We start from the raw sequence: 51,996 nt of genomic DNA on the forward strand, positions 1-51,996 counted from the left end.
AAGACTGTTATAAGTTGTTTCTTTTTATTTTAAATGACTAATCATTTATGCAGATAGATTTTACCTATTTGTGAATTTCTAAATTTCTTTTTTACAATCGCAGTGTTTCTTACGATATTTTTACGAATATGATTAGCGATCTCTTATTTTCAAAAAAAAAAATATTCACTGGACATGTCCGACAACACTTTGTGCTGGTGGTGTCTTGCTAGAAACAGTAACTTCCATCCTTCTGGAGTACCTTAGATCACCCTTGTGTTAGTGATCTTAACGTCTGCTTATCATAATATTCCTTTCGCTGCAATTTAGGTATAAATTTCCTTCTTTACACAATTTGTTGACTATCAGTCAAAAAGAGGATAACATTTAAAGAGGTTTACATTAAAAAAAAGAAAAAAACAATCTCTTCCTTGGAAACAAATAAAATAAATAGCAATGAGGCGAAATATCAAAAACACTTTAAACATCTTTGTAGATTTAATCACTTCATACGGAAAATATCTTTTACGAAACAACAATTTTTTTGTCTGCAAAACGTTTCACATCCAATATTTATTATCAGAGGTAGACGTAGAAAAAATAGCAGTGATAAGACCTACACTGCTACCACTCTCTCCAAAGAAAAGATTGTGGAAAACCATAAATCTGTGTTATCCTCTTTTGGTCTATCTGCCAGGGACGATGATTGTGATTTACGGCTATGGACTGGATTCCTAAACTCCACAAGAATCCATACAAACAACGTTTCATAGCTGGATCTGCAAAATGTACCAACCAACCTCATTCAAAACTTTTAACTTTTATACTCACAACTGTCAAAGAGGGTCTGCAGTCCTACCACAATACTTGTTACTCCTGTAGTGGTATTAATGCAATATGGATCCTGACAAATTCGAAAGATCTTTTAGAGACAATCAGTTCAAGACTTTTATTAGAAAATAATAGCATTAAAACCTATGATTTTTCAACACTGTATACTTCTGTTCCACATACTCAGTTAAAATCCCGACTTAAAACATTATACATCGTTTTTTCCAAAAAGATGGTACACCTAGATACAAATATATAGTTTTTGGTAAAGATTCCTCATACTTTGTAAGAAATTATTCCAAATCATATTCCAAATATACAGAAGAAGATGTTTACAAATGCTGGAATTTTTAACAACATATTTGTCCAGTGTGGTGGTCGGCATTCCAATGGGAACAAATTGTGCTCCTTTACGTGCTGACCTATTCCATCACTCTTATGAGACTGACTTTGTAGTTGATCTGATCCGAAAGTACGAAAATCGTTTCGTTAGATCTTTTAATCTCAGTTCCCGCTACATAGACGACGTATTATCTTTAAACAGTACTAATTTTGGGGATTGATATATCGCATCTACCCAAAAGAAATTGAGATAAAGGATACTGCAGACACTGTGAAGTCAGCCTCATATCTTAACCTACACTTCGAAATCGATAGTAAAGGAAAACTATTGACCAAACTTTACGACAACGTGATGACCTTTCATTCAGAATTTTCAACTTTCCTTTCATCTGTGGCAACATCCCTTCATCACCTGCGTATGGAGTGTTCATAACACAACTCATACGTTATGCCAGAGCTTGCCGAAACCATGCATACTTTTTGTATCGCGCTAGAACTCTGACAAATAGGCTTCTGGAACAGGGTTCTGTTGCTACAAGATTGAAGTCACCAATACAAAAGGTTTATGGTAATCATCATGAACTCGTGGATTCTTATGGTGTATCCATCTGCACCATGAAAACTGATTATTCCTAAGGTCATAGTTTTCCTTTTCTCGTTTGTCTAAACTGGACTCTGGAAAAACAAAGGACGCTTACCCTATCGATGCACCTGGTCCATGCTCCCAGGTTTTAGTGGAGTCCGAGTTGCTCATTTGCTTTTGTTACTGTATGTATGATTTTAGTTACTTTATGTTCTTTGTTGTGTATGTCTGTTTTCCATGTCTGGTCTTTGTCCCTGGATTACATTCTTTTGATTACTGCTATACCCTTGGTTTTCTTGATTACTCTTTCATACAATCAAATTTGTGTAATATTTACTTAGACTTGCTCTCTCTTCTGTGTCTGGATATTAAAATAAATAATTGATTGTTGGGGTTTAACATCCGACCAACAATATTTCAGCTATATTCAGACGATGAACATGAAAAGGATGATAAAATGAACATGAATGATGATAAAATGAAACAATTGATGGGACACAAGGATAATAGGGTCGACATATTTTGATTGCTACTAGAAAAAGAGGGGATGGGTTGGTTCGGGCAATTTAGCCTCCTTTGGCGGAGCGAAATACCACAGCAGAGTTCTTTAAGGAGGAGGAACGTGGCATCTTTCCCAACACGGTGCACCACAATGGTGTGCGGTCAGGTTTTCCGTATTATAGCCTGATAACCCCAGAATGTAACACGCCAGGGGTACCCTATTCCACCACCTGGGGCACACATCCCAGTTGCTCTGTGGTCAGAGCGCCTAGCCCTGGCTAGGTTCACGAGCACTATTTAGTTGCCTTTTACGACAAGCTTAGTGCTGCTGCAGGCCTATTCGTTTTACACCCGGACCTGCACGGGTCAAATCTGTTTAAAAGTTCGTTACAGAAGATACTGAGCGTATTTATGATTTGATAGTGAATTTTGCAAAAGATAAGTTGGATGTGATATACTTAAAGTATGACTTGGTCGCAATATATTTTGACACTGGTTTGTCATATGGTAAAATGTGATAGCATCTTTAGGTGACGACAACGTCCTATATGACAACTCGAGTTACATTAAGAACTAAAGTTTAGATGTGCGGCATTGGCTTAAAGATTACTTGTTTTCTTATACACTTTGCTAGTAAAATCGTATTAAATAATTGAACTTCGGGTGTATTATTTGAATTCCAATATCGATGTGTACTTCTTATTTACGCTTTTTTGAGTTAAAGTCTTTCTTTGTATTTGGTTCTAATGCGACAGATAAGAGGTTAGTCATTGACAAAAGGATAAGGCATACCTAAATTTTCAATATCAATATGATATATGAATTATTTTTGAAATTTAATAGATATATCAGATGATGAAATATGAATAATGAAAACAATAAAACAATAAAAGGTGTGTTGACAGAAAATATGTTAAAGAACATTTCATGCATTTCGTTCTATTTTTTTTTTCGAAACTTACAAAATGTAGAACTATATTTTCTTTAGCATATTTTACTCTTGAGATTTATTACCTATTGATGTATTTTATCATAAAATATGTCCATCCTCCTCAACAAAAGTCAGTAACCGATCACTGTTAATCCGGGAACGTTTAAAATCCCATTTCAATTCCGCACCGTATATCAAGAATATCTAATCTATAAGGCAAATATATGTATAAACACTTGGGCACATTTACAGAACAGGTTATTTTATGTGCATACAATTTAACATTAAACATTATGAGAATGGCTTCATCTGTATTTGTAATCCGGATTTTAAAGTATTGACTGGGCATCATCACCGACGTTACAATAACCAAGACATAGGTAGAACTTTGTTTGAACCAACATGAATTGATTGCTGATGGTTTAACGTCCTATAACAGATATTTTATCGTGCGTTTCAGGACAACAACGATTGACCAATCGAACAGACTCTGCTTTGTACCAGTGCTTCCGCGAACCACAGAAGCATGAATCGAAAGGTAGGCATGTCAACCCACTCAGACATATTCTTACTTCGAGCCAAACATCCTGCTTGGAGAAGTAGTGACTACGAATTTTAAAGACTTTAGTAAAGCTCGGCTTGAGATCATGCCTGAGATCGGCAATGTTTCATGTGTTTGAACTATCACAAGTACATAGTTTATAATCTACATCATGTTTTAGATTTGTTGTTTTTAAAAACATTCATGGTATATATTAACAATAGGCCTTCTGAAATTTTAATATCATTAATTCATGATGCAACTTAGTTATTTATGAATATTTAATATGTCTTTTAAATAATTAATTCAAAAAATGTTTCGCCGAGATATCAGTTAACTTGTTTATTAACTTGTTTGGAAAATGGGACGGAAACAGTTACCATATAATCTCAAATTGAAGGTATTTACGTAGTTTTGGGGGCCTCTCGACGTTGAAAACACCATATCAAAATAAATTGTTCACACATTATTTCCAATTTAAAATATTTCCTACAAGTATAAAACTATACAGTTATAAAAACAAGGTTATTATTTTTTTTTATTTTAAGTAATTATTCAGTAGTATATAGATAGATTTTATCATTTTGTGAATTTCTAAAAAATGAAAATTACAATTGCAGCATTTCATGCACAACCGATAAATTAAATGTTTTTTTTTCAAATATGTACATGATCGACATTGCACTGCGCAGGTGCGACCTTGCAAGAAACAGCAATTTCAATCCTTCAGAGGTACCTACAATCACCCCGGTTTAGTGACTCCAATGTCGTCTTCTTAAAATATTCCTTTCGCAGCATTTTGGGTATAACTTTCCTTCTTTACAATTCATTGACTGTAAGCCACGAAGAAGATAATGTTTAAAGAACAACAAAACAAATTATGCATTATGTAATATCTATACTGGAAAAAATAAAATTGATAGCATTAAGGCGAAATATCAGAAACATTTTAAATATCTTTATGGGTTTGATTATTTGAAACCCCTATAAAAATTATCTTTCAGACAATCGACTTTGTATATTACATACGTAGACCCTCTTTCACTCTTCTGTGTCAAGTAATTAGAAGCTTGTTATGAATCTGTTAAAAGGTTCGGTACACAAGATAAATAGCATATTTATGAATTGATAGTGAATTTCTCAAAAGGGACCGTCATGACTTTCACAGTAAGTTGGGTATATATATTTTCATCATTAATGTACGTAACAGAATATCATCAGAAAACTAACATTAACGTTAAATGTTCAATATAAGATTTTAAAATTTTCTATAGATATCAAATCTATTATTGCTTTATTGAAAGATTAATCAATTGCAAGGAAACCAAAATTCTAGCGGAAATCAAAAGTATGTAATCCAGGAACAAATATAAGTTATGGAAAACAGACATACACAACAAAAACATAAACTTGCTAAAACAATACATACAAAGTAACAAAAGTAAATGAGCAACTCGGACTATCGGACTCCATTAAAAACTGGGGCTTGGATCAGGTGCATCGGTATGGTACGCGTCCTCTGCTTTTCTAGAAACACCCACCGAGTTGCTCATAAAAAGTCAAGTCCGGGGTAGATGACAGATGAAGGGAAAATAATGACCCGTTGCACAGATCAGTTTTCATGCAGATGGATACACCGTACTGTCCACGAGTTCATGATGCCGACCAGAACACTTCTGTAGTGATGACTTCAATCTTGCAGCAAGATAACCCTGTTCCAGAGACCTAATTTAAAGATGTCTAGTGCGATACGAAAAGGTCTGCGTAGTTACGGCAAGGCCTGGCGTAACGTATGAGTTGTGATATGAACATTCCATTTGAAGGTGCTGAAGGGAGGTTGCCACAAATGAAAGAAACGTTGACACAACGGAATAAAAAAAAACATCGTGTTTGTCCTATAGTTTTGTCAATAGTTTTCCTTTACCATCGATCTCTAAGTGTAGGTCAAGATATGAGGCTGATTTCACAGTGTCTGTAGTATCCTTTATCTCAAGTGCTTTGGGGTAGATGCAATATATCAAATCCCCGAAAACAGGACTGTTTAACGATAATACGTCATCTACATAGCGGAAGTTGAGATTAAAGGATCTAGTTAAACGATGCTCCTTCTTTTTGATCAGATAAGCTATAAAGTCAGCCTCATAAGAAAGAAGGAATAGAATACTGACCATTTGTTGAAATACGCGTCCACCACACTGGACAAATATGTTGTCAATAAAACATTCAGCATTTTGAAAACATCTTCTTCGGTATAATTAGGAGATGACTTGGAATTACCTTTTCAACATGGTATGAACAATCTCTACCAAGAACTAAATACTTACATTTACCTGTACCGTTTTTTGTGGAGTAACAACGATGTATAATGTTTTTGAGTTGTGATTTAAACTGAGTATGGGGAATAGAGGAATAAAAAGAGAGTTAAAAAATCATAGTTTTTAATGCTTATGTATTCTTTTAATGTTCTAGAATTAAGGGTTTTCATATCTTTCGATTTTTGTAGGATCCTCATTTATTTAATACATTTGAGGACACTCTATCAAACCACCCTTTTCACAAAGATGCTTTGTTATTAGCAAATAAAGGTAACAACAAAATTACCGAACACTTATACGATCCATGTCAAGTACAAAATAAATATCTCATCACCGGAATAGCTGGTACCGGAGTAGTCTTGACTTGGTACAATCATTTTAAACGTAATGGTGGATTAAAAAAAAAGTTTTTTTTTGCATGCCAATCATTACTCATTTTTTTAGAAGAAGCTGAATATTTTTCAACGTAGGCCTCATATCTCAAAAAGAATTTTGTAAGCGACCTTTAGAGACGCATTTCCTCATACCCCTGATGCGCAGATATTTATTGTGTTAAAAGAAATCAGAGTAGTTAGTACTTGCTCTATAGTAGCGAATCAATTGTGAAGTATAAACAGCATTTGCTGGAAACTAAGGTGTATTGTCGCACAGGAAAGGAACATTTATAATAAATCTTAGTACTGATATGACGACTGTCTTAAAAAAAAAGATGTAGAACATTTTTATTGTAGTCTCCTTTATCTCGAGCTCTGGTGAATATATTAAAGATAATCATTTACCAAAAAAGGGTAGTTAAAGGACAATAGATCATTAATATAACTGTATATCAGATGATTCAGCATCTTACATATTTTTATTCTTTAAGATTCTGAAAAAAAATATTAGCAACTCGGTAGTGTTTTGAGAAAGGCAGAGGATACTCATCCAACCAGTGCACCTGGTTCATGCTCCAAGTTTATAGTGGATTCCGAGTTCAGCATTTTGCATTTGTTTCGTTATACGATTTCTGTTTTGGTTATTTTTGTTCTTTGTTGAAATGAGATGGATGATATATGGTTTTAATGGGAAGTTCTCTATGTGGAGCAAGGAATGGGTTGGATTATATATGGTTTTCATGGAGAGTTCTCTAAGTGGAATTGGTAATGGAATGGATAATATATGGTTTTCATGGAAAGTTCCCTCGTATTTCAAATATAAATCGATACCGATTATTTCATATTCCTATACTTCACCTAACGAATACAAAATTTTCAATTATAAAAGGCTATTGCATAACTTAGAGATTGTGGGCTTCCTGTTCCTGCAAAACTTTTCATTCAAATATGGTTCTTCTGGTCATGTCATGACGGGAGATTTAAACTAATCTCTCCGTAAGGTCATTACTAAACATCCCAGGTACTGTGAACCATGCTCCATAAATTGGAATTATAACTTTAAAGTTCTTATGAATGCCGTAGAGGACTACGCAAGAAAATGGATAAAACGAAGACAAGAAGACATTGATTCTCTGTCAGAGTGGGTAAAGGCTCTGTGTTAGCAAAAACATTGTCTATTTTATATGACAAATATGTTGTCGTACCAGCAAACAGAGCCCATAACAACATTATTTTTGTCTGCAAAACGTATTGCATAAAATGTTTATTATCAGAGGTAGACACAGAAAATAACAGCAGTTATAAGACCTGTACTGCCACTACACTCTCCATAGAAGAGATAGTGGAAAACCATAAATCTTTGATATCCTCGTTTTGTCTCTCTACCAAGGACGATGATTGTAATCTTCCGTCTATGCACTGGATTTATAAACTGATTTGTTCAATGTGTCATAGTTTATCTTTCCTCTTTCGTCCACCCTGGACTTGACTTTTTATGAACAACTCGGCAAGTGTTTCTAGAAAAGCAAAGGACGCTTACCCTACCGGTGCACCTGGTCCATGCTCCCAGTTTTTAGTGGAGTCCGAGTCGCTCATTGGCTTTTGTTATTTTGTATGTATGATTTTAGTTATTTTATGTTCGTTCTTTGTTGTGTGTCTGTTTTCCAAGTCTGGTCTTTATCCATGGATTGCATTCTTTTGATTACCGCTATAACCTTGTTTTTTTTTATTACTCCTCCACAAGAATTCATACAAACAACGCTGCATAGCTGGATATGCAAAATGTAACACCAAACCTCTTTCAAACTTCTATACTCACATCTGTCAAAGATGGTCTTCAGTTCTACCACGACACTTGTTACAGTATGGCTCCTGAAAATTCAAAAGATCTTCTGGAAACCATTAATTCAATATTATTATTAGAATACAATAGCATTAAAACCTATGATTTTTCAAATCTTTATACTTCTATTCGCTGTTACTTCAAAAAAATCATCTTCAAAGCTGGAATTTTTGACCGACAACATATTTGTCCAGTGTAGTGGACGCGTTTGTCAACAAGCCGTCCATTCCAATGGGAACAAATTGTGCTACTCTACTTGTTGACCTATTCCTCCTTTTATGAGACTGACTCTATAGCTGATCCAAAAGAAAGAACATTATTTAGCTAGATCCTTTAATCTCAGTTACCACTATATAGATGACATATTATCGTTAAACAATCCTAGTTTTGGGGATTTGATACGTCGCATCTACCCCAAAGAGCTTGAGATAAAGGATACTACAGACATTGTGAAGTTATCCTCATGTCTTGACCTTCGTTTAGAGATCGATGGTAAAGAAAAACTATTGACTAAACTATACGACAAACACACTGACTTTTCCTCCGTAATGTCAACTTTTCATTTCATCTGTGGCAATATTCCTTCAGCGTCTGGTTATGGAGTTTTCCTATCACAACTCATACGTTATGCTTGACGTAACTACCTAGACGTTTTGTATCGCACTTGACTTCTCACAATTAGTTTTCTGGAAAGATTACGTTGCTACTTGATTAAAATCATTACTCTAGCAGTTTTGTGGTCTTCATCGTGAACTCGTGGATCGTTCCGGTGTTTTCATCTGCACCATAAAACTGATTTGTTCACGGTGTCATAGTTTTCCATTCCTTTTTGTCTACTTCGGAATTGCATTTCATGAGGTACTCAACGGGTGTTTTTAAGAAAGAAGAGGACGCTTACCCGTCCGGTGCTACTGGTCCATGCTCCCAGTTTGTGTATGTTATTATGGTTATTTTATGTTTTTAGTTGTGTTTGTCTGTTTTCCATGTCTGGTATATATCCATGAATTACATTCTTTTGAATTCCGCTAGAATCTTGGTTCCCTTGATTACATTATGTGGAACGAGTAATGGGTTGGATGATATATGGTGTATTGGAAGTTTTTTCCATGAAAAACTGTAAGACCATATGCATTACAGCATACAAATTTGAAATGGAGGACATTAGAAGCACCTTCATGTAATTTGAGCAAATAAAAATTAACAGCATCAATTTTGTTTCATGTATTCATATTTAGGTATTTATTTTCCTTCATTGACAGTGAAATGAACTTTGCAATTTTTTGCGTATTGAATCATTCGAAGGACAAAAGACGTTTGTATTTCGCACACTTGAATAGGCGGTCGGGAAAATATTTAATGGTAACTACTAATTCATTTCTCGCAAAAATTGTATTTGGGCATGTTCCGAAATATAGCGTATAGTTTTAGTGCTAAAGTAATAGGTTTTATGTGTATTTTTATTGTTTGACATGACAATTATTTAGAACATGGGTTGAAAGAGTAAGCAAGGGAACCAAGGTAATCAAAAGAATGCAATCCAGAGACAAAAACCAGACATGGAAAACAGACACACACAACAAAGAAAACAAAGCAACAAAAGCAAATGAGCAACTCAGACTCCACTAAAAACTGGGAGCATGGACCAGGTGCACCGGTAGGGTAAGCGTCCTCTGCTTTTTTAGAAACACCCGCCGAGTTGCTCATAAAAAGTCAAGTCCAGGGTAGACGTAGGAGGAAAGGAAAACTCTGACACATTGAACAAATCAGTTTTCATGGTGCAAATGGATACACCGTAACGATCCATAAAACCTCTGTAGTGATGACTTTAATCTTGTAGCAACATAACCCTGTTCCAGAAGCCTATTTGTTAGAATTCTAACGCAATACAAAAAGTATGCGTAGTTTCGGCAAGCTCTGGCATAACGTATGAGTTATGAACACTCCATACGCAGGTGATAAAGGGATGTTGCCACAGATGAAAGGAAAGTTGACAATTCTTAATGAAAATTCATCACGTTTGTCGTAAAGTTTGGTCAAAAGTTTTCCTTTACCATCGATTTCTAACTGTAGGTCAAGATATGAGGCTGACTCCCCAGTGTCTGTAGTATCCTTTATCGCAAATTCTTTTGGATAGATGCGATGTATCAAATCCCCAAAATTAGGATTGTTTAAAGATAATAGGCCATCTATAAAGCGGAAACGAAGATTAAAGGATCTAGCTAAACGATATTCTTAATTTCGAATCAGATCAGCTATAAAGTCAGCCTCATAAGAGTGAAGTAATAAGTCAGCAAGTAGAAGAGCACACTGGACAAATATGTTGTCGATTAGAAATTCCAGCATTTTGTAAACATCTTCTTCTGTATATTTGGAAGATGATTTGGAATTATTTCTTACAAAGTATGAGGAATCTTTACCAAGAACTGTATATGTGTATCTAGGTGTACCATCTGTTTTGGATAAACAATGATGTATAATGTTTTTAAGTCGGGATTTTAACTGAGTATGGGGAATAGAAGTATACAGTGTTGAAAAATCATAGGTTTTAATGCTATTATATTCTGATAATAGTCTTGAACTGATTGTCTTCAAAAGATCTTTCGAATTTTCAGGATCATCATTGAGAAAGCCTCCCCTTCCCTATTCAACAACCCTAATATAGTTTTTAAGTTCACACTTATTTCTCACATTTCCAAAAAAAAAAAAAACAAAACAAAACAAAACAAAACAAAAAAAAAAAAACAACGAACACACATTTTTTTTATTTTTTGCTCCTTTTTACATCTCATTGAGACAAAACATTTTTGTTTTTAGATTTTTCAAACTTCTATTTTTAACGGCATTAGTAAATTGACAGACATATAGAGAAATCATCAAGCAGCCAAATCGGTAATGTTTCTAATGAAACCAAGAAATTTGCGGTAGCATTAGACTTTCAAGTTAAATGAAAATCATGAACCCCACTGAAAAATCGCTTTAATCGACATTTTTTCTCAAACTCCACAGAGGATATATGCTTGTGTAAAAAGTGTTATAAGGGCTACCTTTTCGCTGTATCTGTGTTTGTTTTGGAGACAGCCTCAGTCGTCTGTAATGTAATGTGAGGGTTTCCTCGTCCTTCATTGAAGACTCAGTTGTTGCCTTGAAGTGACATTTATCATCCTAATGGGGTTGTCTCTTTGGCATTTTCACCATATTACTTCTCGTTATATCAATTATGAAGCTAAATAATAGATGTAAAAACATTGATATTGTTAGCAAAATGCAACAGAAGTGTTCTAGATAAAAAACGGCATGCAAACCTTAATCACTATCTAAATTTACAATCTTTTCATGAGTCTACCAAAGCCTTCTAGTAACCGTTTAAATTCATTAGATAGAACCTTGTGTGTATCTATCTTTAACAGAAGTCCTGATAGAGCACGTAAACAACTTATTTATTTCGGGACTATGTTAATATAGGTTTTAAAAACATTTATAAAATCTATTACATTAACATGGATTAGAATGATCTGTGTGGAAAATCTTATTACGATATGCTCAAAATGTTGACGATTCTGTTTTTATGAATTATAACTATTTGACTTAGCAAACTTGTTAAAACTGCTTTGAATAATATTTGAAAAAGAAGCCCTGAAAAGTTGTTCTGAATATCAATTCATTTGTGATTTTTCAAATTAAGAAGTCAAGGTAAACATTTTCGATTGTGCAAGAAAATAAAAACCCCATGAGGTATATTATACTTTAGATTTTTTTATCAGTTATCAGTTTTGCTGTAATGAAAACAACGCAATACTTCCTGAACTTACAAAACACGATCATCTTTCCTTTTATATAACCCGCTTCGAAGGTAAAATAACTGTTTTACCATTTTCCGTACGTCACAATGTGTCGTAGAAAATCTCCGCAACTATCTGGTCACATTATATTTTGGCCGAAGCTTTATAAAGGTATAAAGGTAAAATTTGATTGCATCTTTCCCACAGAACTTGAGATAAAGGATACTACAGACACTATGAAGTCAGCCTCATATCTTGACCTACACTTAGAAATCGATGGTAAAGGAAAACTATTGACCAAACTTTACGACAAACGTGATGACCTTTCATTCAGAATTATCAACTTTCCTTTCATCTGTGGCAACATTTCTTCAGCACCTGTGTATGGAGTGTTCATATCACAATTCATACGTTATGCCAGAGCTTGTCGAAACTACGCAGACTTTTTGTATCGCGCTAGAACTCTAACAAATAGGCTTCTGGAACAGGGTTATGTTGCTACAAGATTGAAGTAATCACTACAAAAGTTTCATGGTCGTCATCATGAACTCGTGGATCGTTACGGTGTATCCATCTGCGCCAACTGATTTGTTCAATTTGTCATAGTTTTCCTTTCTCTTTCATCTAACCCGGACTTGACTCGGTGGGTGTTTCTTGAAAACGCTTACCCTACCGGTGACCTGGTCTACGCTGCCAGTTTTTGTAGTTGAGTCTGTTCTTTGTCCCTGGATTACATTCTTTTGAATACCGCTGTAGCCTTGGTTCCCTTGCTTACTCTTTAAGCGACGACAACGTTCTATGTGACAATTTGTGTAACATAGATAAATAAAGATTATTTTTTTCCTATATTCTTTGTTATTAAAATTGTATAAATTAATTATTTTTTTGGTGTGATATCGATACTCTAGGGTACTTCTTATTTTCAAATCATTTTGGGATTTAATGTCTTTTTTTGTATTTGGTTCTAATGTTTCACATGAAAGGTTAATAATTAAAACACAAAAAGGTGTGTTGAATGAAAATGATTAGGTATGATATATTCTTAATTTCGTGCATTTCTTTTTTTTGCGTAGTATAGTAGTGTATTTTCGTCATCATATTTTACTCTTGAGATTTATTACCTGTTGTTCGAAAGCGAACAACGCAACAAAATTTCACATGGAAAATGCTTCTCAGAGTATCATTCTGCTGTGTATGAAAAGTAATGCATATGATATGGTTTCCTTTTTTTCTTTGTTGGGTTTTAACGTCTGAGCAGGCAGCAATATTTCAGCTATATTCAGACGATGAACATGAAATGGATCATAAAATGAACATGAAATGATGATGAAAGGAAAAAAAAGGATGGACACAAGGATAATAGGGTCGACAAATTTTGATTGCCACTAGAAAAAGGGGGGATGGGTAAGGTCGGGCAATTTAGCCTCCTGTGGCGGAGCGCAAAGGTTCCTACTCCTATCGAATACCACAGCAGGGTTCTTTAACGTGCGAGGAACGTGACATCTTTCCCGACATGGTGCACCATTATGGTTTTCGCTCAGTTTTTCCGTATTATATTTTGACACCATGGTACCCCATTCCACCACCTGGGGCACACATCCCAGTTGCTCTGTGACCAGAGCACTATTTAGTCGCCTTTTACGACAAGCTTAGCGCTGCTGCAGGCCTATTTTTTCACACCCGGGACTGCACGGGGTGATATGGGTTCCAAACAAAAGTGTTTTACCAAACAATAAGAGGATGTGACATTAAGTCGGTAAAATGTACGACGCCGAAAAGATTGTCTTTGTTCTTAAAAACATTAAAAATATGCAGTAAGATTGGTAAAAAAAATAACATTGATATGATTATGAATTACTTGGTCATACTTTGACTCATATCAAATATTTGTTAAATTTTCTTTATAGTTGGTATCATTCATTTTTATATTGGTGAATCATCTAACTGGTGTTACAGTGAGCGGACACGCAATCAATACAGGTAACAAATTAATCAACATTAAACCTTTCAACAGTTGTTCTGTATATTGATATGACAAAATAGCATTAAGGGTAATTTTTTCATACGATGTTCATCTAAATTGGGCGAACAAGATTGTGACAGATATCAGATCAGTTCATGTGAATCGAGCCTTATTCTTAATTTCAAGTGAACATTTCACGTGAAGTTCGTGTTTCGTGAATTTCAAATGAAAATAATATTAATTCCCTGTAAAAAACAGGTGAATTTCATGTGAATGTTGATTCACATGAATTTCACGTGAACAATATCTATTTATGAACATATGGTACACACAAGGTAAAATCAATGAACATAGTAACTAATAAAGATGTTGCATTTGGCTTCCAAATCTCCATTCCCTATCCCTAACCCCATCCCAGATCCCCATTCAAGATCTCTTTTTTCCATTATGCATCCTTATCCCCCTTCTCTCACCCTGAAGAAACATTATATAGAAAAAAAAACCACGATGCTCTTACGAATTAGTATACGTGGCTGGTGTCGATCTTGTCTTGTTAACTAGATACTATACAGAACTATTTTAAAGTAGAACAAAGCACATGGATGGAAACCAGATAATTGACTATGTTAATCGTCCATTGGATTTCCAGCAATTCTTACTACACATGAGCGACTATTTCAAGAGAACTGGCACCATTGTAGAATTCATATCATCTTTAAAATAATCCTGATAAATAATGCACAACAGATGTAAACGGCTGAAAACTTTTTACATTGCTTCATCGACTGAGGCACGTGCTAAATTTTGCCTGGATCGTTATCAAAAATCAGGACGATGAGCAGTCATCCGATAAAAGTGTCCCCATTTGATTAATGCTTTTTGGTAATATCTTTATTTCAGATAACGAGCTTCATTTTATTTTATAAATAGCAAATTACCGATAAAAGGAATAAATGAATTTGTTAAAGAAAACGACTTCATCACGGTTAATATCAAGTCTCGCCTTCACGGGCTCACCTGTTATGAACCATAATAAAGTCACTATCAAAATTAAAATGTCATTTATTCCTATAGTATCAAATCGTATCTGATCTTATTAATCATATTTATCAAAATTTGCAGAATTATAAATTTCAAAATACCTAAAACACGGAGGCTTCATTTTTTGTAGTGAAAATGGTCGAATCTTTCGGTTATTGATTTGGTTTCCCATACGATAATTTTTGTTTTGAGTACCTCTAATATACATTTATTTTTTGGATTGAGATCTTCCTATATATTTGATTCTTACGCTGCTGATGAGAGGTTTCTCATTGAAACACTTCTACAGCATATCCATATTTGCAAGAGTAATCAAGGGAATCAAGATTCAAGAGGAAATAGAAAACAGACACAAAACAAAGATCATAAAATAACCAAAATAATACATACAAAGTAACAAAATAAATGAGCAACTCAGACTCCTCTAAGAAATTGATATGTTTTGTTTATGTACCTCATGTTGATTGAGTTCTAATCTGATTTAGCCAATGACTCATTTTATTATCAAATGGGAAGGTAACCCAATGCTGACACTGTAGTACCCAAAGAATTAAAAAAAAGTATCGAACTTACCCTTGATTGCACACAAATGCTCCAAAACAGACGTCATCAAACTAAAAAAACCTTGAAGCAGAGGACGCTTACCCTACCGGTGCACCTGGTCCATGCTCCCAGTGTTTAGTGAAGTCCGAGTTGATCATTTGCTTTTGTTACTTTGTATGTATGATTTAAGTTACTTTGTTGTGTATTTCTGTTTTCCATGTCTGGTCTTTGTCCCTGGACTACATTCTTTTGATTATTGCTAAAACCTTGATTCCCTTGATTACTCTTGAACAGACGAATCAACTACTATTAGCAAAATAGTTGCCGTTATGCATCAAAGATATTTTCTACTGCAACATTCGTAGTAAGGTAAAATTTTATTTGATAACATCGTAAATTTCAGAATGTCAATGTAGCAATTTTTTTATGCATGCGCATAGTTATTTTAAAAGATTATTTTGACAAATATATTTGACAGTTGCATTAGAATGAACGATATTTATCGTCGTCTTTCTAGATTTGAAACGTACACGTGTTATAAAATAATGAACTTTATTCAGTAGAAATATTGATTCATGATATACTTTGTATTTAATGTTATGTGCATTAAGTAGATCTATTGTTAAATCACTGAAAATAATCTTTTATTTTTAAAACATCCTACATTTGTCATTTTCATAGTTATCCAAGTAATCTGTTTTATGTACTAGTGTTCATGAATTTTCTGAAATTGCACTTTTCTAAGATGGTATAATACATAAACAAACACCAATCTATTTTTTAAGTAAAATTATTTCCTTGTTTGTTTTTTTTTAGATTTTACACAGCTGATTGGACGTTCTTCTAATGCAAGTGTCTGTATTGAAACTTTTTATATAGTAATGAATTCGACCTTAGAACTTAAAGGTGATGGTTATTCAGTTGATCCACCTTGTGTTGTGGCTTTCATTGTTGATGAGAGATTGGCGGACATTTGTGTAGTTATAACTAATGTCGAAATTCCTTGTGATTATGAAAGTAGTGTGAGAATTGAGACCTTTTCAGTTGGCATTACTGAGACAGAAATATTTAAACGCAATAAAAAGGTTACATATCTATTTACATACAAATTAGAAATCCATGAAAAATTATTATATATCATCTTTTGTTTTTGTTTTTGTTTGTTATGGTTTTGGCTTTCCTGTTATTAGTTTTGTAGAAATAGAAATAATATATAGAAAGAGTAATCAAGGGAACCAAGATTCTAGCGGAAATCAAAAGTATGTAATCCAGGGACAAAGACCAGACAGGAAAAACAGACATACACCATCAATTAACCAAATTAATACACGCAACTCGGACTCCACTAAAATCTGGGAGCATGGATCAGGTGCACCGGTAGCGTCCTCTGCTTTTCTAGAAACAACCGGCCAGTGTTTAAAAAAAGCACTTGAGAAAAACATATCCGTGATTTTTTACCTAACCTTTTACTTGTGTCTTGCAAAACAATAATAAAAAACAACCTATCGTCAACATGTACAACGTACTTAAAGCTAATGTGATGGAATTTCTTCATAAAGAAATTTATCAGGCTTATAAATTCGTGGGATTTTTTTTTTAAATTTAATTTATTTTTTTCATTTATTTATTTTTTTTTTTATAAATTTCACTCAGAAATCGTGTGCATGCAAAAATCTATGTCCTACTTTAAAAACCCATATCTACCATCTTTATCCTTTAGGCTTTCATGCAGTACAATTACACATGTTCCAGTAACAAAGGACCTCACGCTCTATGTACAAGCGATCCACCCTTTGTTGTTGTTGTACGAATGTCAGTTCCGTCTCCCAGAGAGCAGTACACAAAGGGTTTACCATCCTTGTTCCTCAGCTTAATAAAGACCAAAATACAACCGAATAGGAAAGGTAATGTTAAATAAGGAATACTTGTATCACCATCATGGACTCATTTTTTCAGTTATAGGGCCTCTTAAAGTAAACATCAATAGACGACCATTCAAATACAGTACCTTATTTTGGTAACTTTGAATTTCTCATTTTTACCGCCCAAAAAAACAAAAACAGATATGACTCATTGCCACTTCTTCCCTTTAAACAAAAAATCAAAATTTCTTTTATTTGATACATTATATTTCTTGTAAGTTCTTGGACGATTTTATCTTTACATTCTTATTATTTTATACGTCCATGTAGATAAAGTATTTGTTATTTTTTTTTATTTTTATGACAGTTTTATTATAGGTATCAGGTGAGATATTTGCCACGTTGTAGGAAAAGATGTATCATACGATACCCCGACACAACAACTCATTGTATTATGTAGATATCCAATACATATAAATATGAGATTATTTTTTTTTTCACTCTTTTTCTTTTGACTTGTACTTTTATTTCAACAATTTAAAAACCATGTGATATAAATTAAAGACTCTGATTTTTAAAATAACCTTGTATTTGCAAATCTATATTTAATCCAACGTCTTTGATAAAATAACGCACCACGTGATTTCTATTGAATATATTACGCGCCTGAGGAGGTGTATTTTAAATGTGTATTTACTGTCAATTTGTCGGCGTTAATTAGATCAATCTTGTAATAGCTCAGTTTGACTGTTAAAATAACCGTTTTGTTTTTGTTATTGTCTATAGACATGTCTTGTCCGAACCATAACCATAACTCGTCACCTTATCCAACGACAGTTACAAAAGAACGCTATTCCGTCGTCAGTGACTGTGACTGTAACGATCCTGATTGCAACTGTAAAACGAATGTTTTGAAGAACCTGAAATCAAATGGAAGCGACCAACAACATATACACATCACACACAATGGTATGGCAATACAGTTTGTCGTTTTTTTTTTTTTCATTGCCCATTGACACTTTCAATCTCAGGGTACTGTAATGATAATAAATATACATTTATCGGCTCTTTCCAATAACATTGCGTAACATCGACTGTGACAGAATAACTTTTGAACGTCTCAACATCATATATAGCAATTTATCGGGCTTATAGTGATATTTTCTTTATCGATTTCGAAACTGCTGTTTTTTTCCTGTATATAATAGGGCAAAATAATGATATATGTCTATGCCCCTTTTAGGTACAGCTAAATGAACAATCTGGACTACACCACAACTTTGGAGGATTGACCAGTTGCACAGCTAGATTAAGTATCCCCTGCTTTTCTATAACCAACTGCCAATTTAATCCTTAAATGTCACGTCCAGAGCAACCGAAAGAGGGAAAGAAGAACCGTGATATGATGAACAAATCGGTTTTATGATCAGATAGATAAACCATAATAAATCTACAAGTTCATCATTACGACCATAAAAAATTACTAATTACTTTTTTCTTGAAGAAACATGATCCAGTTCCAGAACCCTAACTGTAAGAAGTCTAGTAAAGTACACAAAGTCTGCGCAGTTTCGGCACGCTCTTGCATACGTATGAGTTGTGATATGAACTCCATTCGCAGGTGCTGAAGCGATGTTGTTATAGATGAAAGGAAAGTTGGCAATAAGGAATGAGAACTTATCACACTTGTCGTACATTTTGGTCATGAGATTTCTTTTCTATCGATTTCTCGGAGTAAGTCGATATATAAGGCAGACTTCATAGTTTCTAAGTTTTCTTTTATCTCAAGTTTTTTTGGATAGATGTGTTGTTTAAAATTCCCGAAAGTAGGATTGTGTAAAGACAAAACGTCATATATCAGAATCTATATCAATGAATGAGGCTAAACGCAGTTCCTTCTTTTTGATAAGGTCAGCAATAAAATCAGCCTCGTGAGAATTGAGGAATAGCAAGTAGCGGGCACTATATGTTCCCATTGAAATGATGACCGTCTGTTGAAATACACGCCCACACACTGGACAAGTATATTATCGATTGCAAATTCAAGCATCTTGACAACATCTCCTTTGCTATGTTTAGAAGATGATTTGGAGTCGTTTTATACGAAGTATAGAAAACTCTAACAGTTACTAAGTATTTGAATCTAGCTGTTCCATCGATGTATAATGCTTTTGAGTCCGGATTCCAACTTAGTATTAAGAATGGTTGTATAAGGTGTTGAAAAATCATACGTCTAGGTGCAAGCATTAAGAGCTTTCCAGAAATCAAACGCTCTTCAGGATGGATCTACATTGAATTGATAGTACTGCGGAAATAACAAATGTTGTGGTTAGACTGAAGCCTCTCATTGACACCTCTATTTGTTTTTTTCGGAAGTTAATAGTTTCGAAAGAGGCTTGGACGTTTGCTTTGCAGATCTTGATATGAAGCGTTGTTTGTATGGTTCTTTGAAGTTTTGGAATCCAGTACTTTGACTGAAGATCGCAACATCGTTTTTTCTAGAAACACCAAAAGAGGATAGGACGGATTTATGGTTTCCAACCACCACTTTGAAGAGTGTGGTAACAGTATAGATCTTATTACTGCTATTGTGTTCCCCACCCGTGTCAAAAGTTCCACATATGAAATATAAACAGAATTTCAGACATCAAGACATTTAGTTAGAATCCTACTTATATTCAATATAGATACCGATGATTTATTTTGTACAGTCTTGGTGTGCTATAAACGGTATTTTTGCTTACATTGAGGCAAATTTTATCGGGGTAGGGGTAGCATTCTTTACTAAGATTTCTATGAAGTAAAATATTTATTTATTACTTTAGCTCACTTAAAAGCTTGAATTGCTTGAATTTCTAAATTATTAATGAATAATGAATCATGCTCAGAATAAAACATGAATTTGACAACTTGCCACATAGTTTACGGTGAATTGAAGACAAATGGACAGTTCGTTGGGTGTCCCTCAATTCAAGATTATCATCAGAATATAACAGCATTACAACTTATGATTTTTCAACACTGTATACTTCTATTCCCCATACTCAGGTAAAATTTGGACACAAAAACATTATACATCGTTGTTTCTAAAAAAAAAAAAAATTAAAAAAAATGGCACACCTAGACAAATTTAATAGTTCTTGGTAGAGATTCCTCATGCCCTAAAAAATCAAAATCATCATCTTCCAAATATACAGAAGAAGATGTTTTTCTTCTCCTCTTTTGACTATCCTGGACTTGACTTTTTATAAGCAACTTGGCGGGTGTTTCTAGAAGACTTTTACCCTACCGGTGCGCCTGGTCCATGCTCCAAGGTTTTAGTGGAGTCCGAGGTGCTCATTTGTTTTTGTTACTTTGTATGTATTATTTTAATTTACCATTTTACTATTTTATTTATTTTACTTTATGTTCTTTGCTGTGTTTTCCGCTAGAATCTTAGTTCCCTTTATTACTCTTTTAGAAGTGTCCGAGAAAGTAGAAAAAACGAGTTTAAAGTTACAATAGAATGCTTAGAGCAAATTCAATTATTTCCCTTTGATGATAAAATTGCAATGTATTTCATTTCATATTCATACTTGTACATAAAAAAAAACAAATGAATGCCATTTCTGCACTTCGGATAACATTTTGAATAACGTTTTCATGAATTAATTATATCTATTCTAATCAGAAAATACCATATTTTCCATTTTTACTGAAAAATAAATGCTCTAGAGAATTTGAAAAACAGTATATTTTGAAATTAAAGGTTGGCATATGGGTGCATAATTAAATTTGTATTTAAATTAAAAAATGTAAATGTGGCCGCAGCGACGACCAAGATTTCAGGGCTCAATGTGACTTGATAAAATCCTTCTTTGTCAAGAGAGGTAATCCTACCGGAGTTAAATAATGGTAACTGAATGACTGAACTTGCTTTAATTATTGTTCCAAAAAACCTTCATGACGTATTATCTTTAAACAATCCTAATTTCGGGGATTTGATACATCACATCTACCCAAACGAACTTGAGATAAAGGACACTACAGACACTGTGAAGTCAGCCTTATATCTTGACGTACACTTAGAAATCGATGGTAAAGGAAAACTATTGACCAAACTTTACGACAAACGTGATGACTTTTCATTAAGAATTGTCAACTTTCCTTTCATCTGTGGCAACATCCCTTCGGTTCCTGCGTATGGAGTGTTCATATCACAACTCATACGTTATGCCAGAGCTTGCCGAAACTACGCAGACTTTTTGTATCGCGCTAGAACTCTAACAAATAGGCTTCTGGAACAGGGTTATGTTGCTACAAGATTGAAGTCATCATTACAGAAGTTTTATGGTCGTTATCATGAACTCGTGGATCGTTATGGTGTATCCATTAGCACCATGAAAACTGATTTATTCAACAGGTCATAGTTTTCCTTCCCTCGTTTGTCTACCCCGGACTTGACTTTTTATGAGCAACTCGGCAGGTGTTTCTAGAAAAGCAGAGGACGCTTACCCTACCGGTGCACCTGGTACATGCTCCCAGTTTTTAGTGGAGTTCGAGTTGCTCATTTACTTTTGTTACTTTGTATGTATGATTCTAGTTACTTTATGTTCTTTGTTGTGTTTTCCATGTCTGGTATTTGTCCCTGGATTACATTCTTTTGATTACCGCTATAACCTTGGTTCCCTTGATGACTCTTTCATCATTATTTTTTTCCGCATACGTAGGGTTTCTATTTCTATGATTTTGACACAGGGTCTAATATGGTTATACTTTGTAATGAAACGGGTTTTACATAGAGCAAAAATAAGAAAAAAGTTTGTCGGTGATTTGTTTTGAGATTATTTCAATTGTAAAAAAAAAATAATGGCCGTCATAATCAATTCGTGAATCATTGTGTTATATCCATCTACAACTAATTTTTCATAGAATGGTAGTTTTCCTTTGAAATTTCGTCTAACCTGATTTTATTAGAAACTTGGCGGGTCTTTTCATAAAGTCGTGGACGTCTACCATACCTATGCCCCTTGTCTATTCTACCAGATTATAGTGGAGTACTATTTGCGCTTTGAAATTTGCCTCTATGTGTTTGGTATTTTGGTTTTTTCGTACTCTTCTTCGTGTGTGTCTATTTTACTTGTCTATTCGTTATCCTAGAATTGTGTTCAGTTAAATTAAAGTTCTAATTCTAAATCCCATTACTTCCCTAAACTAGTAAAAACCTACCGAATTGCTTCCAATATATTTGATACTTAATTTTGACTATGGGGATTTTAAACTTACAATATCATCAGATGATTAGCTAATCATCCTGTTTACACTGTTTAATTTGAATACCTTACAACGAAAGGAATCCAGTCAATCGAAGAAATAAAATTTACGCATTAATCATTGTTCCCGGTACATTAACAACTTATCTCTTTTTTTCAGGTAAGGGTGTTGACGTCAATATGATTATAACTATAGTTGGAGGAATTATTACAAGTTTATTCATTCCAATAGTTCTTCTGTTAGTAAGAAGTTACATTCAAAGAAGAGATATTAATTCGAGTGATAAAACAAGTTCTGACAAAGAGGACGAAGACGAGAGGATTACAATAGCGAATGGTTTGTTTATGTTTTATAATTATTATAACATATCATACTATTTTTAGCTATTGTACTTTTGTAGATATTTCCCCGGAATTTGTGTACGCTTGACAGATATTCCTCATATCCTCATATATTATCTAACGATTACAAATTATTTGCTAAAGTAAATGTTGTACAAATGCTGGAATATTTAATTGATAATATATTCATTCAGTATAGTGAGCTCAAGCATGCTTTTCAACAGACGGTCAGTATTCCGATGGAAACCAACTGTGCTCCGCTGAACTATTTCGTCACTGTTGTGAAGATAACTTTATTGGTTATTTTTTTTAAAAATTATCAATCAGCAAGATTTTTTAATCTCAATATCCGTTATATAAGCGACGTTTTGTCTAAAACAATTAAGCTCGAAGATTTTATACATGTTATTTCCCAAAGAACATGAATACAACAGACACTTTGAAGTAGGCCCATATCATTCCCTTCTCTTAGAGATCAAATCAAAATACATGACTAAACTAAACGATAAACGCGATGAATTCTCGTCTCGTATCCTTAACTTCCTTTCCATCTGTGGTTACATCTCTTGAGCACCTGCTTATATAGTTTTCATATCCATTTGTGTGTATCTAATTTTCTATAAGTTTATTTACTTGTATTATAGTCTTTTAATTACTGTAGGAATATTGGTTCCCTTTTAAGTTCGATCTTATATATAATGCCAGAGTCTGCTGGCATTCCGCAGACTTTTTGTACCGTGCTCGGCTTCTTTCAATTCATTTTTGAACAGGATTATGTTGTTACAAGATTAAGGTCATCACTGCAAAAGTTTATACTCGTTATTATGAACTCATGGAGCGCTGTGGAGTCTTCGTCTACACCCTAGGCTTTGATAGTTTTCCTATTATTTTTATTTATCCAAAAATTGGCATTTAATAAGCGACCCGGTGGATATTTGTAGGAAGACAGGGGACGCTCTACCTTCCGGCGAACGTGGTCCATTTCCTCAATTTTAAATACAGTCTGGATTGCTAATTTATCATTGTGTTTATGTACATGTTATATTTATTTCTTTTTAATTTTCTTCGATGCTTGTGTCTATTGTCTTTGTCTACCCGTTATATACCCCTTGTATATGTTCTTTGTTAGTTGCTGTTCGAAGAAGGGTCCAAAAAATTCACAATATCCCAATAAGTAGTCTGTTACAGTACAAGGCTAAGAAAAAATGTAAAAGAACCCTTTGTGTTCTAACAAACCACCCTTGCTTTAAAAACAGACACAATACCATTTGTGAGCACTGGGCCTCTGTCGAGAGAAACTTTACATTATCCAAAGTCTTTCCCAAACCACCTCTACAAGATGGTGAGGCAACTATACCATCTTACTTGCTAGTACATTACTAGGTAGATACATAGCATGCACGGCAAGGATCAACATAATGTGTTAATACAAGGATGCATACATAAATAATCAAGTCTAAACTATACCACAACTCTAGAATCGATATAACATACGGAAACTCCATTTTATCATGGTCAGCCCGTGATAAACGAATGATAAAATTAAGTTTTCGTGATATATTTCGGTTGTAAAAAGACAATAACGGTGCTATTTTTTACATTTTCGTGACCCACTACGGTCATCTTAGACGCACCATATTTGTTCATATTTGGCTGACTTTACGCTAGCTATGTCAGTTGAAATGGTCGCTAGTGAAACTTTTCTTTGTATTGTATATAATGACGTTACAGGCGAACGACGTTAGATATGGCAATAGTCGTTTGCATTGTAAGGTCACAGTGTTCACACATGGATAGGTACGATGTTTTATTCATTGATAATTGTTATTGTTTGGTTTCATACATGATGGCGCACGTGGCACGTGTCGAGTGCTACCGAGTATGTGTGTGATTTTTACGGAATATAATAGAACTTTTCTAAAACATAACGTTTAATATCTTTATTAAAAATGAATCTGATGATCATTCACTCAACTGAAATGAATGAAAACAGCTGATACACTACGGAATATTACGCCTGTTTGTTTACATGATTAAAGTGGGCAGTAATTTACGCACACACACACACAAGCCACGCCCAATAAGTCACGTGCTGTTCGTATGGCAAACGAAAATTGACCACACTTATGGTCTCAAAGCCTCTTAAAGAAGTCATATTAGAATGTTCAATCCCCGTGCAGGTCCGGGTGTTAAAAGAATAGGCCTGCAGCAGCGCTAAGCTTGTCGTATAAGGCGACTAAATAGTGCTCAGAAACCTTGCATGGGGCTAGGCGCTCTGCCCACAGAGCAACTGGGATGTGTGCCCCAGGAGGTGGAATGGGGTACCCCTGGCGTGTTACATGCTGGGGTTGTCAGGCTATAATACGGAAAACCTGACCGCAAACCATAGTGGTGCACCGTGTTGGGAAAGATGCCACGTTCCTCGCACGTTAAAGAACCCTGCTGTGGTGTTCGATAGGAGTAGGAACCTTTGCGCTCCGCCACAGGAGGCTAAATTGCCCGACCTTACCCATCCCCCCTTTTTCCAGTGGCAATCAAAATTTGTCGACCCTATTATCCTTGTGACCCATCCTTTTTTTTTCATTTCATGTTCATTTTATCATCCATTTCATGTTCATTGTCTGAATATAGCTGAAATATTGCTGCTCGGACGTTAAACCCCAACAAACAAACAAACAAATAGAATGTTCAGTTAATGTATTATTATCTTAATTATACTCAAGTTACGTTTAAGTTATTCAAATAGTAAGCAGTTTCACTGATGACATGCCGATTCCATTTTTGATCGATTATTCAATCATGCACATATATATTTAGGCTCAAAACAAACGAAAGAACGTCCTGTCATATGTAGAAATATTTGCCAAAAAACATACTTCCTATCGTTGCATTGCTATATTTAATATCACAGGAGTTCAGAATTGGCGGGTTGTAGGACAGCTGTACGCCATAGCAAGTTCACAATAACCCAGTGCATAGAAGATAAAAACGTTATGACATTTTCCATTACGCTTACAACTTTAAAGGGAATTTACAATAGGTTAAATAGTGGGTTATAATTTAAGGGGTGAATGTTAACATTTCGTTCGGGTCTTTTTAGAGAATTTATTTATGCAATCTTTAAACGTTCTTTCAAATTTGTTCTTTAATGACGTGCATCAGACATTAATAGGTTTCGTGGTTTAAGTTTTTTTCACATTCCGAAAACTAGCCAGGTTACCATGGATACGAACATTTCTGATGAATAGAGTTTTTTGTTCCATTCATCTTCATTACATTTATAACTTCATGATACCCTTTTCTAGAATGAAGAAACAGAGGAGAGAAAAACAAGAAGATTACTAGGGTACCATTAGAACAGCATGTGAATTGTTACTAACGGAATGATTAAAAAAGAAGATTGAAAACTTCCTAATAAAACATTTTTAAAAACATGGCTTTCGAGATATGTGATAATTTTTTTTTAAATCTTCGTGATTCAATACATATCGTTAAGACTTCTATAGGCAAAGCACGACTTCACAATGAACGTCCCTTTGGGGAGGTTCTAGAGTCAAAATTAAATTTGAAATTGTATATAAGCAAGTCACGAAAATGGCGAAAAATGCGGCATGTCCCTTGTTTTGAGAATTGAAAAAGATAATTCGGCTCATGGACCTGAAAGAGCAATGCATATAACTTCTTGATTTCTGAATGGTTAACCCGAGTGGTATAACTTTAACAACGTGTTAATATTAAAAATATTTTAAATTTATTCCTTTAACCGTAAGGTCAGACAGTTTTACGTTCCATCCACTTGTCAGATTTTCCATTTTACAGGTTTTACAGGTTGACAATTACATCCCGATTATTTCGGAATAATATCTAACTGGAGAACGAATAACTACAAATTTAAACACATGTTATTTGTTTTAAACAACTTAGAACTTATTTTGTTAAATTCTTTAATATTTTTTAACTTTTCACAAAAGCAACTATTTCATTAATGCATGAAATATCTTTCTTTCACTATAATATTTAAAGGCAACAGTGAAAAGGATTATGTTGGATATAGATGTACTTGTCATGACCATTACTCTTAAGACAAAAGTACAAACAATATTTTAAAAAGGGGTTTTGTTTTGTACGACATGTAAAAATAATAATATAATACCTTATTAAATAAGATAAATCGTTTGTCTGATGGTGTGTAATGTAATCCACCAAAAAATGAAAATATTGTTTTATTTGAAAACATATGTTAATTTCATTATATTGTATAAAAAGATGATGGACAATCAAAATTCAAAAGACAGTGTTAACAATCATTCTAGTCTAAAAAATTCAAATTTGTTCTACGCGAGGACATGCTTTGACAATACATTTCTAGAAGATACCAAGCATTCTCAAGTTCTCTGGACCTATACTGCTACCACACTCTCCAAAGAAGAGATTGTGGAAAACCATAAATCTGTGCTATCCTCTTTTGGTCTCTCTACCAAGGACGATGATTGTGATTTACCGTCTATGTACTGGATTCCTAAACTAAACTAAACAAGAATCCATATAAACAACGTTTTTTAGCTGGATCTGCAAAATGTACAACCAAACCTTTTTCAAAACTTTTAACTTCTGTACTCACAACTGTCAAAGAAGCTCTGCAGTCCTACCACAACACTTGTTACTCCCGTAGTGGTATTAATTCAATGTGGATCCTGAAAAATTCGAAAGATATTTGCGGCATTTCAATGGGAACAAATTGTGCTCCTTTACTTGCTGACCTATTCCGTCACTCTTATGAGGCTGACTTTATCCAAAAGAAAGAATATCGTTATGCTAAATTCTTTAATCTCAGTTTCTGCTATATAGATGACGTATTATCTTTAAACAATCCTACTTTCGGGGATTTGATACATCACATCTACCCAAAAGCACTTGAGATAATGGATACTACAGACACTGTAAGGTCAGTCTCATATCTTGACCTACACTTAGAAATCGATGGTAAAAGAAATCTATTGACCAAACTTAACGACAAACGTGATGACTTTTCATTCCGAATTGTCAACTTTCCTTTTATCTGTGGCAACATCCCTTCAGCACCTGCGTATGGAGTGTTCATATCACAATTCACACGTTATGCCAGAGCTTGCCGAAACTACGCAGACTATTTGTATCGTGCTAGAACTCTAACAAATAGGCTTCTGGAACAGGGTTATGTTGCTACAAGATTGAAGTAACACTGTAGACGTTGTATGGTCGTCATCATGAACCTCGTGGATCGTTATGGTGTATCCATCTGCATCATGAAAACTGATTTATTCAACGGGTCATAGTTTTCCTTTCCTCGTTTGTCTACCCCGGACTTGACCTTTTATGTGGAACTCGGCGGGTGTTTCTAGAAAAGCAGAGGACGATTACCCTACCGGTGCACCTGGTCCATGCTCCCAGTTTTTAGTGGAGTCCGAGTTGCTCATTTGCTTTTGTTACTTTGTATGTATGATTTTAGTTACTTTATGTTCTTTGTTGTGTATGTCTGTTTTCCATGTCTGGTCTTTGTCCCTGGATTGCATTCTTTTGATTACCACTATAACCTTCGTTCCCTTGATTACTCTTGTAGGTATATTGCTTCAGCCAAAATTAAGATTGAACAAGTGAACAAATGAATTGAACAAGTGAACAAATGAATTTGATAAAATTCGCACTTATTCAAAATATTTCTCTTAATGAAAAGAAAAGTTTGTTTTTCAAAATTAAAAAAAAATGTTTGTTCGTAGCAAAAATTCACTTCATAAAGCTTCACACTACTGAAGTTTTAACCTGCAAATAAAACTTGCTTAATGAAATATGTTATGTACTAAATAATAATTAACATTAAACAAACCATTCTAAGAGAAAAAAAAAACAAAGCATGTAATAGATGAATACATGTACACAAAAGGGTACTGGACTTTGTGCAGGAGGTGTTGCCATGGATGTCACAGCGGTACAAGTTCGAGTCCCGCAGAGGGAACGACCAAAAATTTGCATCGGAAATTTGACAGTTCTAACATCGTTGGGAATTTTTCAGACCTTTCTATACGTTTACATATCTTCCCTGTATCAATTTGATCCGATGGAGCAGTGTAGCGAATAGAGTCGTCACATTTTGAGACGTAGTATAATATTGATTTGTTGTGACATGCATCATTAATTTGATCCTCTATCCTACATAATAACATCTAAATGAACTGTCCCGTACTACCATACATCGTGTACTAAGTTACAGCCCTAAATTAATCCTACTAGGAGGAATGACCTGGCCAGGGAAAGCTATATTTTTATATAGCCTAGCTTACCGAGTGGTCTAGAGCGCTCGACTTTGTGCAGGCGGTGTTGCCATAGATGTCAAAGCGGTACAAGTTCGAGTCCCGCAGAGGGAACGACCAAAAATTTGCATCTTTCGTTAGGAATTTTTCAGACCATTCTATACGTTTACATATCTTCCCTGTATCAATTTGATCCGATGGAGCAGTGTAGCGAATAGAGTCGTCACATTTTGAGACGTTGTATATATATATATATATATATATATTATATATATATATATATATATATACATATACTGCTTGCACCCCATTGAATTTAAACTGTATATTAAACTCTTTATAGCGCTAGCATTATCAATTGTCTGATTTGTTAGCTTTATATGATCAATATGTTTGAAATGCGGATTTAAAAGGACTAAAATGCATTGATATATAAAATAAGTATTTGTTTCCTTTATCAGGTCTTGCTTTATTTGGAATGATGCCTGATATTAGACACAAAGGAAGATTACATTGATAGACGGTTTTCCAATAATATTTAATCAGTTTCGATTGATAAAACGATTGATGACAGAGAAAACCATGAATTCGTCATTGTAAATAGTAGAAATAATTCTGAACGGATTACATACAAATCCTCAAAACATATTTATCCTAATTACAAAAAGAAGAAATGAACAATTTCAATTGATGGACTATTATTTTATCTTGGTTCCATTGATTACTCTTGTACATGAAATGGAGAAAAAGTTATGGATTAGACAATGCTTTTTTTTGGTCTACATGTCCTTATGTGTATGAGACATTTTGAGATAACTAGACTTTAACTTCCCACAGAAATCAACCAATTAAAAACCGATAACCCTTGCAAAGTGCTAATTTCATGTACAAGAGTAATCAATGGAACCAAGGTTATAGCTCTAATCAAAAGAATGTAATCCAGGGACAAAGACCAGACATGGAAAACAGACATACACAACAAAGAACATAAAGAAAAAATCAAACATACAAAGTAACAACAGCAAATGAGCAACTAAACTAAAAAACTGAGAGCATGGACCAGGTGAACTGGTAGGATAAGCGTCCTCTGCTTTTCTAGAAACACCCACCGAGTTACTCATAAAAAGTCAAGTCTGGGATAGACAAACGAGGAAAGGAAAACTATGACCCGTTGAATTAATCCGTTTTCATGGTGCAGTTGGATACACCATAACTATCCACGAGTTTATGATGACGACCATTAAACTTCTGTAGTGATGACTTCAATCTTGTAGCAACATAACCCTGTTCCAGAAGCCTACTTGTTAGAAATCTAGCGCGATACAAAAAGTCTGCGCAGTTTCGGCATGCTCTGGCATAACGTATGAGTTGTGATATTAACACTACATGCGCAGGTGCCGAAGGGATGTTCCCAAAGATGAAAGGAAAGTTGACAATTCTGAATGAAAAGTCATCACGTTTGTTATATATATATTTATATATTTTTTGTTCTCAAAACCGCAACTCCCAAGCGAAAAACTAGTTTGTGATCAATAACGATTCTGAACAAGAAATAACACTGAGTTTGGTTCGTTTTTGACATTTTTGAATTATATCCTGTCTGATTTTAATAACGACTGTTATTTAATTCCTGAACCATGAACAAAATTTGAAATTAAGATAATAGAAACCTTTGGTATGCAGAAAATGAAACAAATTTGAAAATAAAGAAAGTTTGCTCTTCATAGTTATTTTATCCAAAGATTTCCCTTTCATTGTTCCTTTTAAAAAATAATACTTTTCTGGACAAAACACAAAAAATAGATGAAGAATTGTTGTATACAAACACATTATAACACTCAACATAAACAATCGATGATCTTTGATTGCGCTGAACAGTGATATCATATGAGGTAGGTAGATCATGTAAAAGGACGATGCTGAATATATTTACACTTTTGTGCCTTTAACTGTTATCCATAAATAAAGATTTATTTTCTTCATAATTGGACAATGTTTAAAATGTAAGAATTGACTTTAAATATTTTGTTTTCTTATTAAAGAAACGAAACTAGTAATGATCAGTTAACTTTATTACAGATTAACTTCCTGTCAAATTTAATAAAATCCACCGTGCTTCTATTATTAAATTCGTTTTGGTTCCTGTTGAGATTATTGATCGACAAAGTATCAGATTGAATTTGACAACAACCATGTATCATTTACGAAACATGAGTAGCGGATAAATATTTTGTATGGTTGACTCTTTTGTATTTGCATTTCAGTAAAACATGAGGTAAAAAATGGAAATGGGATATCAAGTCAAGAAAAGATCAACAAAAAAACAAAAATTATTATTCTGGGGTCTAATTGAATTCTTTCTATATACAGAAATTAATAAAAAAAAAATTATTGTCAGTCATACGACATCTTTCCTCATTAACACTAAGTCAAAATGTGGTATGTTATTTGTCGATGAGGTAAAAGGTCAAGTTCAAATGTCAATTAATCTAGTATGACGTCTTGCCTTAATGAATACAGCCCCATACCAAAAACAGATGTCTAAGTAAAAAGAGAAAAAAAATTATTGCCCTGACAAAATTTTGTATGGTATTTGGACAAACTTTTGTATTTCATTTGACCTTAAATTCAGATATCAAGGTCAAATGTAATCCTATCTAAAACATTATTGAACATTTCACGCGACCTTAATGTGATTTACTTAGATACTTAATATCAGATATCTTGGCAAAAAGACTTTATGGCCAAAACAAAGTTTTGTATGGTATTTTGTCAAAAGTTCTATGTTATTTGATCATGAGGTCAGATATCAAGGTCAAAGGTCATCTACCTAAATAATTATTCTCTGCCTTGATGTGATATACTTATATGCCAAAGATCAGATATCAAAGTAAAAAGACCAAAATGTGATGGCCCTGACAAGTATATGTATCGTATTATGCCACAATTTGTATGTGATTTGAACTTGAGGTTAAAGGTCAAGGTCAACGGTTACCTTCCCTGGTACACAACACTTTGAATTGAGAGGATATACCAGAATACTAAATATTATAAGTCTAGATCAAAAGACAAAAAAGTTATGGTCTAGACAATGTTAGTATGAAAAGCGTTCAGAAGAAGAAAATTCTTTATGGGTAGTGAGTTCGGGTCCAGATGAGCAAATAACAAAGATAGGTTACATATTTTTCTTTTTATATGTTTCAGTGGAGAGATCTTGCTACACATCAATGCATACATTTGGATAATATCTCATTTCTAGTGCTGGTAAAACGGGTCTGAACATAGCCTATTATCGTATATTTCAAAATGTCAAAAATTAAGAATTTTGGTTGCTATGGTTACCAGATCTAAACCAATTAGATTGCTTTGTATTTTATTGTAAATTGCTTTCCTTGAGACACACTTCATTAATATAATTATGTAGTTTGACAAATTTCCACCATTAGATATATAGAATTACATTCAAATTGTGATGTTTTTGTGAATTAGGCCCTTTATTGGTGGTTGCTAAGGAGTGGTTGTTGCAATGGAAACGGTGTAAATATTTTTCATTTTTTCATTTTATTGATTGTTTTTCTAATATATCCAACTGATTAAAAGTCAATTTGGATAAAATATCTGACATCGATAAATCACACATTGCATCATTCTTAGTCGGACTGTTACTTTTATATATGTAGCATTTCAATGTGGCACTAGGACTTAAAACAGTGAACGAACATTGGTTTCAAACCAGACTAATTTAAACCGGTGCAACCGGTCCATGCTCCCAGTTATTTAGTGGAGTCCGAGTTACTCATTTGCTTTTGTTACTTACATGAAAACTGATTTATTCAACGGGTCATAGTATTCCTTTCCTCGTTTGTCTACTCCGGACTTGGGTTTTTTATAAGCAATTCTGCGGTTGTTTCTAGAAAAGCAGAGGACGCTTACCTTGGTCCATGCACCCAGTTTTGAGTTTTTGTTACTTTGTATGTATGATTTTGGTTACTTTATGTTCTTTGTTGTGTGTGTCTTTTTTCCATTTCTGTTCCTTGACCCTGGATTGCATTCTTTTGATTACAGCTATAGCTTTGGTTCCCTTGATTACTCCTTCCCTTTATTACTCTTTCCCTTTATTTGTTTTGTATTTATTTTGTTCAAAATAATTTTGTTTATTTTGTTTTGTACTTTTTGTCGTAATTTTGTTTATAAATGTATGTTAAATCAAAAACAGCTAACTTACATATTTCAATGATAACAAAATAGCCAAGTTAACGACTTTATTCCATATAATAACTCTATATCAGAAAAAAGACAAAACTGAATCTTTCGTAGTATCCCATTTACTCTTTTGAGAAAAAAAAAACATTCATATACTTTCTTCTTATAATTTGACGTCATCCACATCGGTGAATAAAAATAATGCAACTTTCAATTTCTATATCCAGAGAAACTTCACAATATATGTATTTTTTTAAACATAGTAACACTTTGTATTATAAACGCCACGCTATCTATGAATGGCACCCTGCTTTTGGTCGATGTTTCGACTTTAAATATGTGCTTAGTTACGATTAGAGAACATATGGTTATATTGTAATTCGCGTATTAGGAATATCTAAGATCTTGTATGAAATCTACCTAAATTGAAACTGAATCTCGATATCGAAAAAAGTGTTACAAATTCGCGATCATGATGTAACCGAACACTATTAGCAAACATGACGACTTTGATCTTGAATTTTCTATTTCTACTTTTTACTGTTGTGAAGTTGTTCAAACTTTTACAGTTTTATATCCATGTAAGATTGTGTTATTCATAGGTTAATATTTCTCTGAACGTAATTCAGTCCCCTCTTTTACTTAACTAGCCGATAAATACTAGCCCTTTTAAAAATAACTAATGTCCAACATCTGTCATACATTTCAATGTTCCTTAGATATACTTGACAATCGACAAAATCCACAGTGGATTTCCTGCAAGAAGCAGAAACTGATTATACTTATCGTGCAGAGCATTTTACTTTTATATGCGATTTAATTTGTACTTTTTGTATATATTTTTTTATCGATGGTGCTGTATGATTATCGTAATTCAGTTTCCTTCTGTTACTAGTACGCAAATACTCTAATTAATGCAGTTTAAAATGGTTATTAACTTATACCACATGCAAAAGCACGATGGACATAGACATTTCGTAAATAGGCAAACTGTTAGATTGGATTACCAAGGAGTGCATACGAGAACTTCTATTTTTGTCTAATCTTTATTGTTTCTAGCTTTGTTTGAGTACGTTTGTGTTTGAAGCAACCTATTATTCATGTGCTTTCTTTATGAATTTTTTGTACAGCGTTTGTCTCTGTTCCCTGTATCTTCAATGTTCCTGTTTTGACATTTTTAACCCTTTTGTATTTTTCGTTATTAATTTTATAATTTGTTAAATACACGCTACAGATAAACCTTTATTTCCTGTAGAAGCCTGGATGTGCTCCAATTTCCGGTCAACACATTGCATGTGCAACTTTGACGACCAATGTAAAGGAAATGATTTATATTGTACAACAGGTTTGTTATTAAAACGAGTTTAGAAAAATATTGATTTATTGTCAATTTAATCCGGACATTTTGCAAATTTGTTTTTTCGATTGCCTCATTGAGTTATTGATAATTCATTAACAAATTAAACCCTTTTCACCAGAGTGCTTAGAGTGATCAAGAAGAATATAACCAAAGATAATCACAACTTGAAAAAAGACATAAAATAAGCATAACAACACGCCCATAGAAACAAAAATTATATGAGCAACCCCTATTAACTAAAAACTGGGAACATAGATTAGGTGCACCGATTGGGTTAGGGTTCAGAGACATTACCATTTCATGGAACATAAAAGAACAATTCGATATAAATATTGTTAGTTTTGCTAGGACATACACATGCGTATGTCAGTATTCTCTCACCAATAACATTGTCACATTATTTTCTTTCTTTTCATTCTTGTGATATGTTCATACAAAATGTTGAGATAGATGTTATAGTAGCTTTAAAACTTTTAGGTCAAATCTGCTGTAATCATATTTGTGGAACAGCTTGTAGAACACCTGGTAGGTAAATCAATATCTAAATACTTTACGACAAGATAAATTTGGTTTTGTATACTAGACACAATTATCTTTTCAATCATAAATTTAATAACAACCTTTTGCATAATTCCTAAAAAAAAGTTTAATTTTGAAATTAAAAAATTGTTTGACATAAGTTTAAAAGCAAGTTGATAATAATCTAAGCGTAATTCTACAAAATAGTCATCAATAAAGTACACCTTAGATATCACTGATAATTGTATAGTTTAGTCTTTTCTTATTTATTAACTGATGCTCAATGATAAAATGTCTTCTTCGTTTTTCAGTCTGTAATCTTCCCAAAACTGTGAGCTCGTGTGGCCCATTTAAATCAGTTCCTCTGTGGTATTACGATAGAAAAAAGAAAAGATGTCGTAAATTCAAAGTTGGAGAATGCAGTGGCAACTACAATAATTTTTCTTCCAAAAAGAACTGCAAAAACGTCAAAGATGGTTGTGGTAAAAATGTGATACTTGAACTAAAACTCAGTAATAAAAACTTGTCGATCACCTAAAATCAAGTTATAGAAATTTTCGAGATTAATGGCTGGAAAATTAATTTAGGGATGATAAAAAAACTTCTATTGGATTGAACTATGAATATCCGAAATTAAAAATAAAAAAAACATTAATATATGCTAAACGATATATATTAATTTAATCGATATCATTATAGTCTAGATGATGATGGTGATGATGATGATGATGATGATGATGATTCTGGATAGTTAGGCCCTCGGGCATGCGAATATCTTTGCTTTATGAACTCTGTAGGAATTTTGGAAGAAGAGATCGTGAAACGCCTAAATTTATATATCTAGCCTGAATAATAATAATCATAGCTGTATAATAATTGCTTGCTAGATTAGTTATTAATGACATTTTTTTCTTTTTCTACATTAAAAACGAAATTACACAAAACAGGTCTCCATTGAACCAAATTGCTCTCACAGTATTCTTGAGCTTGACAAGTTATAATTGTCGTATTCTGTTATAGTTTGTCTTCTTCCAAAAGAACCTGGATCATGCAAACGAAATCTCACAAGATTCTTCTACGATCCCATGAACGGTAAATGTGAGAAATTTGTTTATGGTGGATGCAAAGGGAATAAGAATAACTTTAAAACTTTACGAAAATGTAAACGGAAATGTGGTATGTATTTCGATTCAAAACCGAATATATAGTGTTGTATCGTATACTCTGTCCTCTTTAATCTATCTTTATTATTTTAGAAAAGGACTTTAAAACCTTTCAAGTTTACTCAACCAGACACCATATATATTAGACATTATTTTCGCAGTTCGTTTAGGCATGGTTACTCCTTGTTGAACACAAAATTCACTTGTCATACTTTCAATTATAACGAAAATGTTAAATATGGTGAATAAATAAAAGAGACAACAATCCCACTGGGCTGAAAATTGTTAGCTCGAGTCAGTTGGAATAGAATGTAATTAGATGTCCAAAATTTAATAAATCAATTTATATCAACGATTAAATTGATATTCTTTAGATATAGCTTATCGTAGCATCAGATGCTCGTAAAATAGACTGTATTTTATCAGATGACGTTTTGGAATCATTTTCTTCAAAAATGAATACAACACTAAGAAAACAGTAACGAAAAAGCTACTCAATGACTTATTTCTCTTCGAAATAGACACGCCATTTTTTCCTTCTTCAGGTGAACATCCTCCACGAAATCCAACACCACCATCGACTCCTCCTCCCCCGCCTCCCAAAGGTATGCGGAATATCTCGCAAGGCATCTTTGTAATACTAACTATCAAAATGAAAATGAAATTTATAGTATTATTTCAGATGACATATTATGCGTCTTGTGTTTTACATGTCTGCGATTATTATGTTTTCTGTCATGTTTTCGTTGTAACAGAATTGTTGAACAGTTGGGAATGGCAGTCTTAAAATGAAAAACTTGATATAAAACTATCTTTGATCTTCCGGACACGTTAAAAGAAAGTAGTGAATCATCAAATGGGTTCTGTGTATTTTCAATGAAAACATGTAACATAATTTTCATTTCAACTCTCTACCGCCAAAATGCAATAACATTATGATAACTTTATCTGAGAACACTGTTAATTTAAAAAAAATCGATCCACCAAACAAAGCAAATTACATTTGTTTGAAAAACTGTGAAAATAGCTATAGTAACGATAATTAGTATAATCGATAGGTTATCGTGATTTATCAAAACATAACATCTTGTGCCACGAACGCTCGGAGATTCCTTTCGTGAACAAAAAAAGATTTATCCGTGAAATTTTGGCGATGAAGACACAAGTAATTCACTCTTTTTCACTTCATTAAGAAAAAAGAAACATTTTTTTTTATTAACGTAAAACGTCGCGTCATATTTAAACAAAATCAAATAAAAACAAATACTATTTTTCTTAAAGGTTTAATAACACATATATCTCAAATAACACATATATCTCAAATAACACATATATCTCAAATAACACATATATCTCAAATAAGAAATAAACAAATGTTGATTAAGATCTTGCTATACTTTAGAGTGTCCAAAAGAATCCCAATTAGAAATAAAATGTCGTTTTGGGCCTGGTGAACCTGACTGTCCTGTGGGGACTTATTGTTTTGTACCATTTACTGGTGATAAGAGTGTTGGTTTTTGTTGCCGGAGCAGTAAGTACATTCACAAAATAAACATACCACAATAAATTAATGCCGGTATAAAGAGAGCTATCGTAAGAACTGTGATGCGTTTCATAGTCTTTTAGAACATGTGTTACCCAGACATTAACTTTCGAGGCTTTTAGTTTTTGTTTTTTGACAAGCTTAGCACTGCTGCAGGCCTATTCATTTGACACCCGGACCTGCACAAATCTTTAATAATCTAAGAATCAGCAATTCCATTCCCTGAAAGAGGAAGAGGATATTTTTAAGTAGCATATACATTTAAAGATACTGTATTTATAAATACAGTATCTTTAAATGTATATGCTACTTAAAAATATCCTCTTCCTCTTTCCGGGAATGGAATTGCTGATTCTTAGATTATTAAAGATTTGTTTCCAAATTAGAACTATTTTGCAAAAACATAAGACAGCATCTTACAACAAAAAAAAAAAAAGAAACAAAACAAAAAAAAACAAAAAAACAAAAACAAAAACAGGTAACTTAACAAGTAAAGACAAATATCTGCATTTTTTTATGTTTCAAGTGGAGATGATATTCATAAATCAATGAATAATTCATCCTTCCGAAACATGTAACTAATGGAATTATGATTTGTAGATAGATCCTTAATGACTTGAGTTAGAAGTACAGGGTTCGATATCAAAATGATGATATTTGATTAATATAATAATAAAAGGTAAAAAGCAACATCCCTTCAGCACCTGCGTATGGAGTTTTTAGGTGACAACTCACACGTATACGTTATTTCTGCTTTAATGAATCCAGGTTTCATCATTTGGATTCTTTATTTTACTCCATATCTGCTTCCCTGCTGTTCATCATACCATATCCTTGTATATATTAGTAAAGATAATCAAACGTAACCCCCAAAATGAGCTTTCATTAAATTATGCTGCATCATTCTTGATTATAAAGGGCTTTGAGTCTGACAACTTTGATCCTTGTATACATTTGTAAGCCTTATAATAAAGATCATTTGAGCAACTGAAAGTTCCATGTCTTCCACATTAGTTCTATCCAGGACACCCCAAAGAACATTCATATCAAGTTCGGTTCCACTTGGTCAGGTAGTGTCAGAGGAAAAGATACCTGAAAAAAATACATCAAAAATTAAAAAAAAAACGCCAATAAAGAGCAATAACTCCAACATGGCCTAACAGATTAAAACAAAAATCTGCGATTTGACCAATTTTAAAGGCCTTATGGGTTACGAAATGTACTTTTTTCTGTTAGTAAGCGGTTCATTGCTTATATAATAGTTCTTACTAATTACTTGTTATAATCTGATAGTTTAATCAAGTCATGAAAGACCTTAGCAAGTACAAGGTTTGAGAATTGAGGTTTCATTTTTGCGGATTAGAATGTCTGTTCAGCTCCCATATGATTTATAAGAATTCAAATATCTGAAAATTCTTACTTATTCTGATCCTGAAAAATTCGAAAGATCTGTTGAGGACAACCAGTTCAAAACTATAATCAGAATACAATAGCATTAAAACCTATGATTTTTTAACACTGTATATTCTATTCACCATATTCATTTAAAACCCCGACTTAAAATCATTATATATCGTTGTTTCTCCAAAAATGGTACACCTAGATACACATATATAGTTCATGGTAGAGATTCCTCATACTTTGTAAGAGATAATTCCAAATCATATTCCAAATACACAGAGGAAGTTGTTCACAAAATGCTACAATTTTTAATCGACAACATATTTTTTTCTAGTGTGGTGAATGCGTGTGTCAACAAACTTTCGGCATTCCAATGGGAACAAATTGTGCTCCTCTCGTTGCTGACCTATTCCTTCGCTCTTATGAGGCTGACTTTTTAGCTGATCTAATCCGAAAGAAAGAATACCGTTAGCTAGATTCTTCAATCTCTGTTTCCGCTATTAATATGACGTATTATTTTTAAACAGTCCTAATTTCGGGGATTTGTTACATCGCATCTTCTCCGACTTGAGATAAAGGATACAACAGACACTGTGAAGTCGGATTCTTATCTTGACCTACACTTAAAAATCGATGGTTGAGGAATACTATTGACCGAAAATTACCACAAACGTGATGAATTTTCATTTGGAATTGTCAACTTTCTTTTCATCTGTTGCAACATCCCTTCAGCACTTGCGTATGGAGTGTTCATATCACAACTCATACGTTATGCCAATGCTTGCCGAACGTACACAGACTTTTTGTATCGCTATAGAATTCTAACAAAGAGGCTCCTGGAACAAAGTTACGTTGCTACAAGATTGAAGTCATCACTACAGAAGTTCTATGGTCGTGATCATGAACTCGTGGATCTTATGGTGTATCCATCTGCACCATGAAAACTGCTTTATTCAACGGGTCATAGTTTTCCTTACCTCGTTTGTCTACCCCGGACTTGACTTTTTATGAGCAACTCGGCGGGTGTTTCTAGAAAAGCAGAGGACGCTTACCCTACCTCCACGCTCCCAGTTTTTAGTGGAGTCCGAGTGAATTGCTCATTCATACTTTGTATGTATGATTTTAGTTACTTTATGTTCTGTGTTGTGCTTGTCTGTTTTCTATATCTGGTTTTATCCCTGGATTACATTCTTTTGATTTCTAAATTAAATAAATTCAAGTTTAGACTTGAGTTCGCACACATTCAGAAATAATACTTTCAAGTTTGAAATTGTCTTTTCTTTATTTTGTTCTTGTTGGATTTCATTCCCTCTCGTACACCTGTCCTAGGTCGGATTCTCCCTCTGAGCTGTCTGCATTGGAGAACCCTGGCTGTTTTGTTTGTTTTCAGGTTGAGTTGGAGGGGGGATATGGTACAAAAGGACCCTTTAGGATGAATCTCCTCCCATCTATATAAAGTTTGTCCTCTTTTAAAACTGCATGATGCTATTGATATGCACCATGAATGCCTTTATCCATTTTGTTCTTTGTCTCATTGTTTGATTTCATGTTCTGTTTTATTTCACATATTTCATTGTCAATTCTTTTAACATTGTTCTCCATAGCTACAAGTCTTGACAAAATGTCATCTGATATATCTAACTTTTTAGATTTTTTGTAACAGTGCTAATAAAAGTATCAATTTGTGGATGATATATGAGAGGAGGTGGAGATGGCGATCGTATAGGCTGCAGTGGTTGAATTTGTTGGGGCAACATATTGGGTGGTATATTGGCTGGTGTTGTATGAGGCGTGGTGGCTATTTATAAAGTGTGAATGGGTATCCTTGATATGGCCCATATAGTGTAGTATGGGCTGCTGATAATACCGATACATTGCTTTGATCTGAGGTATTGTGATAAGCCTGTTTTAATTTCGTATCAGAGTCGGATCTATCCGCCATTTTATCAGGTCGGGGCGAAGGTGTGTTTGAGCTCGCAGCTTGTTTACGTTTTCGTTTTTCGGTCCTCTTATGATTTCTTCCCATTTATTCGTCTTTTCAGCGTTTACATACATTAACAATAGTTTGTGTTTCAATATTTGGTTACATTTCTGTAAAAGGTCTTTTTCTTGTCTATTTCAAGATTTTAGGTTCGTAACTTTCACCGTACCTCACCCTTGCCGCCATCTTTTTCAACAGGAGTGTCAATACTTGTTTTGTAAAGGGAATGTAGTAGAGTGAGAGGTATAGAATAAAGTTTTGTTCTAATGTGATGAAATCCAGGAGGTTTTTGTATGAAATGAAGGAGACCATCTATGGAGACATCATGTAACTTAAGTGACGTATAGTGGCGATAGCAAACAAACACAGCAAAGAACATAAAATAACCAAAATGATAATAAGAAGTACCAAAAGTAAATGAGCAATTAGAACTCCACCAAAAACACTGGGAGCATAGACCAGGTGCAAACTTATTTTTGTCTAATGCATGCATCACCTAATGAGTAAGAAGTTTTAATGAAATATCACCCTGTTTATTTTAGTAACAAGACATGTCAAGTTTACTTTGCATGTAAATAGCATTCATCATGTACTTTCAAGTCTGTCATATTACAGTTGAACGCTACGTAATTGTTATTACGTGCAGTGTTTTATACTTCCAAGAATTTGTCCCAATTAAGAAGAAATATATATGGACTATAACATTTATCTTATTCTACCACAATTTAGGAAATTACCATCTTAAAAGGTAACCGGATGTAAATAGTATTTATTCATAGACAACCTGAATTATTGAATAACGACAATTACGGTATTCGTACTGCTTGTAGCCTTCACAAATTTTTTGCGTTGAAGATATAGTTAATGGATTTTTGGTAAGATCTTTAACAAACATTGTGCCGATTTGAATTGTTTGGTTTTGTTTTTGTACCGTATTTATTTTCTCTTTCTATTTTTTGTTTTTATTAATACTTTGTTCACTTTTCTAAATTGCGTATCTTTATTGACTCAGTCAATATTCTTGAACTCCGAAGTTTCTACATTGTCTTGTATTTTGACATGACGTTTTTGTCTTGCCAAGATTTGTGAAAATAAAATTGAAAATTATTAACATGTACCAGATGCAAATCAGTTTTTGTTCAAATTCATGTATCTTTAGCACATGAATGAATAAGTATCCGTATCCGAGGCATATGCAGAAAAAACAACTTGAAAATGAATTTCTTAACCAAAGGCTGTCATCAAAATAATAATTAGTCAAAAACAAAACGATAATAATACAACAGACTGTTGTTGTCTAGTAGGTCCGTATGTATAGAATATGCAACATATCACATAAAAGCAAAACCAGGGCATTATTGAGCCTGCGAGCGTTCAAACATTAATTGAGCAATTATAATGATGACGATATACACCATTTGGGTATTATAAGAGTTCACTAAAATATCATCTTATTCTTTTATTGATAAATCAAAATTGCTAATACTGATACAAAGAGTATCACTTTAAGAAGTCAGGATGTGTTCCTTCTAATCCAGATATTCGATGCATTTGGTATAACGACGAATGTAAAAAACAACGACTCAAATTGTCCAGCTGGGAAGTTGTCACAATAGAATATATTAAATACTGTAAACTAACTTATTTTATCGGATATTTATTTTGTTGATCTCACATGTTCATCAAATATTGCAGTTCTCTCTAAACGATGTACAGCTTAACCGTATTGTTAGTTATGCGAATGTTTAATTGTTTGACTTGAAGGCAAAATGGTATGAGAAAAAAATGAGCTTCGAATTGATAGTTTAACTCAGAATAAATATTTAATGAATTTATATTGGCGCCTTTGGGCATACGGTAAAATACATGATATTTAGCATAACTGCAATATTACCCGCTAAAAGTTATTAGCGAGAATGAATCACTCTCGATGGAATATGGCTGACAGTATACAATGATATTTAAACGATGAAATATAGAAATAAACACTGCAAATAATAAATCAGAGTAGCAAAGAAAATAATTCAGTTTATAATTAATCTCTGTTTTCACATTCTTATGTATTGTATAAGATGTATATCTTGTTTCGATCTCAACTTATGCTCCTAAGAAGACATTGTATGAACAAATCTTCTATTGGAATAATGTAATCTGAGATACTCAGTCATTGTTAATCAGTACCCGTAAGTATGATATCACACATTATTTAAGATGTGTACGATACAATTCATCCAATTCGTTTCATACACTTGCACTGTTCATATATTATCAAGGTGAACATGACTATATATATATATATATATATATATATATATATATATATATATATAAACCTATATTTTTCAATTAAGGCGAGATTTGCTGTGGACATTCCTGTGGAACATCTTGTAGAAAGCCTGGTTAGTTTTCATGTTATCATTTTCTTTCCAAGTAGACTATAAAGTGTTTGATTTTACATTTGATACGTAAAATATGGGTTTTGTTCTATGTTGGTGTTTTTGACGTTTGTTTTTGTGTTTTTTTTCTTTGTTTTTGCTTTATTTTGACTACAAAAGTAGAAAAAAGCACCTTTATCAATATTAAATGAAAGGGAAAACCTTCTGCTCCTGTATATTGAGTGTTTTGAGGGTATTTTTTTGTTTTACCTTTATTTGTAAATATTTTATCGCTTCTGCAGTATTATTTACTTTTAGATTTATTTTATTATTTAAATCCCAACAATCAATAAATCGATCAATCATTTAAATCATTTGTATTCATGGGATGCCTTTACCAATTTCAGTATGTGATCTACCTAAAGTCATTGTTTCATGTCCAGACGATGCTGTACGCCTCTGGTACTATGACAAAGCAACTGATTATTGTTGTAGATACGGTTATGGGGAATATGGTGGAAATGCAAACAATTTTACATCATTAGATGACTGCAAAAAAGTTAAAGTAACTTATAGTAATGATTTAACCTTACTAACGTAACTAGACATGAGAAATTTAAGGTTTAAGAGCCGTTGATCCGTTTGGAGACTTTTATATTCTTGCGCTTTAGGTCTTCAAAAAACGGATCTCCGTCATAATTAAATTCTTCTGTTATACAAAACAGATATCATTTTAGCTGCTGCAACCAATTAAAGTACTCTTATGCTGAATGTTTAAGGACAAAACATGGGTATGTTAACAAGCTTAGGACATTGTTAATGTGTGCGTATTCTTAGCGCATAAATAAGTACTAGTTAGCATAAGCTTTTAACGCGTTCCTACTAAACATATACTGAAATAATTATTTTTTCTATTACAAATAAGTTCAGAAATATTTACGCATAACTATCTGAGAATCAGATGTCGATCTATATTTTTATCACTTGTAGCTTGTCGCCTGCCTAAGTATACAGGTACATGTGAAGCAAAAATAGAGAGATTCTATTACAATACAAAGAGCGGCAGGTGTGAGAATTTTTTATAAAGTGGATGTAACGCTAACAAATAAAACTTACTAAATACTTAACGAATATTTACTAAAATGTGAAACAATCCGTGGTAAGTAAGCATAATACAACTTTAACCTGTTTTCTGTGGTCCTTTATAACCTTTGAATGTATATGTGTAATAATACTGCAGGCTGAAATTACAGGTCTGACAAAGTTGGTGCTATACTGGTCATTAACGACAGCTTGATTTTTTTGTACAATTTTCAGTATATTCATTGTTTATTAACTTTAAATTGAATACGCAGCTCCTTAGCGAGTTATTTAAATGCTCATAAACCTTAAACCATTTTTTTCTGCTTTTTTTATATATGCTAGATAAAACAACTCTTACCGGTTGTGACATCTCTTAAAACAAGATTTGGCCACTTATTTGTCCATGTTTAAAGTATTGAAATCTGAATTTGTTTTTTTAGACTAGATATGTGCGTGTTGCATTAAATTTCATAGTGTAATTCGCCGCTTTTGACTTGGAATCCATTTTCATTATTTTTATATGATATTATGATTATATTTCATTAATTCATCAAGTTTAAGATAACGAATGAAAGACACCTCCTACTATGTAGAGTTATGTAAATATAAATCATGAAGCTATGAATATAAACTGCAATACATTGTATAGAAAACCAGCAATGCTTGAAGTATACCGAACTAAAGATATAAAATTATGTTGTTAAGAGTTAGTAGCAATTTGAATCGTACGTGTATTTAAGTAGCAGTCTTAATAGAAAAAAAATAAGACAGGAGGTGATGCATGCTTGTAAAAATAACAACAAAGTCAATTTCAATTCCTGCTCAGAGTAATCAAGGGAATCAAGTTTATAGCGGCAATCAAAAGAGTAATCAAGGGAACCAAGGTTCTAGCGGTACTCAAAAGAATGTAATGCAGGGACAAAGACCACACATGGAAAACAGACATACACAACAAATAACATAAATTAACTAAACTCATACAAAGTAAAAAAGGGAAATTACATATACTTTAACTTACTACAAGTAATACCTTTCAAACTTTGTTTACATTGTTTCAACGTCAATGTGAGATCACTCCTTATCCGGGTTCTACAAAAACAAAGCATGATTTAACCCTGAATTATTTTCACAAATTATGTAAATTGTGTTTTTATTATGTAATTAGAGTTTTAATTCAGGTCCAATGGGTGAATTAAATTTAATGACGTGATTAGCATTTTTAATGATTCATTAATATTAATGAAATGTTGAACAACAATTACATTATTACTTTTAATCTATTGATTAACTATTTTAGTTACTAATTAAGATAAATGACAAGTTGAACAACAAACCCCTGATATATACATGTACACCACAGCTCAATGCACACATTCATTTACAAAATCAACGACAATGGTACTTATGCCGACTATGTCGTCACTGATATAACCAACGAATACAAGAACCAATTGAAATTATATCTTACCTGCCCCGATCAGAAACTGAGAACAGTTCTTAATAGACGTGAAGGTTGTAATTATTTAACATGAATATCTTTATGATAACTTAAGATGACTTACGTGTTTTATATAATACAGCATGTAAAAAGGGAAAGCCACTAGCATGTAACTGTGGTGTACCTGGAAATAAAATGTGCAGACAGGGATACTACTGTGTATATAAGCCAAGTAATGGTAAAAATGCCTGTTGTCAGGTCCGTAAGTTTCAACAAGGACAATCACCAGACTACAGGTTCATTTCTGGGGCGAATTCAGGCGTGCGCCCCCTCAAAATTTGCAAAACATGGGTTGTCAGGGGTAGAATGTTGGCGCTTTTAGGTTGAAACTTTAAGCACATTATAATTACAATAAAACCAGTCCGAACCGAACGCTCAATAATCTGAAAATATGTCAAAACTATGCACTTTTGTAAAACACCTGCCTAAACTGACCCAATATGACTGATCATTTTAAGTAGGGTTCACTGTATAGTCATTGCTGTACATAAATACTGTGCTTTTTAAGCCATGTAATAAAAACGATTATTGATTATTTGCAACCTAACATTGTTGAGAAATTTTATATATTTTTGTTTATTATTAAAAATCATATACATCATTTGCGTATTTGCTGACAGAGAATAACAATTATCTTATAATTCTACAAGCTATCTCTGTAAAGTTAGAATGATCAAGAACAGTTCAAAGGACCAAATTTATATTACATAAAATAATGGATACCGTATTTCAAAAGAATAGCGACGTTAACCGAGTTGTTTAGAAGAGTTATTCCATAGTACCCCTTTTGTGAACAACAAATCCATTTAGGAATAGGGTCTTAAGTGAAAAATAATAATCATGAATAAGATGTGATATTTTCATGACGTCTATAATTTTAGTTTAGTCCACACTACAACAATCATGACAAAACAAATCTATAAACACCATATTTGTCAGGGAAATGCCTTGCCTCTTTTATTCTGCCTGTAAATATGGTATACCACATAAAACTTTATCTTGTGAAATGGACGCAGGTTCTAATAAATGTCAATCTGGATATCACTGCCTAAGCGGTCAAGCTGATGAATATTTTGCATGTTGTCCAGATAGTTGGTTTCAGTATGTTCCATACATTTTTTGTCTTTTTTATCATTTTCCATCATTGTCCTTCAGCGTTATATTAGTTTAAACATATTTATTCGGCAAGAATACACATGTCATTTAACACAAAACAATTTTATATCTGATAGGATCTCGAAACAAGCATTAAGGCTTTTACAAGTCCATCTCATGCGATATTGACAAATATATAACACAAAAATTGCATGCTCTTAATAACATAATTTAAACTGTTAACAATTTGTGGAAACGGAAACGCTGCAGAGTTCAATTCGGACAAAAATGAAATTAATCAAGTTGCAAGTCAGTTAATAAATCTCTTACTCTGTAAAATAAATTTCTGCGACTTGATAAACAAAACTTGCTGATTATGATCAACGGTCATCTGATCAAAACCAAATCGTAAAATATCAGTATTTAACACAACTGGTATATTAAGGGAAAATAGTGTCTCAATGCGAAGTTCTCGATATCTATCATAATGTAATAAAATTGAGATATTGATTCATTTCTACTGCACACGCAATTCGGTGAATCCCCTAGGTTGCGGGAAAGAGTAATCAAGGGAACCAAGGTTATAGCGGTAATCAAAAGAATGTAATCCAGGGACAAAGATCAGACATGGAAAACAGACATACACAACAAAGAACAAAAAGTAACTAAAATCATACATACAAAATAACGAAAGTAAATTAGCAACTCGGACTCCAATAAAAACTGGGAGCATGGACCAGGTGCACCGGTAGGGTGAAAAAAGGTTCAATTAAAAAACTACAATTCATTCACAGTCTACCATGTAAAATCTGTCTCATTCTTGATCCACTATGATTTTAGGCAGGACATTTTTTTTTATCAAACCTTCGTAAGTGATCTGTAAACGTGTTTAATATCTGGAATCGCGTATACAATGAGGCAATTTATTCCATGATTTAAAGGCGGACGGTACGAAATATTCTGAATAAAAATTTGTGCGAGTACGAATCTCAGTTATATTCCGAGATTGACGCGTGTTATGGGTATGCCGATCTGCAATCAAGTTTGGTTTAATAATACGTAGATAGGACGGTGTATTATTTGTCAAAATCTTTTGAAGTAATTGTAATTTATGCAGTTCTCTTCTTACGGGAAGGTTTTCCCAACCTGTCTCCTTATATGTTTTATCGGTAAAGGTAAGTTTGTAGCCCCAGTTATAATTCTTGCGGCGTCCAGTTGAACGTTTTCAACTTTGTCTATGAATGAATGGTTGTGACAATCCAAGATTACATCCCCATATTCCAAATAAGGTCGAATGAAACTCATATATATTCTCTGCAAAGTATATCTATCGACAGAGAACTTGTTTTTCTAATAATGTTTAGTCGCGTATATGCTTTTTAACGTTATAATCAATATGTTCGTGCCATAATCCATTGTTCGATATTATAACACCAAGGAGTTGATGACTAGTTACCTCTTGTATGTCATGTTGATTCATAGCAACGGCGGGTGAAGTAGTTTGATTTGTTAACGTGTATGACCATTGACTCAGTTTTCTGCGGATTAAATTTTACTAATCACCCTTCTGACCATTGCTGATTATCGATATTCCTACTCAATATCTTTGCTGATTCAGCTGCATTATCTATATCTAGATAAAGACTTGTATCGTCAGTAATAATTTAATAGCTGCATCGATTTCTTTCACAATATCATTAATAAATATCAGAAATAAATGAAATCCCAAAATAGAACTCTGTGGAACACCAGCATCTATTTTCCCCCAATCGGACTTTTTCCCGTTAAGGAATACTCTCTGTATCCCACCTGTGAGGTAATTTTAACTCCATTTAATAAATTGCCATATATTTTCTAACTTAAAAAAACAACCCCTTATGCCGAACACGATCAAAAACCTTGCTAATATCGCAAAATACTACACGAACTTCCTTTCCGCTGTCTAATGCCTTACCAAATTCATTTGTAATATAAACAAGTTGGTTGATGGCTGAGTCACCGCAAGTGAAGCGGGTTACTCTAGATTCTGGATATGATTAATAAAAACTGGAGAACAAATATAAAAAAAAGACAATTGCAAACAGATATTTATCATATGTTTTTGGACCTTTGCAATGACCTACACTATTGTCGGAACTTAAATATTTAACATGCATGTATAGACATATAACAATTCCAATAGCATTTTGTTTGTTAGATGACAATAGCACAACATGGATACACAAAAATTCAAAAAGATTAAGGCGTTTTTTGTCCCATGAACGAAGCTAGGTACAATATAGATCCACTCTCATTGTATATAACTGTAAATTAATACCCATTAATTAAGTGACAACCGTATTATCTATCATTGACACAGGTCAAATAGTAGTAACATTTCAATAAAATTGTTGCGTTTCGATAAGGACAAAATAAATAACACAATAGGACTTGCACAAGATATGGTTTAAGCTCTTCACAAAATGCAAAATAGGTAAAATGTGGGTACTTAAGAGAATAAAAGAACATATATGAAATAAGCATGTGTTTAGAAAAATAAAAAATATAAGTGAAGATTGAAACAATGGTTGGTTCATCGTAGGTTTTAATAGCTAATGTAGAAGCAATATTTTTGAGAAAATTTACCAATTGATCAGACATACTTAAAAAAAAACAGTAATACGCGCGCATTTTAACCGAATACTTTATTAACAGAATACATATAATATTCGGAATACTATTTTATAGGGAGAGAAAACAATATGTTTAGTGATTAAATAACGATTGAACAATAGAAAAAAAGAACTATGTTTTGAATAATGGTACTTAGATAAATAATTGGTTGGACAAAATTGGACAAGTATATCATACAGGTTTATGACAAAAAAAAACCAAATCAAAACAAATCACGTCATTCATTTCGACCATGAATTATAGAGCAAGATTGCATACACTAAAAAAATAACAATATCATAAGCTTTACCTATTGACATGTGAAAAATAGCAAATTCAATACATAAATCAATATTAATCAATGGACCTTGATATCTCGAGACAGTTAATACTCTCGGCTCGCTTGATTGAAAATTTTTACAATGAGTGTTTAATAATTTTAAGGTAAGTAAACAAAGCTTAGTCCTATGAAAAAAAAAGTTTATTCATTGGGGCAATGTTTTTCTTTAATCAACATTTAATTTATAACTGCTGCAGCTGCAAATGACAATTTCGGAATTGAATTTGTTTTATTGTGTCATCTGTTGGATGAGGAGGATATATAATGTTCATTGCACATGGACAATTGTCACTTATGAAATCTCGGAGCGCCAATTCTGTATTTGTGACAATGAGACGGTCCGCATTGTCTTTCAAGAAGATCTTGCCATCAACTGTCCAGGTTTACTTTATGATCTGTTTGGTTTTGTTTTTAATTCACGAGCCTTGTAAGCTATCGAATTACGAGTTTTTGCTAAATCCACGTTAATAAGCACATCACTGTAATCTTCACTCTCTTTCAGATTTTTACTTGATTTCAAGATTCGCTTTTTGACAGTAGGATCTTTCAATCTGAGGATAATTTACGTACAGAGTTACCGACTCGATGAGATCGGAGAATGTCACAATTTTTATACTCAGTATTAATACTCTTCACAATTTCTGTAATGATATCGGTGGTATTTTCAGTTTTGACATTCAGGTATACCGCTTACCCGCATTAAGCCCTGTCTGTCATACTGTTCGAGGACATCGATGTCGTTTCTTCATTTATTGTTCTCGTCTGAGAGACGTTCAATTCCACAAACATAAGGTTTTAGAGCGGTTTTAACAGCAGATTCTATTGTCGAGGTTTAAAATAAATTCCAGTTCTTCTGAATCTGATATTATCACACTAGTTTAAATTGCCCGAAAACAACTCGTATATAACGTACTGAACGCATAAAAAACAGTGTTTTGTCATTTGCTCATATTTTTTTTAAACCCTAGTGCTTCGTGAAGAGAAATATGGAACTGGGAAATAGTACAACAAAGATAAAATTACTTATTTAAACAATTATGTTGAAACTAAATTGCCTGTATTAACTAATGACAAAATAACTAAAATACAAAATAATTACGCTTTTATCCATGTTGCATCCGATTTTATCCTTGGTTTAATGAGTGTAAGCATGTATGGTATATGTACACTGCATGCTCACGTTAAAATCTGTTTATTGGAATATAATATGTATTCTTTATATAAGCACACACACACATATTTTATATGTTCATTACAATATACAGATAATGCAATGTTTCTTCCGTTTCTTTTTAGCTTACAACGGCTGAACGAAGATGAGTACAAATATTTGCATATTTTTTTTCTTTGAATAAAAAGAATCAATAGCAGGGTTGTAGGTTGTTCTTATAATATATATAATTATCCAACATACTTTTTGTTGACAAATAAAGTGAAAACAATTAGTTTAAAAGTTTTGCTAACCACCGAATAA

The 51,996-nt window shown here is 33.3% G+C and overlaps 1 protein-coding gene and 1 long non-coding RNA gene across 8 annotated transcripts; both read left to right on the forward strand.

Annotated features, from left to right (window-relative positions):
* Window positions 1–3,386: 3,386 nt before the first annotated feature.
* LOC148618080 (uncharacterized) lies at window positions 3,387–38,275 on the forward strand. Of its 7 annotated transcripts, XM_088585946.1 has the most exons (12): window positions 4,756–4,884; window positions 13,927–13,999; window positions 16,383–16,651; window positions 17,287–17,470; window positions 18,215–18,397; window positions 22,841–23,017; window positions 34,768–34,857; window positions 35,350–35,397; window positions 35,703–35,873; window positions 36,412–36,567; window positions 37,100–37,159; window positions 37,957–38,275. In XM_088585946.1, the coding sequence occupies exons 1-12, from the start codon at window positions 4,864–4,866 to the stop codon at window positions 38,118–38,120; spliced, it is 1,596 nt and encodes a 531-aa protein (XP_088442072.1). In that variant the 5' UTR covers window positions 4,756–4,863; the 3' UTR covers window positions 38,121–38,275. The 7 variants fall into 7 exon arrangements, with proteins under 7 accessions (XP_088442076.1, XP_088442071.1, XP_088442074.1 ...); XM_088585950.1 differs by lacking the exon at window positions 4,756–4,884 and adding an exon at window positions 3,387–3,705 and having other exon boundaries at window positions 16,383–16,414; window positions 37,100–38,042; XM_088585945.1 differs by lacking the exon at window positions 4,756–4,884 and adding an exon at window positions 3,390–3,705 and having other exon boundaries at window positions 37,100–38,033.
* A 5,555-nt stretch (window positions 38,276–43,830) lies between these two features.
* LOC148618081 (uncharacterized) lies at window positions 43,831–51,893 on the forward strand. Its single transcript, XR_015921942.1, has 3 exons — window positions 43,831–43,878; window positions 44,262–44,429; window positions 51,819–51,893. It is a non-coding gene; the product is annotated as an uncharacterized LOC148618081 (long non-coding RNA).
* Window positions 51,894–51,996: the final 103 nt, after the last annotated feature.

This window comes from Perna viridis, chromosome 5 (genome assembly GCF_037379345.1).
Source record: "Perna viridis isolate PV_CMFRI_1.1 ecotype Kerala chromosome 5, ASM3737934v1, whole genome shotgun sequence".
Lineage (NCBI taxonomy): Eukaryota > Metazoa > Mollusca > Bivalvia > Mytilida > Mytilidae > Perna > Perna viridis.

Bases quoted from the DNA above. Each gene is read 5' to 3' on its own strand.
- LOC148618080 (XM_088585943.1), top strand. From the start codon at position 4,864: ATGACTTTCACAGTAAGTTGG. The intron at 4,885-13,926 runs GTATATATATTT...TTTTCTTTATAG, and splicing joins TGACTTTCACAGTAAGTTGG to TTGGTATCATTCATTTTTAT. The intron at 14,000-16,382 runs GTAACAAATTAA...GTTTTTTTTTAG, and splicing joins CGGACACGCAATCAATACAG to ATTTTACACAGCTGATTGGA.